This window comes from Neofelis nebulosa, chromosome 4 (genome assembly GCF_028018385.1).
Source record: "Neofelis nebulosa isolate mNeoNeb1 chromosome 4, mNeoNeb1.pri, whole genome shotgun sequence".
Taxonomy (NCBI): domain Eukaryota; kingdom Metazoa; phylum Chordata; class Mammalia; order Carnivora; family Felidae; genus Neofelis; species Neofelis nebulosa.
The window spans coordinates 2,101,341-2,173,137 of NC_080785.1; positions in this window are offsets into that span (position 1 = coordinate 2,101,341).

The window sequence follows — 71,797 nt, forward strand, 5'->3', positions numbered from 1 at the left end:
TGGGGAGTGAGCAGGACCCGCGTGCCCTGGCCCCTCGGGGAAGACCCTGCTGAAGAGGTGACGTTTCGCTGACCTCTGAGGGACAGCACCGTCGGGCGTAGGGGGGGGGGGTCGCTTTCCCTTCCACACAACAGGTCATTCTGGCCCGAGGCCCAGCATCTTGTCCGTGCATCCCGTTTTGTTCCTCAGCTTTCGCTGTCTGGAGTCTGTCTGTGGACTTCCCAATTAAATGCCGCCCGCAGGAACACGGGTTGTGGGATTAACCCCCAAACCCTCGTTGGGAAAGGCTGATCGTTTCGTAGCTTCCCTCAGGAGCCAGTTAGGACTTGGATGTTTTCATTTTAGCCCAATCGCTCTTTTTTGTTTGTTTGTTTGTTTCCAGGTTTTTGTTTTGTTTTTTACTATTTTTTATAGCCCAATCGCTCTTAAATCCACGTCTGTTTCCTGTTTCCGCCGCGTGATGACACGTTTCATCAGCAGTCGCCTCTTGGATTCTTGGGACTCATTTGTGGGGTGGTGGCCCTCAGCGTGGCCTGGCGCCCCACCAGTCACCAGAGGGGAGGACAGGAAAGAGGCAGCTGTGAAGGAGGGAGCACGGCGTGGGGGCATTCACCGCCCTGGAGCGTGCCCCGGGGTGGGGGGGATGCCACATGGTCTTCCTGACAAACAGGTGTATTTCCATCAACCTGGTGCCACCCCCTCCCTCCCAGTTCTGATCGATCATCCCCAAAGCCTGCTGGGATGACTGCATTCACGATGGCCCTCCCATGATTTTACGGACGTCAGTGATGGAAACAAGAATCATGGCGCTTCAATCAATGCTGTTGAACACGAGGGAGGCGGGAGTGCCACGCAGGACGGCGGGTGCTGGCCTGTGGCCTCTTGGTGTGAGAAGGCTGGTTAAGATCCGCAGAAGCTCAGGACCGCGGTCAAATAAGAAAAAGAAATGTCTCCATCTTTTAATAGCCATCAGCATAAATCATTACTTTAAGTTTTTTTTTTTTTTTTTTTCAAGTGCTCTGGGAGCAGTTTAAGGGAAGCCGCTGAGATAGACCCATCTTGGGGGTGTTTGTTGGACTCTTGAGTCGGCCTCGTTCTCTGAGAGTCGGAGCCGTCCATGCTTTGCCTACAAGGCACACCTGATTGGTGTGGTTGGACTGGGGCGGGCACTGACCTGGGCTCAGCCAGTCGGACCCCGCGGCTCTTGTTTGCTTCTGTCTGAAGGTGCAGGAGGGTCTCGGGCGGCGGAGTCGCTGAGAGAAGCGGGCAGAGGAGGAAAGGAGAGGGGCGGCAGTGAGGACGGACCCCCGAATCCTGCAAGGCGCTGGGCCCTTTGTCCCCTGCGCCTAACTCGGGGGCCGACCGCGTGTAAGGAAGCCTCGAAGGCTGGGGTCTGTCCACGCTCGAGTGCTGCACAGAAACATGTCGTTTGAGTGGAAGGTGCTCTTTTCATAAGAGGGAACTCTTGGCGGCTGGGACGGTGCCACCTGTGGGTGCATTACGCCGATTTTCACCTGAAAGGCGGCTCGTAATTCCTACGCGCTTTGGTTGGGTTTAATGTTTTCCTGTCTTCTAATGGACAGTAATTGAAATGGATTTATTATCTAAATTATTCCTTAGTTCAGGATATCACTTAGAAAAATGGGACCATAAAACGAGATCCTCGGCGGTGAGAAGTAATCGGTGGGAGCCCCTGAGTGTTAGGGCAACCCTCCTCCAGCCCCAGTCTTTCCTGTGGAATGTAAAGTAGTTTTTCAAATTTGGAAAATTTATTATGTTATAAATTGGATTTAATATCTTTCTTTACCCGATTTAGAAAAATTGTCAGGAGAAAATAGGTGTGACTTTACAGGCGATTTCAGACTCGGATACCCTTACAAGGGACTGGATCCCCAGGAGCATTGGCCTGGGCCACGGGCCCTGGGATTCCTTCCTGTCCCATCACCCGGATCATGTCTCCGTTCGGGCTGCAGAGCCTGCTGAGGCCTGGGGCTGTCCCACCTGCTGCCTGCGGGGCTCGGGGTCAGGACAGTCCCAGCTTCTTCATCCCCCTTGGGCCTTTCTCTCTCCGCACGCACAGGCCGGTGGGGAGACGCCCAGGACACTCGCACACTGAGTCCGCCTCCGAAACGTAGGCCAGATTATTCTAGCTGTTCATTTAACGTCTGATAAATGCCTGGGGTCTGTGTACTGAGCAGGCCACACATCCCACGGACCCAAAAGTTAAATCACGGAATCACTCGTTTCTAGGCGCCTCCCGCGTGGGAGAAGTCAAACCAGCGTCATCATAAACTAATCTCTGGAGAGGAGACGGGGTCCCAAGTGCAGCAGAGGCAGGACGAGGGTTCCCCAGCTGTGTGGGGGGTGGGGTTGGCCATGACAAAGAGGAAGCTGGGCGAGCTTACACGGGGATGCACTTGGGAAGAAGGTACACACGCGTGTGTGCGCACATGGTGGGGAGGCGGGTCGTTGAGAATTGCAGTCAAGTACAGTGTGAGAAAGATGGGGTCGGGGGCCGGGTAGCTGGGAGCACCGGAAGGGGTGGGCCCGGGGGCCGGGGACTGGGACCTGGGGGCGGGGAGCTGGGGGCCAGGGATGGGAGGCCGGAGGCCAGGGACTGGGACCTGGGGGCAGGGAGCTGGGGGCCAGGGATGGAGGGCCGGGGACTGGGACCTGGGGGAGGGGAACTGGGGGGGCCAGGGAGCCAGGGAGGGGGTGTCTGGGGCCCGGGGGCAGGGGACTTGGACCTGGGGGTGGGGAGCGGGGTGGGGGCTGGGACCTGGAGGCGGGGAGCTGGGGGCTAGGGATGGGGGGGCCGGGGGCCGGGGACTGGGACCTGGGGACGGGGAGCCCGGTCGGGGGCTGGGACCTGGAGGCAGGGAGCTGGGGGCTAGGGATGGGGGGCCGGGGGCCAGGGACTGGGACCTGGGGGCGGGGAGCCGTGGTGGGGGCTGGGACCTGGAGGCGGGGGCTGGGGCTGGGCGGGGGCCAGATGACACCAACTTTCATGCCCTGTGAAGGAGCACAGATCTTATCCTGCAGAGCCGTAGAAATCCAAATGTTCGTAGCCTTGTGGCCAGGGTTAGGGCCAAGGAAAGTCCAGCTGTCTGTCTCCCAAGAAGTGTGAGATGGTGTCACGATTTCCTGGGGTTCAGGATTTAACCTTCGAGTTCTGGGGATCTCAGGACAAAGTTATCCTAGGCAAATTCTGGAGATGTGTGCATAAAACCGGAATTCTGCTTTGTTAATTCAGTGAGAGGTGGGGCAACACTAGCGAGCACACTGTCCCCAGGCGGACAGACCTACCGGTCGAGGTCGGTGGGGGGGGGCTGGTGAGCACAGACAGTGGCAGGCAGGACAGGCACATGTGAGGTGGGCGGGCTCACGTGCCCCCAACAGACACCGTCAGACCACCGGGATGAGGGCCGTTCCCTGGAACCCAGCACCCACCTTAGGGGTGCCTTTCCAGGAGGTCTGCAGCTCTCGAGGCTTTCTCTGCCCCGGACAGGGCTGGCTTGGGTCGAGCTTGGGCCGAGTCCCAAATCGTGCGTGGACTGGCGAGTCAGCCAAACTTACAGATCTCCATTTTTCCGTTACAGTGTTCAGACGTCCCTCAAGGTTAGAGTCAGAGCCCTGCAGCTGGGGCGACACCTTCTCTCCTTCGGGGAACCGCAGTCCCTTATCACCACCTGGGTGTCGTAGACCCAGCGGGAGAGGAGGAGACTCCCACCCATCTCCATGACTCCTCAGGACCGCCTTCCCAGGATGTGCGGGTGGAGGCTGTTGGAGCTCCTGCCTGTCGCTGGGTCTTCACTTCAGTTGGTTACACTTCTTCATGGGGACGCCAGCTGGGCCCAAAGCCAGCCCTCCGGGTGGGAGCGTCTGTGTTCTTGCGGGACCCACCTGCTCCCCACGCATACCCGCCACCCTGTCCCTCAGAAGCCAGCCTGCTCTTGACTGTCACAGCCCAAGTCTTGATGACCCAGCAGTGGGGGCTTAGCTTTCCCTGGCTCTTTTGCCCCCAAGGGAGAATCTAGTTATTTTGACAATTACTTTATCTCATCTGAGGACCCACATTTAAAAACTGTAAAAATGTTAAAATTCAACACACTTCTCTGACCAAGTCATGCTGACTCTGCAGTTACCTGTTTGTATTTTCAATCCCAAACTCTCTGGATGGATCCTAAACATACATGGTATCACTTTTGTTTCTCTTTTTCAAGGCGGAAAAAGCCACATTTTATAGGGAACCTCCTCACATCCTGGCTGGTACCTGCCTAACTTTATTGCCAAGTTTAGATGGTCCCAAACAGAACTTTAATGATCAATGGAACGGTTGGCTTTGGCCTGGGCTGCGTTTAAGAGAAGTCATTACACCGGGAGTCTTTCTCCTTTTTCATGGAAACATTCACAGCGTCATCTCCCCCTTGCATTGACTTTAACCTTGGCCGATGCTTTCTGCCTGCTTAAGCAGGCACCCTCACCCACTATGATGTCACAGCTCATTCATCAGGCAGGCCAGCTTGCGTGAGATCAGAATGGGTGGGAATGCCAGTGTCCCTGGCTGAGTCACCAGGGGTTTTATCACTGCGGCCACGCAAGCATGAGGCTATGGTGTTTCCGCTGAATTTAACACGCTCCACAGCCTCCAAGGTGCTCACGATGGCGGGTGCTCCGAGGGAAGGAGGTGGCCTGCCACTCCTGTCACTGGGGGCAGTTGGGGATGGGGGGGGCTGGAATATCTGTGCTCAGCCCTAGTGATGACTGCACATGGTCACATCCGTCACATGCCAATCACAGGATTGTTGTGAAGGTCAAGTGGGTTAAGAGATGGGAGAGCTGTATTGTTCAGGCTTCTGTACAGAAACAACCAATAGGATGTGAATATCTGCATGTACATTTACACACACACACACACACACACACACACCAGGGTTGGAGGCAGAGGGAGGGAGAGAGAGAGAGAGAGAGAGAGAGAGATTGATTGGTTCCACCATAGTACCTGTCCTTTCTAACATCAGTGAAGGAGCCATAGAACTAGGAAGGTCTTAGAGATAAGATCCAACTACTTTGACAAATGGGGAAACTGAGGCCTGAGGGCTGAGCTGACCTACGGTGAGTGAGAGGAGCAGGATGTACCTGGGTCCGTACGCGCCAGTGGAACACTGGAGCTGGCCTTTATCATGAGCTAGGAGACCACTCCAGCAACACAAAATAAGGACCAAGGAAGCTTCTAGAAGCACAGGGGCCATACAAGAGATGACTAGGCTTCAAGTCCATCTACAAATTGGCACTTTCAGCCCTTTGGGATGGGAGTAAGCAGGGAGATAGATACAGATGTACATGTAAGCTTTTCTGTATATTGCTAGATTTATTTTTAAAAAATTGTAACTCCTGCTTCTACGAACAGTGAAGGGAACACCCTTTCCCCAAATCTTTGCCATCATAGTTGATTGCAATTCCTTGCATTTTGGACACTGTCTTTTTTTATCTCCTTCTATGAAGAATATTTAATGATTTTATATCACCTGTGCCTTCTCCTCCAATGTAATTATATTACTATTTTCACTTTAATCAATAAATAGTATTTTTTTTGGCACGAAGGTATCTTACATTTTCATTTTAACCAGTATTTATGGTTTCTGCTTTGATGTCAGTCTTAGAAAGCCTTTCTCCACTTGTAGATTATAGAAATAGTCATCTAATTAGTTCCATTTCTGTTCTTATTTCCCTCCTTTCATCTGTAGTCCACCTGTATTAGTGTAAGATGTGAGATATGGGTCAGACATAATTTTTTTCTAAATAGCAATACAGTTGTTCTAAAAACCATTTCTTACTAGGTCATCTTCACTATGGTGATTTCAAATGCCTCCTTTATTATATATTTAATTTCCGTATATGCTGCGATCTATTTTTGGATTCTGTTTTGTTCTGTTTATGCATATAATTATTTCCTCCACCTGTTCTAGACCATTATGCTCATTTGTTTTAGTATCTGGTGGTACAAGTCTCCCGAATTCCCTCCATAGATAGACTCATATATGAGTCCTCATCAGTTGTGAAGTATAATTTTCAAATTTTGAAAATGATCTTATTAAGATTCAGATGGAAATTGTGTTATTAATTTAGGGAGAACTGACATATTACAATGCTGAATTTTTCAATTAAGGGACAAAACGTGTATTCTCCTATTTAAGTTTCTTTTATGTCTCTGAGTGGCATTTATTGTTTATTGTGTAATGGAATGCCTCAGTTGGGGCAGGAGGGATTCGCCAGGGCTTGAGTGTGTGTGTGTGTGCGTGTGTGTGGTGTGTGTGCACGTGTGGTGCATGTATATGCGTGGACAAAATATACTGCCGCTTGTGTTTCTGTATGGGTGATTCGAAGGCCGCCGTGGAGGACACCTGTCTGTTCAGTGACTGATGCCGCTGGGTTCGGCCCCCACGTGGGCAGAATTAGGTCTCGGAGCGAAGGACAGCCGTCGTTGGACGCGTCACTTCAGCTTCTCTTGGAACGCAGAGGTGGGGAGGGGTGCGCTGTGCAGGGGTCCAGGGTCTTCTGGGAGGAAACCAACACCTTGACCTTTTCTTTCCTGGTTCTGGACCTGGGGGGACCCGGGGCTCAACAGGCGGGCGCGGCAGTAGACCAAGGGCCGGGGAGTCGGGTCCCCGCAGTCCCTTCCTCCCGTGGACGTGAAGGTGTGGACACAGCAGAGAGCTGGCGGTGGTCTGGAGGAGGACGGCGGGAACGCGGCAGTGAGTCTGGGAGGGAAAGTACAACCACACAAGCCCGGCCGGGCTCCCCGCAGGCAGACCTGCCCCTGTGGGAAGGGCCGCGGTTTGGGGATCCCGGGGCTGGCCCTGTGGTGTTCTGGGTCGGCTCTGTTCCTGGTTTTGGGGAGTCTGGAAAGCTAGAGCTGCCTTCCCAAGACGCTCCTGCCCCCGGGTGTGGCTGGAGTGCCCCGTGGCAGCCGCCCCTGCCTGGACGCCCTCCCTGCCTGCCTGCTGGCGCGAGCTAGAGGCCTCTGTGGCCTTGGACCCGGACGATGTCACACGAGGAGCATAGCAGGGCTGACTAGCCAGCCTGGGCCCTGGAGAGACCTCGTGCCTCAGTCGTCCAGCTGCTGACTCTGTCTGGGATGTGACACGAGAGGAGAGAAGCTGCTATCGTGCTGGTCCCACTGTGTTTTTGGGTCGTGGTCGGTCACCTCATCAGCCACGGGGGCCTGCAAGTGCGTTCTGCTGGAATAAATTGGCTCAGTGGCCAGGTGGCCGGCGGGAAGAGCCGGATGTTGTCGGCGGACATGCGGTGACCTCGCCAGCCTGCGTTGAGACTTTCGGCAGGATGACCGCTGGTGATAACCTGGGGCGTGGAGGGGGGGCCGTGGCTCGTGGGGCCCCCGGGTCCAGGGGAGGCCGTCTTAGGAAAACACAAGTCTTGGTACATGTTGGCTCTTTGTTTTTTTTTTTTTTTTTAATTTTTTTTTTTTAACGTTTATTTATTTTTGAGACAGAGAGAGACAGAGCATGAATGGGGGAGGGTCAGAGAGAGGGAGACACAGAATCTGAAACAGGCTCCGGGCTCTGAGCTGTCAGCACAGGGGCCCGATGCGGGGCTCGAACTCACAGACCGTGAGACCGTGACCTGAGCCGAAGTAGGCGCTCAACTGACTGAGCCACCCAGGCGCCCCACACGTTGGCTCTTTGTGACCCCTCCGCAGATGGGGACACAGGCAGAGCTCAGGACCCAGCGGCCGGTGCGCAGGCCCACGTGGACGGGACCGGAGGCTCCGGGGCCACCGGTGCGGTGACCGGAGGCTCTCGCGCTGACCAAAGCGAATGACTCACTTGTTGCAGATGGGTTTGTCAACTCTCGAAAAATGTAACGTGGTTTTCACTTTTTTGTGGGCCGTATGAATTGCACACGTCTCTGCGGCTGTGATTGCTTCGTATGCCGTCTTCTGTTGGGCTGCAAGCTTCTCACCAGCGAGTGCGGTGGTTGCCGAGGACCGCCCCCCCCCCCCCCCCCGCCATAGATCCTGCTTGGAATTTGCAGAACTTCTCAACCCTGTGGCTTGATGACATCTTCCAGAAGCTTCTGGACAGTGGGGTGTCATCGCTTCACACCGTGCGTTTTTCGTGTTGTGTGAGCCTTCTCCTTGTGGAGCGTGGTGTCTTCCCTGGGCCCTCTCTTGTCTCTGTGCTGCAGTGTAGATGCCCTGCCCACCTTCCCTCCACTGCCCTCCACTGTGATGCCCTCCAGGTGATGGTTCCTTCCACTGAGCATCACCTGCTGGTCGGCTACTCTTCTGAGCTCCTAACTTCCGTTCCCGTGTTGTTCGGCCCTAAACTTTCCGTTTGGCTCTTAACAGACTTACTTCAGTTCTCTGATGAGACTATCCTTTCCTTCATCATTTCTCCGTCATTTCCTTGTACGGATTATTCATAACTATTTTAAGTTCCTTACCTGATAATTTAAATATTTGGTTCAAATCTGGGTCTCTTTCTATTGGCTTGTTTTTCCTTGACTTGGGGTTAAACGGCCCTGTCTCTTTGCCTGCAGGGGATTTCCCCCCTTAAGGCTGCCCGTTGGGCACAAACGAGTGGGAAGCCTGATGTCGTCCTCTCCCAGACACGTCTACACCATCTCCTCTGGGAATCACGTGGGTGTGATGGCCTCTTTGGGTCGTGGGCTGGCCTCCCTCAAGGCGGGGTGAGAATCGCCCTTGCGTCACTCCTCACAGGTGTTCCCACTGAAAGCCAGTGGTGACGGCCGGCCTTCTCCACCACCTGTCCTTGCCGCCGGTCCCGGATTTCTTAGCAACCAGCCGCAACTTCGCTACGTGTCCTGGGGCTTTCTTTTGACCTTAGGGCTCCCTGCCTTCGCAGCATCGGGACCCAGCACACGATTTCCCTTCTCGCCGGGGCCCTGGTCCCTCACGCCTCCAGCGGATCCCTCCATCCGTGTGAGACGCTACACCCAGGAGAGTTCTCTGCCTCTCGGCGTGGCCTTTGGGCTGGCCTGTGTTTAGGTCCACAACCTTGCCCTGGGCCAGAATCAGCAAATGCCTCGAAGGGAGAGGCTGCCGGACGTCCGCTCACCTCCCGTGCGATCTCCCCTCTCCGCCATCTTGTTCCTGAGTCCTTGTTGCCCCAGTGGCTCTCCATTGCTTTCACACAGAATTTCTCTTCCCCCAGAGTCTCTTCCCCTAGATTCCTCCTGTCGGCAGGAACAGTGGTTTGCCATAAGCTACTTTATCATGGCTGGAAGGGAAGTCTGCTGTGGGTTTTTGTTTCTATTTTGGGGGGGCTGGAGCTGGGAATCAGGTTCAGGAAGTTTCTATTTTGTGTATCATGTGAACAGCATGGATGATTGCCAATTTTATAAGATGACTTTTCTGAATCCACAGAGGAGATCATTCCCTTTGTTAGTCTGTTAATGTGATAGGTTGCCTGATTAGATAATCTCGTGTTGAACCAGTTTACATTTTTAAGTGAAATCCTACTTTGCCGTAGGAACTTATCTCTCTATACACTGTTGATCCACTAATATTTTATTTGGAATTGTTCAGGATCAAAAGGAGGAGTGGTATATGATTGCTCTTGTGAGGTGCTCTCTGGCTTTGTTCTGAATGCTTTGCTGTTATGAGATGAGCCAGACACCGTGCTTGGATCTCGGCCCGCGCGAGCTTTTCTACTCTGCTGCCTGAGACTCTGGATCGTTGTGGTGTGGCTATTTCCAGACCCGACTTCCAGCAAGCCTGTGGCTTTGGTCCTACCCCCAGCTTTATTTACATGGTGAGCTGCCTTTGGTTCATAGAGCTAGTTAGCTGATTTTGAGCTTGGTCGTGTCTTTTTTTGTTTTTGTTTTGTTTTTGCCTGGTAGATTTTATCCATCGTGTTAAGTGGTTGGGGCCGAGAGGGTTTGTCAAAAACTGCCTCTATGATGACATCTTGGCTAGAAGCCTCCAAAAGATACTCATTGATTGTTTAATGTTTTCAACTTTTTTCTTTGGGAAAATTTCAAACACAGATGGAAGTTTTAAGACTGCTATAAGGGACACCCACACAGAGGGACGCCTTCCTGAAATACTGGAATGTAGATTTCAGGCTTTATGTCATACCTAAGTACATCCAAGAGGATCTTTTAGAGCTTTGGAATAGCCAACCTTTGAGGGATCGCAGACATCATTTTGCAGCTCTCCTCATCTCCCTGACGATTATTATCTATAACTGTTTTCTAACTGCTCACAGATGGTGATCATAGAAAAGGGGACATTCCTAAAATCACGGTGAGGCCAAGAGTCCCTTTGATTCCTGATGCTGTAGGTCTTGTTGACGACAGATTAGGGCCACGTTTCTCAGGTTTCTCCTGTTTCCTTCCCCCAGAGACTTCATCTTTTATTGGTTTCTCTTCAGCTAACAAATAAATATTTCAAGTTGCTAAAATGTTTTACTAATGTATTTTCTTGGGTCCATACTCTGACATTGGTAGGCCTATCACACCCACTCATGAAATGTGTTGGATATAGAATCACGTGAGCATGCGATTCACAAAAATATGCTCTGAGAACAATGCCATAGCATTGGGAAGGAAACGATGAATTTAGTATCAACAAATTAAAAGCAATTTTACATTCAGATTATTGACCGAGATGCATTTTCAAGTTTCTCACATTTAGGTTTTTTTATTCTAAAGTTTTTTATAAAAGCAAAGCTTTACACTTTTTTGATTCCGATTACAAAACTACCTGCTTTATTATTCATTTGCTTCTTGAATATCTGTTTTGGAAGAGGAGTCGAATGCAACTTGTATTCATATAGTGCGTGTTTTCTGGTATCCTGTGTAATGAATAGGAAGGGACTTTGACTTTGCCACCTATGTGTCCACATTGCCTGGGCGGGGAGGGCGCGTGGATCTGAGTTCACAGATTGCTGAACCAGATCAGTAACCCAGGCCCGACCTCAAGTCTCCTTGAGAGGTGGTCAAAACAAATACCCATTGACTTAAATCACATTAGTGGGTTCCAGTAGCTGGGCTGGAGTGTCCATACACAAACACGGTCCAAAAAAAAAAAACAAAACAAAAACTTCCTTCCTATGTAAGGAAGAATGGGCATGTGGATCGGGGCTTACTCTTTTTCCAGGAACTTCTCCTCTTGTGTGTTGGCATGATACATTGCATACATGCCCTGTGTCTTCACTCCTTCTCCAATGCATGGTTCATCATGTGAACTTGCTTTCCCCCACTACAAGTCCGATGTACCTCCTTGCCCTTGACTTTGGGTTCATGTGACTTGCTTTGGCCGGTAGGTACGATGGTGTGCAGTTATAGGCCAGCACTCAGAGGCCTGTGCGTTTTGTTCACTCTCCTGCTCCCGTCTCTGCTCAGCCCCGCTGGCTGGTTGTTCCTAGAAAGAGACACATGAAGCAGAGCTGAGTTGTAGCTGGGCCCGGCCTGGATCAGCTGACCTGCTAGCGCGAATGAGCCACACACACACTTATTTCGCGCCCCTGACGTTTGTGGTTGTTTATTACACAACACTATTGTTTTTTTTTTTTTGTTTTTTTTTTTAATTTTTTTTTTCAACATTTTTAATTTATTTTTGGGACAGAGAGAGACAGAGCATGAACGGGGGAGGGGCAGAGAGAGAGGGAGACACAGAATCGGAAACAGGCTCCGGGCTCCGAGCCATCGGCCCAGAGCCCGACGCGGGGCTCGAACTCACGGACCGCGAGATCGTGACCTGGCTGAAGTCGGACGCCTAACCGACTGCGCCACCCAGGCGCCCCTACACAACACTATTGTGCCTGTAGGTAACTCTTAAACGTTGTCAGCGGCTAAAGAAGTCTTGAGTCACACAAAATGTGGTCTTCAACAACGACATATGCTTTCTTTTGTTTTTGTTTTTTTTTGGACCGTGTTTGTGTAAAAATAGTCCAAGAGCTGTTGGCCCAGTGTTCTTTCTGTTACATCCAGTCATTCTTAAATAATGAAAAAAGCTGAAGGCCCCACATTTGTGTGCCGTATATGCTAAGTGAAAGGTTCAGACAACCTCCCCTCCTGGGGTTGGTCCATATACCAAGGCACTTGCAGCATTTTCTAAGTTTCAGTATTTAAATGGTACCAGATCGGCTCTGTGCTGATTCACGAGTCCCCAGATTTTCTCTGAGAAATGGCAGGTCTGCAGGAACTCGTGTGTTCATAGGCACAAGATGTCACTCTTGTGCTTACTGTGCAGATAACATTCTTGTTGAAATTTTAATGCCTTTAATGGTTTGCCTTTTTAGCCCAGAGTGAACTAATCAGACAGCCCGTGCTGGGACATAAATCTTGGCGTATTCCTGGGGAACTGCAGGTGAAATGAATCAAGGAATTTCTTTTTCAATCAACTCTTCAATCATCCCTTTTAGTCACGTAGAAAATATGGTCTATGCTGTATTTACAGTTTGATGGTAAGGAGATGCTTAACATCACTGTAGGAGATTAAAAATGACAAGTTATATGGTGAAGAGTGTGAAAAGGTGTTTACACTGACATGTAATATCTAGGTTGATCTACAACTCAATAATAGATACCATAAATCTAATAGCAGGCCCGTGGGGCCGAGCATTGGATAAGTTAACATGGTGGGTCAGTGTGTTCAAATGGCACATGTCCCGCGTGGAGGAAGGTGATTATTACCCATCAACCATCGGTCGGATGCATGGGTGAGCTGCTTGACATCCCTTTCCTCGGTGTGGGCTGGCAGCACGCCTCTTCCTCCCTCCACATTCACTATTCCTGAGTTTTGTATGTGGATCGTGTCTGATACCCATTTGGTCTTGGCTTTCAAAGGATTAAAATATGTTTTCCTGATTTATGTAAATGGTAAATAAACCAAAGAAAACTGTGTTTTTATTTTGCCTCTGGTCCCAAACACATTCCAATTATTTCAAGAGACTCGTAGATAGCAAATGTTTTTAGACTTTATTTAAAAAATGAAACTTTTGGGGTGCCTGGGTGGCTCAGTCGGTTAAGCGTCTGACTTCAGCCCAGGTCACGATCTCACGGTCCGTGAGTTTGAGTCCCGCGTCGGGCTCTGTGCTGATGGCTCAGAGCCTGGAACCTGCTTCTGATTCTGTGTCTCCCTCTCTCTCTGACCTTCCCCCGTTCATGCTCTGTCTCTGTCTCAAAAGTAAAATAAACGTTTAAAAAAAATTAAAAAAAAAATGAAACTTTTATATATTATGTAAAACATTCGGTGTAAAAACTTGACAGACACAAGATTATTGAAATGAAATGTAAAGGCTGGGCGCCTGGGTGGCTCAGTAGGTTGAGCATCTGACTTCGGCTCAGGTCATGATCTCATGGTTTGTGAGTTCCAGCCCTGCGTTGGGCTCTGTGCTGACAGCTCGGAGTCTGGAGCCTGCTTCGGATTCCGTGTCTCCCTCTCTCTCTGCCCCCCCACCCCGCTTGTGCATTGTCTCTCTCTCTCTCTTAAAAATAAATGGGTATTTAAAAAAAATTAAATGTAAAGTAAAAAATGAGTTCATTCTGAGAAAAAGCCTGAAGAGCTCACCTATAAGTTTATGCTTTGGACTTGTAGGGGCCATTTTGCCCCGTTTCTCTACCAAACAAGAACAAAAAGCCTGTGAAGCAAAATCAACTTTACCTGTGCTGGTACACACACCTGTACACATGCACACCGAGTGCATTCTCTAGTTTTCCACCGTGTTCCAGGCTGACAGTTTCAAAGTGGGACAGAAATAGGCTTGTGTACCTGTCTATTCATACTCTCTTGAGTTCCCTTGCACCTGATACCAGTACGAAGTATTTGGGACAATGACTCAGGTTAGTAGTGGGATTCCTGGCCATCAACAGCTTTTTGCAATTTTTGTTTATACCCAGTAAGTATTCATTGAACGCTTATCATAGTCACAGCAGAATGACAGCTGCCGTGTAGAATATAGAGGAGGCATAAACCATGGGACTGTTCCAAGAAGATTTTAATCTATTTGGAAAGGCAGATAGATACATATTATGCTAATTAAAACATGTTGTAATCAACATAACTGACTTAATGCATCTAAAACCTAAAAATATTTGACCATAGAAAAATAATGACTATAAAAAAAGAAAAGATTTTTGCCCAGAGCACGTTGTAATGTTTTAAAACTCAGTTTTAAAATAGTACATAACGTAAGGATTTCTGTGGCAGGATGTTTACTTTCACAGCATGTCATTTTTATCCTTTATAAGTTCTCCCCCACCTAAAAATCTTATTTAAGATGACTAGAGTTGGCGAAGTCGCTGTAATACCAGGAGTTGGCTTTCTGCATTCACCTCCACGTCGGGGGGGACAGTGGAGCTCTGCCCAACACCCTTTCTGGCCTGGCATCGCCACTGTAGGAGGCAGCACCAACCACGCTTTTGACTTACTGCTTCACAGAGCTACTGGAGTTGCAGGAAAGCCACTCTCAGATATTCAGGGGACGGACGGTGTGTCCCGATTCATGTCATAATCTGCTCCCACCTCTCTTCCTCATCTTTCCTATCATGATTTCTTCTCAGGTCTGGGAGCTGCAAGCTGGTCCTCAATGTCTTACCTTGTCCCATGTGTGTTATATTTGTATTACTCATCTACCTTTCTGAAACATTTGTCATATAATTTCTTGATTTTCAGCATGGTACTTACTAGTGAAATATTAGAGGAAATACTGTTGAAACCACAAAAAACAATGAATAATTAGGATCCCATTATTACTTAATGCTATTCTGAAAATCCTAGCAATTGCAAAAATTGGTAGTAATAAAAATTGATAATAATAACATTTTAACGTTTATTTATTTATTTTTTTATTTTTGAGACAGAGAGAGACAGAGCATGAGTGGGGGAGGGGCAGAGAGAGAGGGAGACACAGAACCGGAAGCAGGCTCCAGGCTCTGAGCCATCAGCGCAGACACCAACGCAGGGCTCGAACTCACGGTCCGTGAGATCGTGACCTGAGCTGAAGTCGGACGCTTAACCGACTGAGCCACCCAGGCGCCCCATAATAATAACATTTTAAAATAGAGGGAAAATATCAATCATTATTTTAAGTGTTAGGACTGAAAAACTCAAGAAATAATAAAGTTGAAAACAATTGGATTTAATGAGTAAAGTTACTGGATATATAATAAATACACAAATGTCAAGATTATTACTATATGTAGGGATAACTTGTGGATAATATAATGAAAAACAAATTCTGCTTATGATAAAAAATTTACGTACAATGCCTAAGACTCTTATTAGATATGTCTATCATTTCTTTACTGTACTAGAGATCTTGCCTGCCTCATCCACTGCTGTACATATGGCTAGCCTACATATCACATTAGACTGCTTTTCTCTTCTCACTGTACTGCCCTTACACCCCAAAGGTGACTGGTTGGTCCAGGAGTGAAATTGCTAATCCAAAACAGCCATGGATTAGCCAACAACACATCAGATTTTCTTTCTTATGAATTAGAGCTCAGAGACACAGAGACAGACTATAGAGTTCATTGGTGAAGGGGGCAGAAGTAAAAATTCATTCAAAGGTAGAAATGGGCCCTGGCAAACCAAAGCTATGTGTTAACTAAAATTATGGAGAAAGAAACTATAAGTAGAGATGGTGGTCTGAAGAGAGAAGCACAGGAATGGAACAGATTCATGGAGAAAGGAAACAGAGAAAATCATGTGGCTCCAGAGAGAGAGGGGGAAGGAAGAGCCATGGTTCCAGTCCATCCTGTTTCTGTCCCTGTGACATTTGTCTATATTTTGTTTTTTGCCTTTGAATGTCATGGGGTTTATTCTAGCAATAAAATCTCCCTTTTTTGTATTAGTTTGGGATTTTATTTTTTGAAGCTAGTGATTCCTGCCTAAAATAATAAGATTAAGAAGGAAAGTATAGAACCTATTCTAGGGAATGTATTATGTATTCAGTTGAGAGAAACGAAGAGAATAAATGGAGAAACATTTTCTTTTTGTTTATATGGAGAGTGAATACTATGAAGGTGTCAGTCTTTTAAAAATTAATTGCTAGAGGGGCTCCTGGGCGGCTCAGTTGGTTAAGCATCCAACTTAGGCTCAGGTCATGATCTCATGGTTTGTGGGTTTGAGCCCCGCATTGGACTCTGTGCTGACAGCGCAGAGCCTGCTTGGGGTTCTCTCTCTGTCTCTCTCTCAAAATGAATAAACTTAAAAAAATAAATAATTTCTAGGGCCAAAATAATCGATGAAAATTGGATTGCAGTCCGTCTTCTGTATTTTTTGAATTGACAAAGTCATTTTCAAGTTGAGAATAAACCTAATAAGCAATAATACTATTATTGACAACATTTATTTAGAGATTACTATGTGCCAGATTGCTTTTTATCTATTTTAACTAGTTTCCATGAATTCAGAAGAGAATAACTGTGAATAGTTATAGAAGTTTTAAAAAGGAAGGGTGGTAAGGGGATATTGGCTATAAAGTTACTTAATTAGCCAGTGTGATACCTGCTCAAGAAAGTAAATAACTTGAAAATCAGAGAGCCTTAAATGTACTCATTTTGAATTTACTTGTATTTTTAAAAATTTTTAAATTAAATTTATTTTTTTAATTTACATCCAAGTTAGTTAGCATACAGTGCAACAATGATTTCAGGAGTAGATTCCTTAATGCTCCTTACCTGTTTAGCCCATCCCCCCCTCCCACAACCCCTCCAGTAACCCTCTGTTTATTCTCCATATTTAAGAATCTATGTTTTTGTCTCCCTCCCTGTTTTTGTATTATTTTTGCTTCCCTTCCTTTATGTTCATCTGTTTTGTCTCTTAAAGTCCTCATATGAGTGAAGTCATATGATATTTGTCTTTCTCTGGCTGATTTCGCTTAGCATAATACCCTCTAGTTCTGTCCACGTAGTTGCAAATGGCAAGATTTTATTCTTTTTGATTGCTGAGTAATACTCCATTGTGTATATATATATATATATATATATATATATATATATATACCACATCTTCTTTATCCATTCATCCATCGAGGGACATTTGGGCTCTTTCCATACTTTGGCTATCGTTGATAGTGCTGCTATAAACATTGGGGTGCATGTGCCCCTTCAAAACAGCATCCCTGTATCCCTTGGATAAATACCTAGTACTACCATTGCTGGGTCATAGGGTAGTTCTATTTTTAATCTTTTGAGGAACCTCCATACTGTTTTCCAGAGTGACTGCACCAGTTTGCATTCCCACCAGCAGGGCAAAAGGGTTCCTCTTTCTCTGCATCCTCATCAACATCTGCTGTTGCCTGAGTTGTTAATGTGAGCCATTCTGACAGGTGTGAGGTGGTGTCTCGTTGTGGTTTTGATTTGTATTTCGCTGATGATGAGTGATGTTGAACATTTTCTCATATGTCAGCTGGCCATCTGGATATCTTCTTTGGAGAAGTGTCTATTCATGTCTTTTGCCCATTTCTTCACTGGATTATTTGTTTTTTGGGTGTTGAGTTTGATAAGTTCTTTGTAGATTTTGGATACTAACCCTTTATCTGATATGTCATTTGCAAATATCTTCTCCCATTCTGTCAGTTGCCTTTTAGTTTTGCTGATTGTTTCCTTCGCTGTGCAGACGCTTTTGATTTTGATGAGGTCCCAGTAGTTCATTTTTGCTTCTGTTTCCCTTGCCTCCGGAGACGTGTTGAGTAAGAAGGTGCTGTGGCAGAGGTCAAAGAGGTTTTTGCCTGCTTTCTTCTCGAGGATTTTGATGGCTTCCTGTCTTACATTTAGGTCTTTCATCCATTTTGAGTTTATTTTTGTGTATGGTGTAAGAAAGTGGTCCAGGTTCATTCTTCTGCATGTCGCTGTCCAGTTTTCTCAGCACCACTTGCTGAAGAGACTGTCTTTATTCCATTGGATTTTCTTTCCTGCTTTGTCAAAGATTAGTTGGCCATATGTTTGTGGGTCCATTTCCGGTTCTCTATTCTGTTCCATTGATCTGAGTGTCTGTTCTTGTGCCGGTACCATACTGTCTTGATGATTACAGCTTTGCAATACAGCTTGAAGTCCGGGATTGTGATGCCTCCTGCTTTGGTTTTCTTTTTTAAGATTGCTTTGGCTATTGGGGTCTTTTCTGGTTCCATACAAATTTTAAGGTTGTTTGTTCTAGCTCTGTGAAGAATGCTGGTGTTATTTTGGTAGGTATTGCATTGAATACGTAGATTGCTTTGGGTAGTGTTGACATTTTAACAATATTTGTTCTTCCTATCCAGGAGATGGAATCTTTTCCCATTTTTTTTTGTGTCTTCTTCAATTTATTTCATAAGCTTTCTATAGTTTACAGTGTATAGATTTTTCATCTCTTTGTTTAGATTTATTCCTAGGTATTTTATGCTTTTGGTGCAATTGTAAATGGGATCGATTCCTTGTCTCTATCTGTTGCTTCATTGTTAGTGTAGAGGAATGCAACTGATTTCTGTGCATTGATTTTATATCCTGCCATTTTGCTGAATTCGTGGATCAGTTCTAGCAGTTTTTTGGTGGAATCTTTTGGGTTTTCCACATAGAGTATCATGTCATCTGCAGAGAGTGAAAGTTTGACCTCCTCCTGGCCGATTTGGATGCCGTTTATTTCTTTGTGTTGTCTGATTGCTGAGGCTAAGACTTCCAATACTATGTTGAATAACAGTGGCAAGAGTGGACATCCCTGTCTTGTTGCCGACCTTAGGGGGAAAGCTGTCAGTTTTTCCCCATTGAGGATGATATTGGCGTTGGGTCTTTCATATATGGCTTTTACGATCTCGAGGTATAACCCTGGTATCCCTACTTTCTTAAGGGTTTTTATCAAGAAAGGATACTGTATTGTGTCAAATACTTTCTCTGCATCTATTGAGAGGATCATGGAGTTCTTGTCCTTTCTTTTATTGATGTGATGAATCACATTGATTGTTTTGCAGATATTGAACCAGCCCTGCATCCCAGGTATAAATCCCACTCGGTCGTGGTGAATAATTTTTTTAATGTATTGTGGGAGCCAGTTGGCTAATATCTTGTTGAGGATTTTTGCATCCATGTTCATCAGGGAAATTGGTCTATAGTTCTCCATTTTACTGGGGTCTCTGTCTGGTTTTGGAATCAAGGTGATGCTGGTTTCATAGAAAGAGTTTGGAAGTTTTCCTTCCATTTCTATATTTTGGAACAGCTTCAGAGAATAGGTGTTAACTCTTCCTTAAGTGTTTGGTAGAATTCCCCTGGAAAGCCATCTGGCCCTGGACTCTTGTTTTTTGGGAGATTTTTGATTACTAATTCGATTTCTTTCCTGGTTATGGGTCTGTTAACTTTTTCTCTTTCTTCTTATTTCAGGTTTGGTAGTTTATATGTTTCTAGGAATTTGTCCATTTCTTCCAGATTGCCCATTTTATTGGTGTATAATTGCTCATAATATTTTCTTATTGCTGTTTTTATTTCTGCTGTGTTGGTTGTGATCTCTCCTCTTTCATCCTTGATTTTATTTATTTGGGTCTTTTCCTTTTTATTTTTGATCAAACTGACTAGTGGTTTATCAATTTTGTTAATTCTTTCAAAGTACCAGCTTCTGGTTTCATCGATTTGTTCTACTGTTTTTTTTTTTTTTTTTTTTTGGTTTCGATAGCATTAATTTCTGCTCTAATCTTTATTATTTCCTGTCTTCTGCTGTTTTTGGGTTTTATTTGCTGTTCTTTTTCCAGCTCCTTAAGGCATAAGGTTAGGTTGTGTATCTGAGATCTTTCTTCCTTCTTTAGGAAGGCCTGGATTGCTATATACTTCCCTCTTGTGACTGCCTTTGCTGTGTCCCAGAGGTTTTGAGCTGTAGTGGTATCATTTTCATTGGCTTCCATGTACTTTTTAATTTCCTCTTTAACTTCTTGGTTAGCCCATTCATTCTTTAGTAGGATCTTCTTTAGTCTCCAAGTATTTGTTATCTTGACAAATTTTTTCTTGTGGTTGATTTCGAGTTTCATAGCGTTGTGGTCTGAAAATATGCACAGTATGATCTCAATTGTTTTGTACTTGTTGAGGGCTGATTTGTGTCCCAGTATGTGATCTATTCTGGAGAATTTTCCATGTGTACTGGAGAAGAATGTATATTCCGCTGCTTTAGGATGAAATGTTCTGAATATATCTGTTAAGTCCACTTGGTCCAGTGTGTCATTCAAAGCCATTGTTTCCTTGTTGATTTTCTGTTTAGATGATATGTCCATTGTTGTAATTGGGGGTGTTGAAGTCCCCTACTATTATGGTATTATTATCAATGAGTTTATTTATGTTTGTGATTAATTGGTTTATATGTTTGGGTTCCTCCATATTTGGAGCATAAATGTTTACAATTGTTAGGTCTTCTTGGTGGATAGACCCTTTAATTATTATATAATGCCCTTCTTCATCTCTTGTTACAGTCTTTATCTTGAAGTCTAGATTGTCTGATATAAGTATGGCTACTCTGGTTTTCTTTTGTCGACCATTAGCATGATAAATGCTTCTCCATCCCCTTACTTTCAATCTGAAGGTGTCTTTAGGTTTAAGGTGGGTCTCTTGTGAACAGCATATAGATGGGTCTTGTTTTCTTATCCATTCTGTTACCCTATGTCTTTTGATTGGACCATTGAGTCCATTGATGTTTAGAGTGAGTACTGAAAGATATGAATTTATTGCCATTATGTTTCTTGTAGAGTTGGAATTTCTGGTGGTGTTCTCTGGTCCTTTCTGGTCTTTTTTTTTTTTTTTTTTTTTAATCTTTTCTCCCCTCAGAGAGTCCCCCTTAAAATTTCTTGCAGGGCTGGTTTAGTGGTCATGTACTCCTTTAATTTTTGTTTGTCTGGGAAACTTTTAACCTCTCCTTCTAATTTGAATGACAGCCTTGCTGGATAAAGAATTCTTGGCTGCATATTTTTCCAATTCAGCACATTGAATATATCCTTCCACTCCTTCCTGGCTTGCCAAGTTTCTGTGGATAGGTCTGCTGCAAACCTGATCTGTCTTCCCTTGTAGGTTAGGGAGTTTTTTTCCCCTTGCTGCTTTCATGATTCTCTCCTTGCCTGAGTATTTTGTGAACTTGACTATGATATACCTTGTTGATGGTCGGTTTTTGTGGAATCTAATGGGGGTCCTCTGTTCTTCCTGGAGTTTGATGTCTGTGTCTTTCCCCAGGTTAGGAAAGTTTTCTGCTATGATTTGCTCACATAACCCTTCTACCTCTATTTGTCTCTCTTCCTCTTCTGGGACCCCTATGATTCTGATGTTGTCCTTTTAATGAGTCACTGATTTCTCTAATTCTTAAATAATGCTCTTTTGCCTTAATCTCCCTCTTTTTCTTCTGCTTCATTATTCTCCATAAGTTTGTCCTCTATATCACTCATTTGCTGCTGTGCCTCATCCATCTTTGCCACCGTGGCATCCATTCAAGATTGCAGCTTAGTTATAGCATTTTAAAAAATTTCATCCGGACTAGCTTTTGCTTCTTTTATCTCTGCAGAGAGGGATTCTAATCTATTTTCAACCGCAGCTAGTATTCTTATTATCGTGATTCTAAATTCTGGTTCAGACATCTTGCTTGTATCTGTGTTGATTAAGTCCCTGGCTGTCTTTTCTTCCTACTCTTCCTTTTGGGGTGAGTTGCTTCGTTTTGTCATTTTGAAGGAAGAAAAGGAATGAATAAGGTAAAAAAATTAAAATTAAAAAATTGAGAACAACACACATGCACACACATACACACAAAAATCAAATAAATGATGCTAGATCCTAGGTGTGTTTTGGTCTGGTTATTGAAAGGACCTTGAGAGATTGGAGAAAAAAGGGGGAGAAAAGGGAGAAAAAAAGAAAAGCAAGAAAAAAAAAGGAAAACGTTTGAAAATTTGAGAAAATGAATACAATGAAATAAAATGAAATGATGGAAGTAAAATAGAATTTGAAAAATTTACAAAAAAGTAAAAAATACAGTAGAAAAAATAAAAATATTTTTAATAAAAATTGAAAATAAAAATAAGTTTTTTCTCTTTCTGTTTTCAAGAAAAAGAAAAGAAACAAAAAAGAAAAAGGAAAGAAAATGGAACAGATGGACCAGCGAATAGACTGAAATACAATTGAAATTACTTCATTTTCCCCTAGAAGTCCAACTATGAAGCACTGTATAGTCCGTAAACTGAGCAGGTGGAGAGATTTGGGGTGTTCCTGAAGACTGAAGTTGGCCCAGTTGGGCGGGGCTCAGTGTAACGGCTCCACTCTCCACTAGATGGCGCTGCCAGCCTACTGGGGTGGATTGCTCTGGCGCCCGTAGGTGCGTATGCGCATGCGCGGGAGCGGTAAAAATGGCGTCACCCAGCCGCCCGGCCTCTGGTATCAGAATTCTCGTCTCCCGGACCAGCAGTCGCGCACCCGTCCTTCGTCTCCGGCTTCCGTCCGCTCCCGGCTTTTACAGTGCCCGCGACCGAGCCCCAGGCGGCGCCTCCCTCCTGAGTTTTATCTCCGACGCGGCTGTGGTTCCCGACCCCTCACTTCTGAGGGACTGAACTCTGACCCGCTCACATCCTTTGCGGACGGTCTCACGGAGCCGAGGCCGGTGCCCGCCGCCCCCCGGAGCGGTCGCGGGACCGTGCTGCTGCGACGCCCGGGGACTGCGGCCGGGTGCCAGCCCGCCCCAGAAAAAGTTCAGGCGGTCGGGCGGCGGCAGCAGCGTTTCAGGGATGGTGGCAAAGCGCAACGCGCACCTGGCCCCGGGCTTCACCCCCAACGACCCCGTCCCAGCACCAGCGAGCGTGGCCGTTCTCCGGGGGCTGCTGGCACCTTTGCCCGTGGGGGGCCGCGCCGCCTCTGCCAGATGTCCTCCCGGCAGGGGAACCGCCTCTCCCGTGGGGCCCGGAGACCCACCGGACTTGACTCTGCTCCCGAGGATCCGCCCTTCCCGCCAGAGCCCCGCCAGGTACCGAGCCGCTCCCCTGTTTATAGAGTCTTGATGGCATTTAAACCCTCTCCTTTCTCCCTTTTCAGTTCGGTCCCTGCGGCTGTTTCCACTTTTCCACTTTCTCTCCAGCTGCTTTTGGGGGGCTGCTTTTCCCGGGTTCAGCCCCCCGCCTCTCCATCCTCTCTCCGCCTGCAAAAACGGCTCCCTGCCCTCCGCCGCTTTCTGTCCCCCTTCACCTCGCAGGGCCTCCTACCTGCTGAATTCTGTGGTTCGGGTTGTGCAGATTGTGGTGTTAATCCTGTCAGTGTTCTAGGTGTGCAGGATGGTTCAGTGTTGATCTGCCTGTATTTCATGGACGCGAGTCGCAAAAAAAAAAAACCTTCCATGCTGTTCTGCCATCTTGACTCCTCCTACTTGCATTTTTATATACACGAGAATGTCATATATTCTGTATGTGACAGCCAGCTACTAATTTTTATATCATTTCAAAAGGTCAACTTAGATGCTCACTTTATACTCCCGAATAAATTACATTGGGATGAAGTAAGTGAAGTCAGAGGCACAGAAAATTGACGATGATCACCAAAGTTTCCTCTCCGGTTTTCTGAGATACATGTTCCAGTTCAGTTTCTTTGGCTGTTTTTCATTAGTCATCATTTCCAGACTCTCCACAGTTCTGACCACACAAAAGGGCCTTTTCACCCATGTTAGTGACTTTAGACATTATCTCTTGAACTGTTCTAAGTGGGTAAATGTCTTTGAATTATTACCCTATTTGCAAGATGGAAGATGGTTTGGAGGTGGAGAGGCGGGAGGACTAGACAGGAAGCCGTTGTTGTAGGCTGAGCAAGACGACAGCGGCTCTGATTAAGGTGGAGATTGTGAACAAACAGCAGTGTCTAGGAGTTGATGGGTGACGGGACATGGGGTCTGGGCAGCGGTGCTATCCGCTAAGATGGAAAGGTGGGAGGGGGCGGACTGCATGGAATTCATGAGTGCATTCTTAGGCTGAGTTTGACGTGCTGTGAAAAATGGGTGCGGACATGTACGATAGGCCTTTGGACATGTGTACTTGAGTTTCAGGAGACCCCTGTTGAACGGAAATACAGATTTTGGAGTAATTGTTGTGTAGTCAGTAACTGAAGCTGGGCGGTGCCCTGGGCGGGTGAGATGACTGCAGGAGGAGCCCGTAGGGTTGGAACCTCCCAGACAGTCAGGTCCTTAGCCTAGGACGGTAAGAACTATCATGGGGGAGCATGGTGGCAGAGATGGAGGTGACCCATGGCCTCCAGAGCAGAGAGTCCTGCTTCCCAATGTTAATTTAACTACTGCTCTTCTGAATGTTCAGCCAGCCAGTAATGAAAGTCATTGCTAAGCGCTGATACGGCACAAATCCGTAAGGACGCTCTCCAGCCACTTGGTGGCAAATTAACCTTCCTGGGCTGCTTCTGTGCAGAAGGGCCGGTAGTCTGTCCTCATAGAAATAATCACCAAATCGGGGCGTTACAGCCTTTTTGCTGCAGAGATTCAGCCAGTGCTGCTGTCCCAAGTGTGGGTGTCAGAAGGCGGGGAATCTCAGAGAGTCTCAGAGAGTCACGCGAAGGAGGCCAGGCGTGGGCCTGCACCCTGGAAGTCACTAGTGGTATCACACATGTCACAGTCTATATGCTTTAGAGCTAACAGAGCATGAGTGTTGGGGTGGTCGGCTGGGGGTGCAGCTAAAGCCCCAGCTTGGGGACAGTGCTGTGCAGGGATACGACCTACATGTGGAATCCGAGCTCTCTCTGTGGGACCGTGTGCCCAGAAGGGACAACATGTGGGCCCAGGAACAGGTGTTAGAGGCAGAGGTAACTCCACTTCTCATCCCTCCCGGTTGCCCATGGGGAGATCGGTGCTTCCTGTCCTCTCCCACTCTGGGCTCTGCAGGCAGAGGTCTTAGCCCCCCAGAATGAGAACAGCCAGGTGCTAATTAGCTTGTAGGCCCAACTGCTGCCCTGTGCTCTGGACTCCTTGTGTCCAGGGACTGCAGATGAGAGTGACGGTCTTGGCAGGTGTCGTTGACCGTGACCAGCATGAGAGGCAGGGCTGCTGGTGCACAGAGGGGCAGGGGGAGTGCGTCTGCCTGTCAGCTGGTAGGCTTGGGACTGTCGTGGTGTGCCCTTGCCTAGTTGTGACCTGAGAAGGGATGAGGGTCTGGGTTGCATCACCGATAAGCCACCAAGACCTGAGGAAGTGACAGCGGAGAGGTGGAGATTTAGGATGAACATTGGAGGTTACTTCCTGGGGCCGCTGGTGACGACAGGGCCGTAACTTTCACCTGTGGTGCCCATCGGGTGGGTCATGACAGCCACAGACCGCACCGTCCAGATCTCTTTCTTCGGGATGTGGGCAGCTGACACCCTGCTCTCTGCATTTGAGAGTTCAGATGGAGGCGTGCCCTTCTGGGTAGCTCCCAGCCAGGGTCTGTGGCTGCTGTGGGTTCTCAGGTCTTTGCACGGAGCTCGAGCTGGGCTGGCGGAGATTCCCCCGCATGGTGGCCCAAGGGCCTTCCTGCCTTGTCGTTCCTTCTTCCCCTTTCCTTCCCTGGTGTTGGGCCTGCCCCTCTGCTGGAGACTGTTCCTGCTTCCTCCAGCTCCCCTCCCCTCATCTTCCACGGGTACCCCCACCCAGTCTCCTGCACATCTCACTCCTCTCTGGCATCTGCTTCATCGAGGACCTGGGTTGCCCAGGGGAGCTTTGGGCAGGGCTGAAATCAGGCAGGCCCTTTGGGACCTCTGAGATGTCCCAAAATGGAGGACTTGCTCTGAGTGATACAGAGGTGTTAGGCAAGTTTGAGGTCGCATTTCGGGAAGATTTTGAATATTCCATTAAGAAAGGCAAATTTAGTTAAAAAAAAATGCAGGGAACAGAGACCCTATAAAAAACACAGTGGAGGGAATCTCACGGAAGCAGAAAATAGGCCGAAAACTGGCAGTTACCTTAAAGAGACAGAGTGGTGCAGACATGGGCCACACTGGGGATGGGTGAAACCACCGCTGGGGGGCTGGCTTAAGGCACGAAGTGTGGTCCTAAGACTTACCCAGAGACCAAACCCACTTTATGAATTTGGGGCATCCTCTAACTGGAAATCTTTCCATCACGGTGTCGCCTCTTGCCGTGGTCGGAATGTTTGCGTCCCCTCCCCCGCACAAATCCAAATCCGTGTGTTTGTTGATGGTGTTAGGAGGTGGGGTCTTTGGGGTTGCTTAGGCCATTGGGGTGGGGCTTCATGAACAGGATCGGTGCCCTTGTCAAAGGAGCCCCAGAGAGCTCCCTTGCCCCTCCCCCAGGCGAGGGCACAGCGAGAGGATGCCATCTGTGAGCCGGGGAGCGGCCCTGCCGCCTGCCAGTGCCCTAGTCTTGGACCTGAGCCTCCAGAACTGTGAGAAATGTTCCTGTTGTTTATAAGCCACCAGTAGGCTGAGACATCTTTTGGTTTCTGCTTTTGGTAAGTTACGAGCGTTCATCCACCTTTTGACTTTGTCTAGTTCTTGGGTTTCGGTGCTGAGGATCAGGCCGGAATACTCCCTTCAGAGAGGATTCGGCCCCAGAGAGGCGGGACAGGGGGCGTGTGCATTGGGGTAGGTTGAGGAGTGTCTTGGAAGGCTCAGAGGTCTCCCAGACTTCTTCCGCGGCCCGTGCAGTCGTGGCGTTAGATACGGTTGGGGTTTTCCATAACTTCCTGTCGAAATGCAAGAACAGAAGCAAGCAAGCACCCTCTGAGGAACAACACGGACATCTGCCAACTCCTCAAGAGGGGCCAGCGCAGACAGAAGGGTGGTGACACCAGCCACTGGTGGTGGAGGACGCGGAAGCCCCGACACGCCTGTTTCACACCCGGCCCCTGCCTCCGGAGTTCAGAGGAAGCCTCAGTCCACTTCTGGACAGTGAGAATATTGGGCGTGAGAACCCTCAAAACAGAGATGTGACCAGCTTCGCCTTTAACTTTCCTTTGTGAAGTTAGACATCCTTCCAGATCGATTGCATCTATCTCTGAGACATAATAGCGAGGCGGGGTGTGGTGATGCATTAGTCTCATTTTATAGCTGAGAAAACCAAGCCGTAAGGAAACGGGGGAGCTCTTGGGTGTCGTGGATCCCACGCTGGAGCTCTCTCCACTAGGTGATGCTGTCTCGTCACACGTTCAACCTCTGATGTCTCAAAAGGAAACACGTTTAAGAAAAGAATCGAGCACCCAGGCCAAAGAAGGCTACTAAGGTGCTCTGGGACCAGTGTAATCCATTCCGGGCAGATTAGGAGAACTCGCCGACAACGAGGGGAATCCTGGTCGTGCCCAGGAAGCATCTTCCCTGGTGGCACTTAAGCTCGGTCTCCTGTGCAGGTGTGCTTTCTTGCAGAGCGTTTTATATAGTGCCACACAACTCCCACGAAGCGAGCCCGTGACCTGAAACCACCGATGGCTGACGAGCCTTTCTGATGGGCACGCAAAGGCGAAGGAAGTCGGAAGATCCTCAGCATAAATGATGGACGTGAAAGGCACATCATTCCCTAAATGGCTTCAGAGTATTTGCGGCCTAATGTCGTGGTGGTTCTTAAATGATTCATAGAGAGTCCACAGGAAAGCCGGGAACTTGATTCAAACCCATTGCTGCACACAGAAAAATCTCTGTTCCCACTAAACGCACCATAGGGGAGGGTTTTTTCTCTAGGGGGCTCTTTCTAACCTAGAGGCAGTGGCTTCTTTATCAGGTGTGTTGGTTAAAAAGAATCCATTTCTCCCGTTTTTATCATGTCACCACTGACTCCTTGTCGCTAAGCTGTTGCGGAGAAAGGATCGGGGGGTGCTGGTTTTGCAGACTTGCTGGTTGGGCAGGCTGAGCTCCGCAGGCAGGTGGAGTTGAGTGGGAGGCATAGAGGTCCGTCTTGCGGCCACGTGGCGTTAGTTTGGCCTGCCTTTCCTACGAATGCAGCGTCTCTCCACGTTCTGGAACTCCCACTGAGGTGCGGGAGGGGAGGCAGCCAGCTCCTGGGGGGCGTTTGCCCCTGCGACCTCTCCCCTTCCCTGGGGGTGGTGGGCACAGAGCATCAGACCCATGTGGCCGTCACCCCGTGCAGGTCTCTGTGTGGGTGTCGCTGTGGAAGGGGGGGGGGCCCACGAAGGCCCGTGTCTGCGACGGACCCCGTGAAGTTGCTCCGATCTTCCCATTCCCCGTGTTCACGTCGGTAAGGCCTGGGGTGGTTTTTGCTAGGTTTTTATATGTTGAAACTCTCTTATCGTTAGTCCTGAGGTGACAAGAACACGGCCTATTATTGGGACTCACCATTTGACTGAGTCGCTTCCCATTTCCCCTATGTTAACGTCTTGCTGGTTAGGGTTTTGGTAGAACCATATGCAAATGTGGAACTTTTAGGAAGGGGCTGCTTCCAGAGTGAGGCGAGGTCAGGGAGCAATCCTGGAAGTTGTGTCGGACTGAGACCTGCAGTCCAGGAAGCTGTGAGCCAGGGTTGGTGTCCGTGGGATCCAGGGAGCTGGAGGAGACCCCCCAGCACAAGGCCCGGCCTTGGAGATGTGGCTCGTTGGCCGTCTGTCACCCGCCCGTGTCTCCCAGGGGACTCACCCAAAGCCAGAAGTCATGGGGTCCGGGATTGCACTTCCTATGGGGCCGACCCATGGCACAGAGCAGAGCAGGGCAGGGCGGAGAGGGGTGGGAGGATGGGAGAGGACGTCCAAGGGCTCGGAGCTGGCAGGCACTGGAGAGGTCGCTGCAGCATGGCGGCCTCGGGGGGAAAGGTGGCGAGTGGGTGTCTATCTAGGCGTCCTGTGTGTGTGCACGTGCGCTCCTGCCTCTGTAAGGAAACTGCTTTTATTCTGCCTGAAGGAGCAGCGTTCTCAACGTCAAAGGATTTTGCCTGAACTTCACCATACCTTCCTGTTCTCAAATCTGTGATACTCTGAAACTCAGGTCCCAAAGTGCTTTTAAAATGAGGCTCTCCTGGGGCGCCTGGGTGGCTCGTCAGTTCAGTGTCTGACTCTTGATTTTGGCTCAGGTCATGATCCCAGGGTCGGGAGATCAAGCCCTGCATTGGGCTCTGTGCTGACAGCGCGGAGCCTGCTTGGGATTCTCCGTCTCCCCCTCTCCCTCTGTCCCTCCCCCTCCCCCTCCCCCTCCCCACTGACTACCTATGTGACGGTCGTGTGGCTACAGGGCCCTCTGTTCGGTCCTACCTGTGACCAAAACGGAAACAAAGCTCAATAAAGAGGAAATTATTACCACTTAGAAAGTTAGCAAGGTGTTTTTTTTTTTTTTTTTTTTTTTTTTTTTTTAACAGGGCTGAATGTTATGAGAAACGAAAACTAAGATTACAGTTCATTTTGGAAGTATGGAGAGATCCCTCGTTCTCTCAGGAGCCTCCGAATAGTTAAGTAGAAGACTCTCCTCCACCCACTCGTAATGAGAGGGGGGAGTAAATTCAACCTGACGGTTAGAGGCACTAAAGCGTCCATGGAGACAGCCCCATGGACCCCCGTGGGGGTCAGGAAGTACTATCACCAAAGCCGGCCTGGGGCCCAGGCCCTGACGCACGGGGCCCCCTTGCCGAAGCTCGTCCTGGCTGAACGGTGGGTGGGTGGCCGCCCTCTCGCCAGCTGTCCGGGTGTTTGCGTTTCTGGGCATCCGAGGCCCGCGCACCCTTCATTCTCGGGGGGATGCTGCTCTTTGCTCTTGAGAACAGACAGTGTCGTTTGGTTGGGATCGTATGGCTTTGGTTTTGTGCAGAGATGGGAAGAGTTGGGACTGGACGAGGTGTGCGTTTGGGGAACGGAAGGTAGGAAGCTGGCTGCCAGGACCACGCAGCGGGGCTGGGATGGAGGTGAGACCCCTGCCCGCCGCAGGGGAATGGCCCTCAGCGTCTCCTGGAGGTCAAGGCCATGCCGACCGTGCTCGCCAGTCACTATGCTCCTGTGTGGAAACGCCATTCTGTCCTCACCCGGTTCCGGGTGAGCGCCCCAGGCCGTGTTCCTGAGCGCCCCTTAACCCTCACGGGCTCCTGCCCCAGAGTCAGGGAGGCAGGGCGCAAGGAGTCAGTGTCTGAAGGCCCTGGTGCCCGCCTCAGGAGTCCTTGGCCACACCCGACCCACCCACTGTGGTGGAGGTGGAGGCCAGACCGAACACAAGGTTTCCCGTTTTTGTCATTAGTCTGGTGACGTGTGAGCGGTTCCTGGGCCTCAGTCTCAGGAATGCAAAGCATCGCTGTGTCTCTGATCACCTCTCTAGGTGAACGCGAACCCAGATTCCCCGTATCTGTGGGCGTCCCCCTCCCCACTCGTATGCTGGAGTCCTGCCCCCCAGCGCCTCAGAACGTGAGTGCGTTTGGAGATGGGGCCTTTAAAGAGAGGAGTTAAAACGACATCCTTAGGATGCACCCTTAGTCCCCTGGGACTGGTGTCCGCATCAGAACGAGAAGCAGTAGGGTCCCTGCACCGAGGGTGGCCGCGGTCTGCCGGCCATGGAGAGCGGCCTCACAGGAGACCAGCCCAGCCTCCGGGACCGCGAGAGAACTACGTTCTCTTGTTTAGCCGTCTGCCCGTGCTGCTTTGTGATGGTGGCCGAGCTACGGAGGCATCGGCAGGGTGAGCCGTGCACCGTAGGGACCCTGGCAACATTGACAGTCGGGAGGTCCATCCGCTTAACGGGTTGCTGCTGTGTCCAGAACTGGGGATATACTGTGGCCATTACAGATGCAGGCCTTCAAGGAACTTGAAGAGGGAGACAGTTTCAGACTTAGTCTTTTTAGTGAGGAGGTCACCTCAGACCGCGTGTAACACACATTTGTAACTGTCCACGTTGCGTGAAGAAGAAATTGATCTTAAGTCATCCGTTATTTAAATACGTATTTCAAATACGTATTTAAAAAATGAAAGCGTACATAGACTTACACATGTATCCTTCACTTTGATCCATAAAACGGCTCCATAAAATGGGTCCCTTTTGGTCACTATATTACAAGTAGGCAGGATCTTCTCATGCCAACATTTCAGGTTCTTTTCCCTACAGACGAGTGTAACCCAAGTGGGGAAGATGCTCATGAGAAGAGCGACAGGACCCTTACTGCTCCCATCACACGACACCTGCTGCATAACACGTGTGTGTGAGCATGACACACACATGCATGTGTATACATGCACACACACGTGCACATGCAGCACACATGCACACACACGCGCAAATGTGCACACACATACACATGCAGCACACACACTACACATGCATGCATGCACACACCACACACACACACAATCACACACGTGTGCACAGCACACACAGCACACATGCACACTCACACACAGCACACACACACACACGTGCAGATGCACTCACACACGCACATGCAGCACACATGAACACAGGCTACACATGCATGCATGCACACACCACACACACACAATCACACACGTGTGCACAGCACACACAGCACACATGCACACATGTGCAAATGTGCGCACACATGCACATGCCACACACACACACCACACATACATACAATTACACACATGCGCACAGCACACACAGCACACACAGGTGCACACAAGCACACAGACGTACACATATGCACATGCAGCACGCACAGCACACGTGCACACATGCACACACAGGTGCAAATGTGCACACACGCACATGAAGCAACACACTACACACGCATGCACGCACACACCACACACACACATCACACACGTGCACATGCAGCACACACAACACATGTGCACAATGCACATGCACACACAGCACGTGTGCACACACCGCAATGCATACATGCACACATGTGCGTGCAGCACACAGTGCTCAGGCACTCACACAAGTGCACACATGCACACTTCGCAAAACACACCCACTTGCATATATACATAGCTCTTTGTTTTGAGCACGTGATAACATCATGCCTAAACAACCCTACTGAGTTGGTCTGAAATAGCGACATGTTTGAACATATCTTTGGATATCACAAACTTTCCCTGTCCACGAAATTGATTTCCGGGAGTATATCTGGCTCCTCGGCCTGTGTCGTGTGGAATTTCCTAGCTAGTCCTTTCAGTTCCAAGGTTGTGAACCGACGTGAGGCGGGGGCGGCGGGGGAGACGTGAGGCCGATACCTAGGCACTGGGCCCGGCCAGAAATGCCCCAGTTAGCCCCTCGGTCAGGAGGAGGAACATCGCTGAATGACACAGGGGCCTGGAAGTTGAGCGGAAACGAGTGGAGGCCACGGGCAGGTCGAAGGTCAAAATTAAAAGTATGGAACAGGAAGAGGAGGCAACGGCCACGGCCACGGGGCAAGGCCGGCCAGGGTCCATCCTCACGGACGGCTCTGTTTGCCTTGGCACGCCTTCTGAGGGCTCTCTGAAATGTCACTCTCAAGGGCATGCCTTTGTCTGGCTCGCGGCTGTCACTTCCTCAAGGCAGCGGCTGACACGGTTTAGAGCCTGTCCGAGCAAAGAGATGCTGTGTTTTTCTACACGGACTCAAGCAGAATTGATCTCAGTTTCTTGTGCGACGTATTACTGATACAGGCGTTTAGATGATGCGTCTTCCTTCTTGCCGTCCCAGTAAACGCCATTAATTGCACTAGGCCTTGAGGTCTGCTTCTGTGGTTTATACAGACGGAAACCTGTAGCGTGTGTGTGAACGAAGCACTTTTGATGGCTTCCTTTATTTCTCCTTCCATTTATTACGAAAAATTCTAAGCACAGAAAAGCAAGGGGATACCGTGCCCACCCAGACAGCCCCCACCTGCTGTTTCAGTGGTCATCACCGTGTTGCTGTAACATTTCCGCCGTATCCTTGTAAAGTAAATTATGGCTGTTCTAGACGTCAGAGTGCTGTATCCTGTGAAGCTTCAGCATCTGTCCTTCCAGGACAAGGCAATTTTCCTGTGTAAACACAATGCCATGATCACATCGAGCAAAGTTAACAGTTACCGTGGAACGCTCAGCCCATGTCCATATTTCACAGTCTGTGCCCTCAATTTAGGAGATCACTTTATTTCTGTCCCTAGTATGAGGGGCTCATGTTTCCCCTTTTACTTGCTAACTGGTGGTAATGGTGCCCGCATTTCCCATTCTGTGGGAATAGTGTGAGAATAGGAAAAACAGACATAGAGGCCCCCTGAAAGCTGAAAGCACAGTATTAATGTCAGGGATCACCTTCTTGTGATTTAATGAGATTTCTTGGAGACAAAGCAGGCGGGACTTTTCCACATTCACTGTCACTCCAGCAGATATAAGATGTGTTTAAGAGAAGCTTTTGTGGGGGCGCCTGGGTGGCTCGGTCGCTTGAGCATCTGACTTCGGCTCAGGTCATGATCTCGCGGTCCGTGGGTTCGAGCCCCGCGTCGGGCTCTGTGCTGACAGCTCAGAGCCTGGAGCCTGTTTCAGATTCTGTGTCTCCCTCTCTCTGACCCTCCCCCGTTCATGCTCTGTCTCTCTCTGTCTCAAAAATAAATAAACATTAAAAAAAATAAACAAACATTAAAAAAAATAAAGAGAAGCTCTTGTGTTTGGGGGACTCTCAAGATGGGAAGCCCACATCACCTCAAGAAAATGATCTCCAGCGTAGGAAGGGCTTAAAAATGGAAGCCAATGAAGAAATCCTATTCACAGATGACTGCTTGTGGGATGGTCAGCAGCCGTCACCCTCAGTGAGCCGTCCGGTTCTAGGGGAAGGATCGGGGCACCTCAGGACTTGGTCTAGGGGACACGATGCTTCAGGCTCATTCGTGTAGCTACAGTGATCGCTCCGGCTTAACCCCACACTCAGAAATGTGACATTTGCTGTAAAAATTTGCCTTATGAAATCTGGCACGTCTTGAATTAATAATACATTTTAAAAATGTTCTCTGCAAGTGAATTGTTAGCCCCCAAAAGGCGAGGGATAGTATCATGGACACTTTCTATGGCACAGAGGGCCCCGTGATGCTCTGGACCTGTGGTAGCCACACATCATGATTATTGCTCCCTAACTGAGAACACCTTCCTCTTCATCTTCGAGGAGTAAGTGGAGAATGGGGAGGGATGCCAACTTTATAATCTTGATTAACTTAGCACTTAAGAGAAAAACAGAGGGTTTTTAATGATAAAATTTATGGCATAAAGCACCTGGCTTCCCTTGTTGCCATTGTTCAGGAAACTGTTCTGCACCCTTGAAGAATTCGACCTCAGATAAAAATCAGAGGCATTAAGGACAGGGGACGGCAGTGTCTGTGGAACGCCTCCCATTGGCATCGTGTCAGAAGAAGAGAAGTCTAGCCAGGTAGAAATGCAAGATTCAGGACAAAACCAAGGTCTTTTAATGATTAGCTCAGCCCTGCAGTACCCTAAGGACGAGAAGCCAACACCCCAAAGCTTGGTAGTACTTTTTCCTTGATTTTCACACCTTTCCCTGATGTTCCTGATGCTCTCGGTGGCACTCGTCACCCGCCATCATCAACGTCTGTCGAGGACTTAACCTGAGACTCTCTCACTGGTGCGTGGTGATTAAGTGCTTGGGTTGGGTTTGAATCTGCCGATTTCTTAGTGGCCGTGGGCAGTCTTAAGGCTCGGTTTCCTCATCTGGAAAACGGGGGCAATAGCAGCACCTCTCTCACGGACGTGTTTAGGATGGCACCTTACACACAGTGTAAGTGAACGTGAGCTGTTTTGGTCACTGATGTGTACGTGTGTCGTGCCTCTGGGATGTCAGCAGTGGGACTGAACGGAAGGAGGCTGTGCCGGAGAATACTTACATGAGTACAGTTCTGGGCGCACAACTAGTCATCAGGTGCAGTGCGGAGGCCGCAAGGTGAGTGCAGCTTGTGGTCAAGGAGGGTGGCAAGGGGGAGCAGGAGGGTTCAAGGCCAGGGACCGCCACCTGGTCCCCGGTCCGTTTCTTCATCTCAGCAGAGAGGGACTCGATTTGATGAATGGCTCCCAGCTGTTTTCTTGAGTGCGTTGAGCCTCCAAGATGATCTGTGGAGACTCTTGTGGTCAAGTACATTTGGGGAACCAGGAACATTTTCTCTCACTCTTGGAGAATCACAGGGCTTTTAAATACTCTGAAGTAAAGAAGCCTGCTTCACTGGGTTAGAGTGGGTTTCCTGAAATTACTTGTCTGCTGATCCTTTCCCCCTTTTGCGTTGGTAGGATATACTTCAACGTTCTATAAACCTAATGTTTCTCAAAACATATTTTAGAAAATATCGGACCAGAGGGGCGCCTGGGTGGCTCAGTTGGCTAAGTGTGAGACTTTCGATTTTGGCCTAGGTCCTGAGCTCATGGTTTGTAGCTTCGAGCTCCGCATTGGGCTCTGTGCTGACAGCATGGAGCCTGCTTAGGATTCTCTCTCTCTCCCTCTCTCTGTGCCTCTTCCCTGCTCATGCGCTCTCTCTCTCTCTCTCTCTCTCTCTCTCTCTCAAAACAAAAACAAAAACCCAACCTAAAAAAGAAGAAAATATTGGACTAGATAATCCCTCGTGTCTGTTTGAAAAGTCTGTTTTTGGTAAAATACACAGTTAACATTTTCCCCTTAGCCTGTGTGATGATTTCCTCAGCCTCCTACTTTTCTGTGACCTCAGATTAAGCTGTGTTTCTAGAAAGTGGAATTACACCGTCCTTCAGTCTATTGTTTAGATTTTGCAAAAGTCCGCATACTATGGGCCTGCAACTCAAACTTCATATGATAAAATGGAAGTTTAAAGCTATTATGATAAGTAAATGGAATTATTAATACTCCACAAAGGAGATGACACTGGGACCACAAAATTAGTGCCAATAAACTGTGTGTGAATTGAAAATCCACTTGTAAAGTCTGATACGTGACCATTTAGGGCAACTGTGGGTAAGAATTACAAGACTTATTTTGTTCTTAGGAGTTGGAATGTAAAGGGGGAGAAACAATGAATGTAGTTATTAATCACTCCCTCTAGTGGGAAGCACAGTGTCTAATGTTAAGATTCAACTCAAAACCTTACTTAATCTGGGCCACCAGAGTCCATTAGAGGTGAAAATTATACCAGTTTTCACAGATGTAAAGATGGGGAGGCTGGCATGGGTTATGAGGAACCCTGACCTTGGGAGTCCAGGGAGTGCAAAGTGTGTTGCTGTAGAACCTTGTGTATCTCGAACACGGGGAATGTTCCCTTTCACCCATCCGCTGGTAACCTTGGAAAGTCCTTGTCAGTGGTATGAACTCTGCTGTTATTTCTGTTATAGGAAGCAATAACCAGTGAACAGAATTCAGTCTTTTTCCGCGGCTGAGAATCTCGCGGTCTGCCCGGGTCATGGTTCCGAAAGCAAATTTTGTTTTGTCCGTGAGGTCGCCGCAGAGGCTGGACAGTCTGGCCCGTGGGGACGGAGTCCTCACTCAGCCACTAAGTGGGTGAGTGAGCCGGTCCTCCTTGTGCCTGAACAAAAATCGGAGAATATAAAAGGGCCTCTCTAATAGTGCTGCTAAGAGGCTGCGTAAGAAGGGCATGTGAAGCTCTTCGTGTTTGGCATACAGTGCTTGGCAAACGTTAGTTCTTGTCGTGAACTTAAAGATTAACATGTCCACACCACCTAAGGCAGTCTTGAGGTTCAGTGCAGTCTTTATCAGTGTTCCAGTGACATTCTGCTCGGAAATGGAGCGAATGGTCCTAAAATTGGTACGGAACCACCAAAGACCCTGAGTGGCCAAAGCAGCCTTGAGAAAGAAGAACAAAGCTGGAGGCACCCGTGCTCCCTGATTTCAAACTGTGTTACCGAGTGGTAGTAATTAAAGTGGTATGGTGTCGGCATGAAAAGGGACACATAGACCGTGGAACAGAATCGAGAACCCAGAAATAAAACCATGTGTATGTGGTCAATTAATGACGGCAAAGGAGCCAAGCATTATAATGAGGAGAAGACAGTCTCCTCCTCCCCTCCTCCTCCTCCTCCTCCTCCTCCTCCTCCTCCTCCTTCTTCTTCTTCTTCTTCTTCTTCTTCTTCTTCTTTTTTTATTTTTATTTAAAAAAAATTTTTTTTTCAACGTTTTTTATTTATTTTTGGGACAGAGAGAGACAGAGCATGAACAGGGGAGGGGCAGAGAGAGAGGGAGACACAGAATCGGAAACGGGCTCCAGGCTCCGAGCCATCGGCCCAGAGCCTGACGCGGGGCTCGAACTCACGGACCGCGAGATCGTGACCTGGCTGAAGTCGGACGCTCAACCGACTGCGCCACCCAGGCGCCCCTTCTTCTTCTTTTTTTAAAAAATTTTTTACATTCATTTATTTTTGAGAAACAGAGTGAGACAAAGCGTGAGTAGGGGAGGGGCAGAGACAGAAGGAGACCTGGAATCCAAAGCAGGTTCCAGGCTCCGAGCTGTCAGCACAGAGCCCGACGCGGGGCTCAAACCCACGAACTGTGAGATCATGACCTGAGCTGAAGTCGGACCGACTGAGCCACCCAGGCGCCCCAACAGTCTCTTCAGTAAATGGTGTTGGGAGGACTAGACAGCCACAGGCAGAAGAACGAAACTGGACCACTTTCTCACACCATAGACAAAGTAACTAAACATGGATTAAAGACCTGAAAGCGAGACCCCAAACCATAATACCCCTAGAAGAATATATGGGTGGGAAGCTCCTTGACATTGGCCTTAGTGATGATTTTTCAACCTGTCGCGGGAAGCAAAGGCAACAAAAGAGAAAATAAACCATTGGGACTGTGTCAGATGAAAAGCTTCTGCATAGGGAAGGAAGCTAGCAACAAATGAAAAGGCAGGCTGTGGGATCGGAGAAAATGCTTGCACATCATGTATCTGAGCAAGGTCAGTATCCAAAATACGGAACAGACACGTATAACTCAACGGCAAAAAGCCATGCGGTCCAATTAAAAGATGGGCAGAGGAGCCAAACAGACGTTTCCCCGAAGAAGGCGCACGGATGGCCAGCGGGCCCGTGAAGAGGTGCCGTGCGTCACTGACTCCCGAGGCCACGCAGGCCAGAACCGCCATGAGATGTCCCCTCGCGCCCGTGGAATGGCTGCTTTCAAAAAGCTAAGAAATAACAGGTGTTGGCGAGGGCGCTCGTGCATGGAGCACCCAGTCTGGAAAATGGCGTGGAGTTTCCTCAACATTTTGAACACAGAGCTAGCATGCGATCCAGCAGCCCCTCTTCTGGGGACTCATCCAAGGAAAACAAGACACTAACTTGGAAAGATATCTGCACCCACGTGTTCACGGCAGAATTATTCACAGTAACTAATGTATGGAAACAACCGAAGTGTCTACTGATGGCTGACCAGAGAAAGACATCGTTGCACACACCCCACCCCCACAGCCCCAACACACAGTGGAATGTCGCTCATCCATGAAAGGGGAGGAAATCTTTCCATTTGTGGCAACATGGATGGGCCTCAAGGGTGTTACGCTCAGTGCGGTAAGTCAGACAGAGAAAGACGAATACCGCATTGTTTGATCTCCTGCGTGTGGGGTAAAACCGGACAAAAACCGGAGCTCGTAGACACAGGACAAGCTGGTGGCTACCAGAAGTTGGGGGGGGAGGGGAGAAATGGGGGAAGGGGGTCACAAGGTAAAAAGAAGAATAAAACAGTAATGCGTATTCACCTTAGAAATTTTATGTATTACAGATACACAAAAGGAAAAAATACAATGCATACGTAACGTAGCTTTGCTGAACAGCGGATTGCCTCTTTCTTTTCTTTTTTAATTTTTTTTTAATGTCTATTCATCTTCGAGAGACAGAGAGAGACAGAGCATCAGTGGAGAAGGGGCAGAGAGAGGGAGACACAGAATCCCAAGCAGGCTCCAGGCTCTGAGCTGTCCGCACAGAGCCCGACGCGGGGCTCGAACTCACGAACTGCGAGATCTGACCTGAGCCGAAGTCAGATGCTCAACCGACTGAGCCACCCAGGTGCCTCCGGATCGCCTCTGATAAAAATGGAGGCCACCATGGGGAGAAATCTCCATCGGGAGAGATAGTGACATCCCAGTCTTAATAAAGATGGATACAAAATAACTTCATACTTTGGCCGAAGAATATGAACCAAGGAGCGTTTGCTGAGGAATGTTCTTTGCAACCCTTCAAACCCTGTAGGAGTTCTGTCTTGCCCTGTCCACAGGTGTCATTCCAGGACATAGGATCCATGAGGCTGGGGCACAGCTTACTGTGATGGGTTGAATCATGCCCCCCCTCCCCCCAGATTCCAGTGGTGTAGTCCTAACCCCCAGGACCCTGTTTGGAAGTAGTCACTGCAGATGTGATCAGCCTAGCATGAGGTCATCAGGGTGGCCCTAACCCAGTATGCCTGGCGTCCTCGCCCAAGGGGGAGCTTGAACATAGAGACTGGCGTGCAGGGAAGACACTCTGTGACAGTGAGGGGGTCGTCCACAGGAGGGGGACAGCAGAGCCCCTCACCACCTCAGAAGGCGCCACGACTTCTGGCCTCCGCACGGAGGTGGTCCCTTCCTGCCGTGTGAGCTGCGGCGTCCGGGCACTCTGTGACGGCGGCCCCGGCAGCTCACGCACCTGCCTGGGCTCCGTGGGTCTGTGCATTCCTGCCCTGGACTCAGGGCTCCGTGGTCAGCAGCCTCTGGTGGGAATCACTCTCCCCGGGTCCCCCGGTCCTTGCCGAAAGCGTCCTCACCCTGTGATTCCCCCGCCGTCTCTGCTACGGGGTGGCCGAGCTCCTTCACCACTCTGTGTTCTGCTCCACAGTCTGTCCCCTTGTGCACCTGCTCCCCTCGCCACCACCTCGTTCACTCCCGCTCGGTGACGTGTGGTGACCACCCGGCGCAGTGCTCAGGTTGCGGCTCGCCGTCCTCTCTGCACGTGCTGTCCACGGCGTGCGGTGCCGCGAGCTCCACCGGCGGGGCCGTTCACGGGTGTCCCCACCTCTGTCGCGTGGTTGATGACAGGCCCAGCAAGTGGGTGTCCCCGAGGAGCCCAGGAACGAGAACCTATCTGTTGTGTGACCTAGGGTGTTTCCTGTTTCGGGGGTTGGATTACCTTAAAGCCAACAACCTCTTTCGGAGATGTGGTGCGTGCAGGAGACAGAGGAGCTCCTGACTCTCACCTGACTTCCTAACTTCTGATTCTGTGCCTCCAGCTTCGGATGCCGTGTCGCAGGGGGCGGGATGGGGTTTCCATGATTCCATGCAGATTCACCCGGATGCCGAGTTATGGAGACTCCACAGAGAGTCCCCGGTGTTCGTTTGAGCCAGGACGTAGGCGACATTTCATCAGCACGGGATGCACCGCTGTTACCGCTGCTAACACCAGTCGTAAAAATGAAGTGGATTTGGTCCCATCTCCGGTGGCCCTGCTGTGACCGCTGCATCTCTCGCGGCTCCGGTCCCCGACCAGCTGCCCTGTGTGCCACACCTCCCTCTCTTTCCTTTTTCTTTTGTTTAATTTCAGAAAATAGGTCACTGGCTCTTTCCACTTCAAGGGGTTTGGCTGGTAACAGCGCAAGGAGCTGGATGGCAGGATCAGGTGGCTAATGAACTTGTGTGGGCGGGGCTGGCACTGGGGCGTCGGGGTCGGAGGCCCTGCGTGTTGGCTGGGCTGGCACTGGGATGTCTTGGCCGGGTTGGCACTGGGGCGCCTTGGCCGGGCCGGCACTGGGGCATCGGGGTCCGAGGCCCCGCGTCTTGGTGAGTGCTCCCCTATGGCTCCTGTGATTTCTTTGGGGCCTTTCTCTGTTTCTCCATTAAAAAATTTTTTTTTTTAACATTTATTTATTTTTGACAGAGATAGAGCATGAGCGGGGGTGGGGAAGAGAGAGGGAGACACAGAATCCGAAGCAGGCTCCAGGCTCTGAGCTGTCAGCACAGAGCCTGACGTGGGGCTTGAATGCACGAACCGCGAGATCACGACCCGAGCCGGAATCAGCCCTCAACCTGCTGAGCCCCCCAGGTGCCCCTCTCTGTTCCTGCATTTTGAGGAGGGGGTGTGTTTCCTGTCTCTTCTTCCATCACATGTGCGTGTTTCTCACTTTTCTCTGCTCTTCCTTCAAATTTGCTCGAGTTAATTAAGCCCGAGTGTATGTGGAGCCTGGGGCCAGGCACTGTGTGAGCATCTTGTAAGATTCCCATGACTGTGTATGACTAAGTCCAAGCAGGACAAGTGTACATGAACTGGCTAATGAAAAGTACAGGAGAATATATAATCGAGCCCCCAAATGACACAGCAGTGTCTCCACTGAAACCCGGAAAGTACAAAGTGGCAAGAGATTCCTGGGGATGGAAGAAATACAATAAAAGTGCTTTAGTTCAGCCTCACTCATCTTGGCGCTGGTGTTCGGATTTGGGGGGAGGATGGTTAGAGCTGCAATTTGACATTTTACGTCCCGGCAGGGAGGGGACTCGGGAGAGGGTTGCCCAGGTCGTGCAGGGGCTGTTTTCTCTGTGGGGGTCAGGTCAGTCCTCTGTGGAGCCCTAAAAAGTTTTTTAAAATAAAAAAAATATTAAATTTTTAAAAATTTAATTAAATTTAAGAAATTAAAAAAAAAAAGGACATGTTGAGGTATGTATGAACCTCCAAGGCATCATCTGAAGGTCAAATGAGAGAATATGTGTGAAGGCAGGTAAAATTTTAAATGATTTTCTTTCCTTTTTTTTTTTTTAATGTTTATTTTTGAGAAGGACAGATAGAGTGTGAGTGGGGAAGGGGCAGAGAGAGAGAGGGAGACACAGAATCTGAAGCAGGCTCTGGGCTCTGAGCTGTCCGCACAGAGCCTGACGTGGGGCTCGAACTCACAAACCACGAGATCATGACCTGAGCTGAAGTCTGACGCTCAACCGACTGAGCCACCCAGGCGCCCCAAGGCAGGTGGAACTTTAAAGAAATAAATCACTAACACTGAGTATTTACTCTGCCTGATTCTGTCCAAAGTGCAGCCAGTTATCCACGCAAGTCTTGTCAAGACTTCGACCACCTGTTTCCCAAGAGGAAACACTTGAAAAAGCAAAAGCAAACTGATACACGTAGCAATTCTTATGTCTTGGAAATTCCAACTTTCTACAAATATAAGTGTAGGAAGCAAGCAATCCTTGTTACTCAGACTCTTTCAGAGTTTGATGAATTCTTGGGAGATTTGATGCAGTTTTCTCAACTATAACACACATTTTGCATATTTATGAATCTCTCTCAGCTTATAGTTTGTTGTCCCTTGAAGCATTTATTCCTCCTAGGAAGGAGTTTTAGATTTTTATGTTTCTTCAAGTTCAAATTAGTGTAGTCTTGGCTTCAGGTGTAGAACCCAGTGATTCATCCCAACACGTGCTGTCCTCAGTGCCCATCACCCATGTAGCCCATCCCTCCCCCCTCCTCCCTCTAGCAACCCTCAGTTTGTTCTCTGTATTTCAGAGTCTCTTACGGGTTTCCTCCCTCTCTGTTTTTGTCTTGTTTTTCCTTCCCTTCCCCCATGTTCATCTGTTTTGTTTCTTAAATTGCACATAGGAGTGAAATTGTATGATATTTGTCTTTCTCTGATCAACTTATTTCTTTTAGCATAATACACTTTAGTTCTATCCGCATTATTGCAAATGGCAAGATTCCCTTCTTTTCGATCACTGAGTAGTATTCCATTGTATATGCGTACCACATCTTCTTTACCCATTCATCAGTCGATGGACATTTGGGGTCTCTCCATACTTTGGCCGTTGTCAATAGCGCTGCTATGAACATTGGGGTGCATGTGCCCCTTCGAATCAGTATTTTCATTTGAAAGCCTTTCCTGAAGTCATGGGTTTGTTGGTGGACTTGACTTCCACCTGTATTTCTAGAATTAAAAGAATACTTAGAATTTCTTCATGGCTGTTGATTTCTTTGAGGTTAGTGCTGTCTGGGGGGGGGGGTCACGTTGTCAGATATCAGTGTGGGAGGCACTGATATAGCAGCTGTAGGGACAGGGAAAGAGATACTCTGCCGACGGAGAGGACACTGACAGCCGTGAGAAAGCTTCTCCTCCCTAGCCTAACTATCTACTGGTGTCAATACGCTTTATGAGGGCGCAGAACCACTTTTATTTTTCAGTAAGATGGAAAAGAATACATTTATTTGAAGATAGAATTGTATTCGCTGTCCTATCTTTGCATTTCCCTCCACGTATAATGTAATCTATTTGATACTTAGTAGCTTTATATATAACATCTGGTTTTTCTTCAGTGACACCATTTGGCTAATAATCAAAGAAAACTCTGCTATGATTTTTTTTTTTTAGAGCAAACATAGTTTTGAACATAAGGTCAAAAAATGTCAAGTACGGATCATCAAATTAAAAGTAACGAGATCACTAACACTAGGAGGCTAAAAATACTGCTCAACACTGGAAAACTGATAGGCCCATGAAAACGTAAGATGAACCAAGTTAACATAATAGAGCAAATTTGAAATAAGTCAAAGCACAACGAGAAGGGGGAGGAGAAAGAACAGGCAGATGTTGCCTTGAAGACGGAAGCTGCATCGGACAGATGTGTAGAAACAGCCGACTTTTCATTGTGACGGCCCCAGGACATTGGTCCGTGGAAGTGAGTATTTTCCCACATGGTTAACATTAGTGCGCTAACCAACCTCTTTCCCCAAACCGAGCGTGACCTGCGTCAGAGCCCCCCGGCCTGCTGTCCGACCCGCACGTTTTCTCCACGCACACGAACTGTCACACACGCATTTCCTTGTGGGGCAACTGGCCCCTCCCGCCCCACCCACTCTGCTTCAGGCCCAAGGCTTGAGATGCTCGGAGCAGGGAGGCCAGGAGCGGCCTCTGCACACAAGCCCATGTTTGACCCCGAGCTCAGTCTTTCTTTCTCTTCCATAAAATGGGAATGTTGCTTCCCCGCATCGCACTGTTTTTTACTGAGGTGAAACCCACATTCCAGAAAGTACCCGCTTTAAATCCAGTGTGTGTGGTGGGCTCACAGCGTTGTGTGGGCAGCACGTCCTTCTGGTCCTCAGACATGCCCATCACCAGCCTTTCTGTCTCCGGAAATGCATGTTCTGCGTATCTCAGAAGAGTGGGCTCACGCTACGTGACCTTTTTTGTCTGGCTTCTTAGCCTCGAGCCATCAAGGTGCATCCATGTTGTAGCGGGTGGCAGTGAGTCCCGTCCTGTCGTGCGGGCGGGCCGCACGGTGGACCGCGTGATGGGCGCTTGGGCCGTTCTTCCTTTGGGGCAGCGTGGGTCACGCTGCCGTGCACGCGGGTGTGCCGCGGTGTCTGTGGAGTGCCTGTCTCCAGCCCTCCGAGTACAGACCCACGAGTGGGGTTGCTGGGTCTGAGGGTGGGCCCGTGTTTAGCTCTCTGAGAACTCGCCGGATTTCTTCCCACTGCAGCTCGACCGTTTGTATCTCCTCCAGAAGCGCATGAGGGTGCTCTCGGAGGCTGTCGAGCGTAGACTTGGGCTCAGCACGTCTGTTTTGGGGACGAAGGCAAAGGGAGAGAGGCTGGAGACAGGGAACTTGAGGGTGATGTCTGGCCCAAGGTGGTCTGCTTGCAGCTGGTTGCTTGCGGAGGCTTCCACCCCGTCTGTGGAGCGGGCGGAGAAGCCGTGCTCAGAAGGGTCTGCATCGCCACCCGGCCACCTGCTAAGGGACACAGGCGAGCCTGCGTCACCCGGGGCGTTGTCCTCACAGCAGCCCCTGGCCGTCTCCTCTCCCGAGGCTCATGCCAGGCGGTTGTCTGTGTAGCCGCTGAGGCCGGCGCACCGACGGCCCCCTTGCTGCAGCCCCACATTCGTCCCCCTCCTCAGGACTTTGCATTTCTGTGTCTTCATCCCGGGGTTCCTGGCGGTTAGTGACTCAGCGGGGATTGACCTGCCGTCCTGCCCTGGGCCCTCCTTTGTGTGCTCTCCAGGGCGGTACCTGTGGGGGTGGATGGCACTGGGCTCAGCTGGGACCAGGAGCCAGAGGCCCGTGTGTCCTCGACTGAGGCGATGGCAGCAGGGGAGGGGAAGAGGGGCGCCAGGAGATCCACACAGTGTCTGCTTTTGCTGGATGGACTCCCGTGGTAAGAGTCCCGGCCACACGGGTTCTCGTCCCACCCCTCCACCTCACGGCCTCGGAGACCGCGTGACTTCCCCCAGTGGAGAGGGCAAACCAGGGAGTGGAGACCCTGTCACACGCATGCCACACACCCCCTGTATCACGCCGCCCTGGTCGGGAGGAGGAGCGTGGCCCGGCGTGGCCCGGCGGGGGAGCTGATGCCGGGTCTTTCATGATAACAGATACCCGGCCTCCAGCCGTCAATCGGCCAAGGTTCTTCGTTGACAACAGTAGAAATTATGACCATTTAAGGAAGACGAGGGGGACTTACTGGAAACGTATTGGGGGGTCCCAAGTTTGAAGGTTGAAAGCCAGACCTGGGGGTCTGAGAAGCATCTACAGAACAGCCCCCCGGCAAGGCCCGTCTCAGCGCTTTGTGCAGGACCGCCGTGCGGGCCGTGGCCCCCACCTTCCCCCTGCCTGACCCGTCACGAAGGGCTCTCAGCAGCCGGCTTGCATACCCACTCTCTGCTGGGACTGTGCTGGGGAAGGGAGTCTAGCCCTCCTGCCTGAAAGCGCGTCCAGATGCCAGAGGCTGCAGGTGTGAACGGAGTGGGGGCGGGCAAGACGCTAGACAGGGGAAACGTTCACCGTAAATATGTTTACGATTTTCTTACAATGTGCTGGGCTTCAAAGGAGGTGAGGCTTTCAGAGCACTGACGTCTTCCCTGTGCGAGAGCAGGCTCGGCTCCCGAGCTCCCCTTCCACCTAAATGACCACCTTCCACCCGTTCAGACTCACACCTGCTGAGGGTGGAAAAGACGGTTCTGCATCCTGGCCGCCAAGGCCTACGGGTTGGGTGTAGATTCGCAAGAACAAGCGGGTCAGGAGGTAGGAGCGTTTGTAAGGACAGATTGTGTAGTTTGGACTGTGTGGCAATGTTGATGATGATTTCGAGTCTGCCCTCAGGTGATACCAAACGGGATTATCAACAAAGTGTGTGAATGATAAAAGAAATCGATCAGACAAAAATAAGGATTCAGTTGGGCTGTGCAGATGCCAAGTGGCTTGCTGTTGTGCACCACAAATCGAGGCTAAGAAACAAGACTTGTTTTTTTTGTTTTGTTTTTAATTTTGTTTTTTCTTTTTAAGGTTTATTTATTTTCGAGAGACAGAGAGAGACAGAGCGTGAGTGGGGGAAGGACAGAGCGAGAGGGAGACACAGAATCCGAAGCAGGCTCCGGGCTCCGAGTTGTCGGCATAGAGCCCGACGTGGGGCTTGAACCCACAAACCACGAGATCGTGACCTGAGCCGAAGTCGGACGCTTACCCGACTGAGCCACCCAGATGCCCCGAAACAAGACCTGTTAAACCAGTGTTTTCTGTGGGGTTGTGCTCACTGAGCTTTTCCTGGTCCGGGTACCAGAATTTGAATAGAAAAAGGTGGGACCTCTCCAGTTCAGAGAGCTGCCTGCCCGATGCCAGGGTGGTGACAGAGCACTTCATGAGGGTAGCAAGGGCCAGGATTCGCAGCAATGTGCAGGTGCAGTGACAGCAGCACGTGGAAATGTCGTAGTGGGTGGCATTTCTTGAGTATGGCTATGTGTGTACTGTAACATAGGAGCACTGTTATTATCCCCACGTAGAAGGAAACAGGCGCAGACAGAGCGAGGAGGTCCCTGAGGTTACACAGCTAGGAGGTGCAGGGGCTGGGGTGTGAACCGGATGACGGGTTCCCACTCCCAGGATTGTGACCCTAGTAGCCACTAGACCTCCATTCACCAGACCCTGAGGAGTCAACTCCACGAGTGATCCGGTGGACACGTCTCTCAGACGGAAGAGAACATTCTTGGTGATTCTTCTGGCATTAACTGAGTTTCTGTTGATCGCCTTCTTGTGTCATGTGGCTGCTGATCCTGCCGCTGTGTGGGCTCCTCAAAACCCTAAACGGGGTCTCTTCTTGTGGGGACTCATGAGACCCTAAATGGACCCCCACTGCTCATGCCCATTCTTCACATTGTTCTTGGTGGCCTGTGTGGGGAGCACAGGCTTTAACAATGAAAAGTCTCTTTATAGTGTAGGTAGTTTGAAGGAATGAAACATTTCAGTTCCTTGAACCTTACTGTCTCAAGCACTTATGCAAGTTTTTTTCCCCTCTAAATTACTTCATAAACAAAAATAATTCCCTGGGAACTTTCTTGGGAAAACCCATGTAATGGAAACAAAAATGTTAATTCTGGGAAAACATCTGGGGTCCCAACCTAAAGGAAATTTACACGAAAGAGGCAGAGTGGAGACATTTGGGAGATAGGCTCTGCATTCTCAGACGTATCCATCTACGTTCTCGCCTTCGGAGACCTCAGTAATCTTTTAATTGGATGCAGTAGGTCTTTTCACCCCGCTGGGAGTTATAAGGGCCGCAAATAAAGTGGTGCCCTCCACATCAAGGAGCGTATAAGCTTGTTAGAAGTAGAAACTCCTCCCACCTGAAACGCTAAAGTGTGCGGGAACAGGAGAGACAAGAAGCGCTCCGGACTTGGAGAGGGTGGCACAGCTTCCCGATGAGGGGGGATTGATCCCGACCTCGAGGGATGGGAATGACTTGCAGACTAAGGGAGCAGGTGGAAGCATGTTGTTGGGAAGGAAAAGAGCAAGAGGGGGGCTCCGGAGGTCCTGGAAGAGCCCCTGGTCCCCACTGGACAGGTGGGCCACGTCCTTGCCAGGGGAGGGGCTTTTCATGCTCAGGAGGTTGCTGTGACTTAATGGTCCACACGAGAGGCAAGCTTGTGCACGAGGAAACCAGCACGTGTACAATAACCTGTGGCTGTGATTCAAGTGTGAGGCACACCAGAGGGATGGCGGCAGGGACGGGGGGACAGGAAGTGACAACAGAAGACACTGTTTGAAGGGGCGTGTCACGGAGTCACTGGTTTCCAGGCGAACATGGGGCATTTTAATGCAAAAATATTGTCGGTTGCTTATGGTGTGTACTGTCTTAATTGTGTTGTGATACGAAAAAGTGAGTAAGACTGACTTCCTTTATCTTTGCAGCCACGATTGGGGTCAGAGAATACACCGTAAGACGTGTTTTTGAAATTCAGTGACCAACGGGATGGTGGGGCTGGCCTGGGGGAGGGGGACACGCAGGGCCCCGGGCATTCCAGGTGAGCTGGGAGAACCCGTTAGGGAGTGGGTGGAGATCTATGGCTTGGGGGTGTATGGGTTCAAGGACAGATTTGAAAGCCATCGTAGGGAGGTGTTTGTGAAGCTGTGAGCGGTGAGTGGATGGGGAGGCAGGGAGCAGGCTGGGCGGGGGGCCAGGGGGTAGAGGGCCAGCAGAGGCACAACGATGGCCAGAGGCGTCTCATGGATGGAAGCGGCTGTCGGGGTTCCAGTGGCCGGAGGATGTGGTGAGGAGACTTTCGGCAGTTAGGACATCAGTCACAGTGGCTTTAGGAGCTTGGGGAGGGAGTGCGGATAACGATTATCAAGTGCCAACTTGTGATAAGCGTTGCTTGAAGGTGGCAGTATTTAGCACAGCAGCCCCCGTGTATGGGGAACCCGAGAGACGACGCCAGTAGCTGGGGCAGGTGGCCCGCAGAGGCACTAGAGCCGCAAGGAGGGGAGCATCGTTTCCAGCCAGTGGGGGCCACAGCGTCTCCGTGGGAAGGAGGGTGACCGGGATCAGGAGGGACCAGGCAAGGGGAAGAGTGGGTTGGGTTTCTGCACGTTACTGGGATTTGGACGTCTAGAGATGGTGGGATAGGGTTTTAAGGAAGTGGGTCGGAGGGGGAAAATAATTTGGGGTTGAAAGCGAGAAGGTGAGCACGATTACCAAGGAGTAGGCAGTTCTAGATAGTAACGAGTGCAGGCCGCAGAGATCAGGTGGTGCCAGGTGGGGGGCCTTCCTCCCTCCCTCCCTCCCTCCCTCCCTCCCTCTCTCTCTCTCTGACACACACACACACACACACACACACACACACACTACTGTTTTATTTACTGGCATGTGATCTACGTAAACTACAACTTACCCACTTAAAGCATACTGTTCACTGAGTTTTGAGAAGTGTAAAGTCATGGGAATACCACCAGAATAAAATTTTAGGATACTTTTATCACCTTAAAATCCCTTCGTGCCTCCAGCACGAGGCTGACCCCAGCCTCCAGCAGCCACCGAGCTATATGGTTTCACCTTTCCTGCAATTTCGTGTGAGCGGAATCACGCGGCACATAGGCTTTCATGTCTGGCTTCTTCCAGGAGCACGAAAGAGTTTGCCACGCTTGTTTCCGTTGTCTACACTGAGTAGCAATGCATGTGTCTTACTTCATCAGGTTAGCTGAAGGTTTCTACATTTTATTGATTTTCTCAAAGAGCCATTTCTTGGTTCCATGGATTTTTATCTGTTGCTTGACTGTTTCCATTGGAATTTTATGTCACGGATTGTAGACTTTCTCCTTATCTAGTATAAGTTTCTAGTGATGAATTTGCCTCTGAGCACTGCTTTAGCTGCATCTCACAGATTTGACAAGCCGTGTTTTCCTTTTCATTCTGGTCAACTGTATGATTTCTCCTTTACTCATTGGTTATTTGTAAGTATCTAGTATACTTTCCACACATTTTGGGATGTACCATTTAATAATTCTGTTATTAACTTGAAGTCTAATTCCACTGTGGTCAGAGAATGTGTTCCTTATAACGTCAGTCTTTTTAAATTTATTGAGACTTGCTCTGTGGTCAGTCCTGGTAAATGTCCCACATGTGTTTGAAAGGATTACATATTTTGTTTGCTGTTGTTGGGAGGAGAGTTTTATGGAAGTCAGTTGTTTGACGGTGTGGTTTAAGGCTTCTGAGTCCCTCCTGGTTGTCTGCCTGCTGGACCTCTGGATTTTGGAGAGAAGACGGGCAAAGTCTCCAGCTATAATCTCTGTCTCTTTTTCGGGTCTGTCGGGTTTTGCTCCAAGTATTTTGGGGCTCCACTATTTGGGGCTCCATTGTTAAATGTGTGTTATACATTTCCGCCACACTGAGCATTTCATCATCATGAAACATACCTCTTTGTCTTGAGAAATATTCCTTAGATTAAAAACTGTTAGTTTGATATGAATAAGCCACTCCAGCTCTCTCATGTGTAAAATTTGTACATTTTTCACTTTCACTGTCTTTGTATTTTCAAATTTAAAGTGTGTCTCGTGTAGACAGCATATAGTTGGATTTTGCTTTCAGATCCAGTCTGACAGTCCTGTCTTTTTGTTACAGCAATTATTAAATTTGTGTTTAATATGATTACTGATAAGGGTGGATTCATGTCTGCCATTCAGCTCTCGTGTTCTTCCTTCTTTTGCCTTAAGTGTTTACATAGAGCACTTTACCATCTCTATTGATTTCTTACCTACATTTCTTTGTCTGCTTTTCTTTTAAAATTATTTTGTGATCACTCCAGAGGTTACATAGGCATCGTAAACTTATTACAGTATACCTCAAATGAACAGTAATTTCCTTCCGGTAAAATATAGGCACTGTGCTCTGGCATGGTGTGTAGAGTCAGCTGCATGTGTGTGCGTTCACACACACACACACACACACACACACACAAACATATACACCCCCACACACCTGTAGTGAAGGTCTATCAACACATATAATGTTTGCTTTAAACATTCTTTTGAGGGGCGCCTGGGGGCTCAGTTGGTTAAGCATCCAACTTCAGCTCAGGTCACAGTCTCACGGTTTGTGAGTTCAAGCCCCGCATTGGGCTCTGTGCTGACAGCTCAGAACCTGGAGCCTGCTTTGGATTTTGTGTCTCCCTCTCTCTGTGCCCCTCCCCTGCTCTCACTTTGTTTCCCTCTCTCAAAAATAAATAAAACATTTTAAAAATGAAAAACACCCCACTCTTTTGAAGAAGTTAATAGATAAAAGAGAAAAGCACACAATTATATACATATTTACCACTTTTGGTGTCCTCTAGGCTGTCCCGTGGATCTGAGTTAGTCTGTGCCATTTTCTGTCCTCCCACAGGACTCCCTTCCAGGAGGTTCCAGTCATGGTAAGTTCTGTTGGTGTTGGTGTACCAAGAAGCACCCTTATCTCATTACCATGTTTGAAATATCATTTACTGGGAACAGAATTCTTGGTTGAGGGTTTTTCCTGTTTGGACACTAAGTCCTTCCCATGTCTTCTGGCCTTTTTATCACTTGTGGGGGGAAATCAGCTTTCAGTTGTGTCTTTGTTCTTCTCCAGGTGATGGGTCATTGTTCTGTGCTTGCTTTCACCAGATTGTTCTCATCTTTGCCCTTCAGCGGTCTCACTCTGCTGCGTCCAGGTGTGGTTTTCCTGCTGTCTGTCCTGCTTGGATTTGGTGACCTTCTTGGGTCCCCATGGTAATTTTCTTTCAACCAAATCTGGGATGTCTTGGTACAGCATTTCCAGCGAATTGTCCTCCCTTGGCCTCTGTACTTCCGGGACTCGGGCCGCACGGATGCCGGGACACAGCGTTGCTCCGGAGGCTCTGTGGCCCTGTGTTTCTTCCTTCAGTCGTCGTCCTCCCCTCCGTTCTTTCCCTCTGCCTTCACGAAGTTCACTGCATATTGTGTCTCCCCGCCCCTGCCTGCTGTTGAGTCCGTCTAGTGAAATTTCAATCTCACTAGGTCTGGTTCTGGCTTGTCATTTCCACGTTCCCCCCGTTCCTTCTCTGCTCACTCGTGCCTAACACATTCCCTTCAGTTCTTTGAACCGATTTTCCTTTGAAGCTTTGAACATATTTACAATAGCTAACTTTTTAAAGAGAACCTTTGCTAGATTCCACCTTTGGTCCACTTGGAGTCACTTTCTCCCGATTGCACCCCCCCAGCCCCGAGTATGGATTATACTTTTCTTTTTTTCTTTTTGCAAATCTTGCGAGTCGAATTTGGAAACTGGCCATTTTAGGAGCTACCTGGAAGCGGCTGGGGTTCCGGTTTGTTCCTGTGAGGGTGTCGGCCGATAACCCGCCTGGGCCGAGGGCCGTGTCCCCGCTGCCGGGCACAGCTGTGCGCGTCTCCCTCCGCCCAGAGGTCACCGGCCTGCTCCCCACGGTCTTCCCGTGCCTGGGTGGCTGGGCAGTAGAGGTCACGCTCTGACATTCCAGGGTGTAGGGACTCCACCCTCGGCTACCTGGGCTGTGTGTGGCTTGAGGCGAGCAGTCAAGGGGGCGGTCATCTCCCAAATGTCTCCCGCCTGTAACTTTTGTAGCTTTCCCCGGGCCCTCCCCCAGCAGGTGTCACTTTGCGGTCCCCCATGACTTGGTGACTTGTGAGGAGGTCTCAGCAGCCCTGTGGCTGTTTACTGCCACAGCGCCCCCTGGCTTTTCTCGCCGCTGTGCCCCTGACCCTGAGCCAAGCACACTGCCCCTGACCCCTGCTCTGGGGAGGAGGGGCTGGGGACACCCCCAGCAGGAAGGCCACACGCCCGCCTTCTTGCTGCTGCGGGCGGGTTTCCTTGGAGCTCACGGTCCTCAGGCCACGGCCTGTGCCGGCCTCTTTCCTGGTGTCCTGGTGCCGTGCCCGAGGGCATGGGCCGGCGAGGACAGCGGAGTGGGGCACCCACAAGACGAGTTGTTGAAACTCCCCAGACTCCAGGATGAGCTGTTAGAACTGCAGGGTGGACCCAGGAGAGTGTTAGCGAGGGACACGGCCCTGTCCTGTCCCCCGGACGCTAGCCGGGGATGCAGCGGCTATTGCCCGGGTCTCAGCCATGACCGCAAAGGGACATCTTCCGGCGCTGCCCCGGGCTCACCTCGCGTGTTCGGCTGGGGACGCTGCTGCCATGCGGCCCCCGTGAACCTTCCCGCTTCTGTGACAGCTCGCTTCTCTTTGCTGAGAAGGAAGAGGGGAGAGTGTGTTGTGCGCTTTCTGAACCCGTGGATGTGACTGTGGATGGGGGGAGAAAGGAAGGACGTGCGTGGCCCGGGACTGGCCGACAGTAAGCCACCCTCCCTACGTGGAGAAGGGAAACGTCACGAGGCTCGGGACGGTGATGACACAAGCCTGGTGTTCGGGCAGGGGCATGTGTGAGCTGGCACAGGTGGTGGAGGGTGAGCAGGGGTCACCAGCTGTGACCGGGGGAGTCACGTCTCGGCTTCACTGCCCCCGAGGGGACTGGATGTGAAGGCATCTGATAACCTGCACGGGTACATCCTTGATAAGGATGTTACTGGTCTGGCTGGGGAATATTTGTTCTAACACTTCTCTAGCTTCTCGTCCCAGTAGTTTCTTTGATACTTTGGTATACGTGCGGAGGAAATACTGCCTTGTAATAAATTGGCAAGATCGTTTGATAATGAGAGACTTTTGTGATCAAAGCTTGAGATTTAGCTGAACCCTTTGGCGATGTTCAGCGTGCCTTCTTCTTACGCTAACTTCCTGCCTGGGTGGAGGGCGTCCTGATCATATCGTGGCGTGGCCACAGCCACGCTTGCCTGTGTGTGTCACCATCTGCCGGCGGGAGGATTGGAGTGACGGCACTTGAAAGGCTCACCTGCCCCAAGTGTCCTCTGTGGCACATGCTGGAATTCTGCCCTGGGGAGCGGCTTCCAGAGCGTGACTCCCTGTTACAAGCTGTAATACTTGTGCAGATGATGGCGACTCGTGCCCCTGGTGCCCCAAGGGCACTAGCTTGTTCCCCACGTTTCCATCCCACGGGGCAGCACCACCTCACAGGCGGGAAGGCCGGCCGGTCGCCGCGTCGGCTGTGCGGGTGCTACTACTGTTCTCCCTGCGTCCTGGGTCCCTTCCCTCTGCTCCGCCCCAGGCACGGGCCACCAGCACAATCTTCTGGTTACACTGCGCGTTCTTTCAGTTGCAAAGCCCAGAAACCCATTCGAGCTATTAAATGAAAGTGGGGAAGGGCATTTATTTTAAGGACCCGGAGAAGTCACCGAGAGGACACCTGCAGCTGGGGCTCGCGTCAGCTGGGAGCGCGAGTCAAATAATTAGGGTGGAAACGACATCTCTCTGGCGGGCAGCCTGCCTTCCTCTGCTTGGGTGTGAGTCTAATGTGGCCAGCTCGGCCTGGACTGAAGCCACCCAGCTCCAGTGCCCCTCACTCACTGTGTGATTCCCTCTGTGTCTCATGGCCCGAATTTCTAAGAGGAATACTCTGACCGACTCGGCTCCACTTAGCTTGGAAAGAGTCTTTACGTCTGTCCCTTCAGTAGCTGTGGGAGGGAGGGTGGGGTCACAGGACCTGCTGCCCTCACAGCCCCGCCCCCAGACAGGGAGGGCATTTGTGCAGGTGCAGGATGGGTGAGGCAGGCAGTTGTGCCAGTCTCTAGGGCACGCTGAGAACTGTTTGGATTGTGTCACTCATTTGCACAAAAAACTTCACACACACACACACACAAAAAACAATCCTCATTTCTTACAAGACTGCCCGTGATCTGACTGCTGTGTGTCCAAACTCATTTAGTCTTCTCGCCTTGTGCATCGTGTCCAGTCACCGTGGCCTCCCTGCTGTTCCTGGCATGTCTGGCCCATTCCTGCCTCAGGACATTTGCACCTGCTGTTTCCCAGGCGTAGAGCTCTTTCCTTCCGGTTACTAGCATGTCTCACTCCTTCATCTCCTTCAGGTTTTCACTCAGAGTCTGTCTCCTCACCTCAGTGACTCCCCTCCTGAGCATCCTGTCCCCTGTTACAATATGATACGAAGGGTACGTCACCTCGGGGGCAGTCTTTTCCGATATGCAGAACCCCAGCCTGGGAACAACATCAGACGACTCCCACCGAGGGGCACTTGGCACTGCTCACACCTGTCAAAGCCGTGAAAGCCCATGGCGGCTGGGGAACTGGTGCAGACCAGAGGGGGCTCGCTCAGGGGACGTGACGAGGCAGTGGGTGTGCCGGGTGCGGTCCGGGAGCAGGAGGGGGACGCCAGTGGAGCGTCCGGTGACATCGGGACTGGGTCTGGAGTTCTGCTGGTGATGTGGCAGCCTTGGTGTGCCACAGGGAACCTGAGGGCTCTGTGCCGTCTTCGCATCATCTCTGTAAGTCTAGAATATTCTAAAGCAAACTTTCTGTTTGAAAGAGTCCAAGTTTCCATTGCCTGGACATTCTTTTTGCCTCCTCCCTCCTTATGTTTCTCCGCAGCCCTTATGGCACCCGAGTCTGGCATATTTTGCTGATTTCGTCACCGTCTCCGACCCCGTTAGAATGTGAGTTCTGGGGTGCAGGGGTTTCGTGGGGCCGGGTGCCCAGGACGAGGACAGTGCTGGGTGTGGCGTGTGATCCGTGCTCGGGAAATGCAAGTTGAGTGTGAGGGAGCCTGGCGTCCGGGCTCCCAGCCGTCTCACCCCCACGGCTCTTCGCAGCCACTTTTGCACGCTGCCGACTGATGGCCCACGGCGGCCCGCCTTGTCTGGGCCAGTGGCTTCCCCCACCTGCCAAGCCCTCCCTCCTCCCGCCTGCACATTCAACTCTGTCTTTCAGCTTCTGGATCAAATGTCACCTCTCCAGGGGAGCTGCCTCTGACCTCGAACCCAGAAGCAGCCTTGGGCTGTGCAGGTCTGCCCCGGTGCCTGTCTGCATGCCCCGTGGCCGCCCCGTGGCCGCCCCGTGGCACTCACCACGGGTCCAGGCGGCGAGCGCTTCTGCTCCGTGACTTCCTCCACTGGACTGCGACCCTCTCCAGGTCAGCGTGACTTTCGCTCGTCTTATTCCCCATGGAGGGGACACGCGGCGGTACTCCGTGGACGTCTGTTGAGTGGGTAAAGCCGAAGGTTGATGGCAGAGTAACGGGGGGGCTGGGAGGTGGATGACGAGGTGGCTGTGCTAGTCCATCACCACGTGGCTCTGGGGATAAATGGCCAACATCAAGCTGGCAAGTGGTCTGCACATTGAATGTTAAAAAATAAGTAAGTAGTGGATTCGTGCCCAAGAATCTGCAGAAGCATTTAGAGGAGAGAGTGTGTGCCAGGTTCCTGGGTCACCGCCGAGGCGGCCGCGAGAGCGGGCGCAGGGAGCAGGGGCCGGGTGAGGGGAGCCCCGGGGTCTGGCGGGACCCGAAGGCGCTGGCTTTCTTTGGACGACGTGTACAGATTCGGCGAGGCTGCAGTGGCGTGCCGAGGGCGCGTTAATGTGTAACCGTGGGCACAAGTCTCTGCAAGGCGCCCAGGTCTGCACCAGTGCCGAACGGGGCGTCTGCTGGCCGCTTACCCACCAGGATTGCCGTGCGGGGGCCGCAGTCCTGCCGGCAGAGCACGTGAGCAGGAGAGAGAACATTCCTCCTGCCTGGCCATGTGGAAACGTGTATTTTTCCGCAGCCTCATGAACGCAAAGTGAGTTCAGACCGAGTGAGTGAATCTGAGACTATGAAAGGGATGGACAGATGGACAACCAGGTTGGTCCTGTGATGAGTTTGTAAATCTGGCTGTGTAAACATCCAGCCCGGCCGCTCTGAAAAGCCCGGCCGCTGGCACGCTGGCCACAGGAGACCCTGCCCAGCTCCCCAGTGCCCGGAGGCCAGCTGACCCCGGGCGGGCCCACTGCTCACAAGCCCCACCTGAGCCCCGCTGACCCTTCCTGGAGCAGAATGTAGAGGAACATGGAACCGTTGAGTGGCTCAGAATGATTGAGGAAACCTACGCTTTGGACCAGGGGGCCCGGCTGCATAAACGGAGCCCCTGGGCCCGGGCCAGGCCTGCCTCCTGTCTCTGGAACGCGAGCCCCGGGCACCTGCAGGGCGCTGCGCAGAGCTGGGACTCGCAGGGCTGGTGGCACAGGAGCGGGAAGGAGAACCGAGCTGTCGAAGGACCTGGGGATGTGGCCCTCATGAGTCTGTCTTCCCTAAGGAGCACCCACGGGTGTGGGCCACGCTGCCTGCAGCAGAGCCGTGGATGTGTGTTCCCATCCCTCCCCTGCAGGGCTCTGGAGTCCCAGAGCCGGGGAGGGGGGCTCCCTGGACGGGTGGACGGGGGCAGGCCTGACGGGGCCGCGTGTTGGCTCAGCTAGAATTAGGACCACCCAGATTCCCAGTAAAATGTGGATTTCGGACAACAGACAATGGGATTGTGCTTACGAAACATTTGAGATTCACGTATACTAAAACGTGATTTGTCGCCAGTATTTCACGCATCCACCTGTCGATTCCTCAGTCTTGCCACCAGGGCCAGAAACGCGGTTCTCCTGGATCTGTGCTGTGGCCGGGGCCCCGCCTGTAATGGCTGCTTTCAGGAGGTGGCCCCCCCCCCCACCGCCCGGTTCCACACCTGGATCCCCGCCTCAGTTGGTCTTCCCGCAAGCTGCTGGGAACTGGTTACAGCGCCCGAGAACCGCTGATCCGTCTCCCGTGGGAAGGCAGCTGGTCGGGATGACCGAGGTGGTGACAGAGATGGGAAGGTATCAGGGACCGGGGGTGTGTGGGCCTCCGTTTCCGGCCCTTCCGGAAGGGCCCTTCCGGCCCTTCTGGTGTTCTCCTCCAGGCTCAGGGCCACCATGGCCGTGCTCAGAGGGGGTGCAGCTCTGGGCTCTGACCTGACCAGACCCTGTCGAGAATTCCTGAAGATGGAGTGACGGGGTGGGGGGGGGGGTCACCCCCTTCCCGGCCCCGTAAGTTATTAGTGCCGACAGGGAACACAGGGAGCGGGTGGGACCCTCCCCTGCAGACGGGCAGCTGAGGCTGGCGGCTAAAGGGAGCACTGGCTAGTGAGCCTCTCCCTCCTCCCACCCTCCCGTCTCCCCGTCGTCCGTGGCAGGTGGGCGGTTCAGGACTAGTGCTCTGTGACGTAGCCAGGGGTGGGAGGCCGTGTTTGCAAGGTACCTGCGGCAACAATGTATCTCTTCAGAACGGCACGAGGCAGTGTGAGGAGACCAGGTGGCACTGACAGTTCATTTGTGGAAAAAGGACGTGGCCCTCGTTATAACGCAAAGTGGCCGTATGGCCTGGATCTGGAGGACAAGAGGAATCAGCTGCTCGCAAGTGACTGACTGAGCCAAATGCGAAGAAATCAGGCAGGCCCTGACCTTTACGCTTCGACAAGTCCTGACAAGTGACAGGCACGTGGGCAGCCTATCAGGTCCAGACATTTCCTGAAACCCCCCAGTCGGCAAGGCCCTAAGGACTGGGCGCCTGGCCCACCTTGTCCGATAACTTGAGTCTGGCTCCACCCTTTGCCTGTGTTGACCGCGGTGGCCTCTGCTCGGCGGGGTGGCCGCATCTGCTCCCGGCTCCGGGAGGTCTGCTAAAGCCCATTCAGGTGCACCGCTGGCAGGTCAGGTGGTCCACGTGCCGAGGGGAGGAGACAGCGTCCTTACCTGGTTTCTGCTTCATTCACGGTTGGAGCTGACGAATTCTACAGGCTCCCTTTGGCGGTGGGGGGGGGGGGGTAAAACACTGATTTCCTACCTGCATGGGCACATCTGTGATGCACTCCTTAAGATTTTAGCTGGCAAGCCCCCAGAGTTGTACTTTTCTTCCCGGAACGTTCTTCTTCATATGTTCACGCTGTAGTTAAGGGAGCAGGAGTGGCATGGAGCTGTTTGCTGTGACTGAAAGACGTGCCAGGCAGAGTGGCATTCGGGTGAAGGTGGCAAACAGACCGAGGATAAGGGCTGTGTTATTTGGAGTGTCGGTTTGACGTGTTCTAAGAAAACAAGCGTGTTTTATCCGGAATGCTGCGGATTCTGTATTCATTTCCTTGATGGAACGGCAGGGTCCCTGAAGCACCATTTCTTCGGATTGTTTGATCCTTAGCTTAGAAAGGTTGGAAATCCACGGGATCTGAACCCCAGACGCGGATCCAGCCAGAAGATGTGGTTTTGTTTCCCTTGACACATTGATTTGGCCTGGGAAAGGTCGCTGTCCTGGGACACACAGAAAAGTGAGAGGGACTGTGGCCTCAAGAACCTGAGGGCTGGGCATCAGGTGGGGAGCGTGAGGCAAGGGCCAGAAACAGCAGAAATGCAAAGTGTCCAGGCAATTCCATGCAGATGCAGGAAGGAGAAAGGATGTAGACATTTGGCTGACTTTGGGAGCAGGGCCGTGGGGACCAGCATAAGGCTGAGGTTTACCCAGGGGCACGTGAGCGTATGCTGTCCTCACGGACTGAGGTTAAAGACACTATTGCCGGGGCGCCTGGGTGGCTCAGTCGGTTGAGCGTCTGACTTCAGCTCAGGTCACGATCTCACGGTTCGTGAGTTCAAGCCCCGAGTCAGGCTCTGGGCTGACGGCTCAGAGCCTGGAGCCTGCTTCGGATTCTGTGTCTCCCTCTCTCTCTGCCCCTCCCCCGTTCATGCTCTGTCTCTCTCTGTCTCAAAAATAAAAATAAACATTAAAAAAAAATTAAAAAAAAAAACAACACTATTGCCTTGGAGAAGTACTTTCCAGGGAACAGCTATTCTGTCCGTTGGCCTAGTGCGTTATTGGCCCCGTTAGCTTCCGAGTGGCAGAAAGCAGGCTCTCCTTGATCCTGTTACCCATTTACAAAAATGAAAGCAGTCAGAAGGCACCTGGAACTTCAGAAGCTCCGAAACCGTGTGGCACAGGCGGGAATGCGTTCCTCCCGTCTTCTTCCCAGATGATCCCGAGAAGAAAATGGTGATGTTTGGAGCTTCATATCATATGAGAAGTCAGCCTTACCAACTTCTCGCTTTTGCATTTCAAGGCAAGAGGGCTTCCTTTTTGAAGTCATGGTTTGAGTCACGGGGACGTCTGACTGGCCGTGCGTAGGTGTGGAGCCCGCATGAACCCCCGTTGGTGTCTGTTTCATAGCCAACGCCTGTAAAGCCAGTCCTCTGTGCGTGTGCGTGGTGCGCGGCTGAACACAGTGCGTCGCTCGCTCGCCGAGTGTATCTCCACGTGGGGGAAGGGGGCAGGACGTTCGGGCGGAGGCCAGGCAGGTGCCTGTAGTTTACGGCTTCCGGAAGACAGCGTGTCCGCGAAGGCGAGCGACAGGCAGGTTCAAACGCTGCAGCTTTCCTAAAATAAGTTGAAAAGCGACGACCAAGTGGTGTAACACGGCGCTGACGTTTTTTGTTTATTGAGCAAACTCACCGTGCTTTTTCAGAATGAAGAGAGCTTAATGGTGAACATCCCATTACTGGAGAATGGGTCAGTTCAGGAAATTTTGGGTAAACACTCTTCTACCTTTTGAAAAGGCCTTAGTAATCGCAGTAGTTGGGCTGTTGGTGGAGGAGAGCCCGAAACAAAAAAAGTCATGTTTATTTAGTTGATTCTTGGCACAAGTTTTTGGATTTGATATGTGTATATTTAGGCGATCACCACAAAAAGTCTGCTTAACAAGCATCACCTTACACAGTTACACAGGTTTGTCCTCGTAACGAGGGCGTCTGACATTTACCGTCTCAGCAGCTTTCGGATACATGTGGCAGTGCTGTGAGCTGGAGTCCGGGAGACCGTGTATTGAGATGCACGGTTGGGTCGCAGGCAGAGCTGTCTTGTTGGGAACGGTGTTTCCAAGACAACGACCGGTAGTTAAGAGGTGTCGAGAATTAGCGGTAAGGGGCGGGTGCTCTGTGCGCGTGTCCAGTGTGGCACTCTGCTCCGAACCCCCCCCCCCCCCCCCGGGGCGGTCTGATGTTCGCACGCAGGGAACCCCGGTGAGTGCGTTTGGGGAGCGCGTTTGGGGAGCGTGAGAGCAGACACCACAGCAGCCTGCAGCAAGCATCCACCTGTTCCAGGACGTCTTTTTAAAGCGAGTTCAGCTTACCACTTCTCCTCTTAGTTTTCCTTTGCTTAATTGCAGGTGATGATTCAAAAAAAAAAGCCTTCACCTGTGCTCGCCCGGCTTTCATCTTTCGCAGACAAAGCAGGCTGGGGCTTGGGCCTCGGTCTGTGGCATGCTTAGGGCCCGGGTATTAAAGGGGCTGGATCACCCTCAGGCTTTTAAGGGTTTTTTTGGGTTAAATTGATGAGCATGTATAATAAATTGAAGCTTTGTTGTTTGGCGGATTTTTTTCTCTATTTGTTATTTTATCAGTTAAGAGACGGGGGTGGGGGGGGGCGTTCGTCTCTCCTCCCACGTCTCAGATTTGCCTTGAGATTTGTCATCGACTGGGATGGGCTTGGATATGACTAGCATTTTTGTATGTGTCTCTTTCTCCAAGTTGCCTGGAATCCAAGCACCCGAGTGTCTAGATGGCCGGTGTGTAGAGTCTTGACAGGGTTTGCACAGGGCCCAGGGGACCGGTGTCCCCTGTGTCCCTCCATGGCGAGGGCCTGACCTGTCCCCGTGGGGGACACACCCAGCAGATTCTTCTTTGCTGGAAATTGGGACTTCATTTATGTCAGTCTGTCATTTTCTTCTGTTTATTTGTGTCTTTGGAATTTCGTTTTGTTCAAAGCAGAACTGAATGAATTTAGTGAGCGTGTGAGTTTTTGGGACTGCTTGCCTTTGGGGAGCAGTGTGGCTCAGAAGGGCCAGGCCCACGCAGTGCCTGCACTGGTCAGCCTGTGAGCAGTCAGTTTCAGACGAGCCTGTCTGGGCTACAAACACGCTGTGTAAACACAGGGCACACGGGAACACGCGGCATTCTGCGGAAGGGGCCGTTTAAAGCAGGCTGTTCCGTGTACCCCCGATGCTTCTATGACATGTGTGCGCGAACGTATCGATATGTGCCTTTTGGGGTGGGGGGCGGGCACTTTTACCAGATACTTTCTTTTTCCTTCTACTAGGGCGCCATGCTCGAGGGGGTGTGGAAAAGCCGCCGAATACACAGGAAGGTTGTGTTGACTTTGTTCTCAGCCTTCACTCTTTTCCTTGGGCCAAGGTGACGGAGCTCTCTGCCCGTACTTGCCGAAGCGCCCGACTCCCCTTGTTTCATTCTTTGTAAATAAAACAGACTTCCCTCTTCCCTGCACCATGGCTCGCTCCTAGTTTCCTCCACGGCTACAATTCAGTTTAATCGTATCTCTTGGAAATAATATGAGAAAGTTATGCTGTTTTACTCCATCAGATTTAATAAGTTTGGATGCTTTCCAAGTACTCGGCATTAATCACACTTAAACCCAGGGCTTGATAGTTCATCCACCCGGAGTATTCATGTCAGAGACATAAAACAATCTGCTTTAATGCCTACAGTTCCCTTTAAATTGAGCACTTGCCTTGTGTTAATAAAACTTGCTTTGTATTGAGGGGCAATACAACGGGCGAAGACTGGGGGTGGGGATTTTTATGTCACGTAAAGCGTTTCATGGCCGAATTTTCCTTTCCTGTTTTAAAGCTTTGCAGAATTACATGGAAAAAAAAAAAAAAAAAAGGAATAAGGTAGGCTCAGAATAAGGAGGAATTAGTCAGCTTGGCAGTCTCCAGAGCTTGGTTTCCATCAGAGAGATGACGTGGCCCTGACAATTGGACAACACTCCTGATGTCGCTCCTGTGTTCCATTCTGGGAGACGGTGACACTGGACGCTGGTGTTTGCCCGTGTTCCAGGAGGAGGGTACGATGCCCGCTGTCCACGCCACCTGCCACAATCGCGGGCTGCAGGGATGCACACAGACCAGGCCAACGTTCAGAAGTACTGTCTTCATCACCAGCATGTGACCGTACTTTTAAGTGGGAAGTGTCCTGCCTCTTCTCCACCCCCGTGACGATGTGAAGAGAGTGGTTTCTCGAGCATCTTTCTTCTTTTGGGCATGGAAGTCTTCATCTTGTAGCAGAGTTGCTTTAATATTTCATCAGAGTGATGGAAGTTTCCACCTGTTCATATTTTCTTGAGGATCCCTCCATGGTGTGAGGGGAGGTTTGCTCCGGGGACGAAGGGAGCACAGAGAACATGAACTCTGCCAGAGGGAGGCACTGACTGATCCTGGGGCTGGCTCTCAGGTGGCTTTCCATCTTTAGTCCACAGAGCATGGTCACTGTGGGTGGCCTGCCAGGCTCTGAGGCAGAAATACCTGTCAGCCAACACATATCCCGAGACCACGTGCTTTGTACTTAACTACCCTAGGAAGCACCCAAATCGTATGGGTACGGACTCTGCCAGAAGACATTCTAAACTCCAAGCCATGCAAGGTGTGATAAGTAATTGCTGACTGGCGTGTGCTCATGATGACTTCAGTGCAGTTCTGAGAAGGGGTGGACGAGGCTTGGGTGTTGGGTAGGCCTCCCAGAAAGTGGTTGGTGTTTAAGGGTGCTGGCCCTTCCTCTGGCCTCGCGCACTGAACCCAGCTGGTTCATGCATGACTTGGCCACTAGGGGAGTTTTCTGGAAGCGTATTTTATGTCATGGGATGAAGCCTACACACGCAAGAAATCTCCATTTCAATCCGCGAATGCAGGACACTGCCTGGTCTGAAACCAACCAACAAGCAAACGGATGAGTTGGACGACTGTGGTAGAGAAAGGCATCCACTCTGTAGCGAGGGCTCAGCGTCAGCAGATGAGACACCGCACAGTTACTTTCTTTTTTTTTTCTTTCCTTTTTTTTTTATTAACGTTTATTTATTTTTGAGACAGAGAGACAGAGAATGAACGGGGGAGGGTCAGAGAGAGAGGGAGACACAGAATCCGAAGCAGGCTCCAGGCTCTGAGCCGTCAGCCCAGAGCCCGATGCGGGGCTTAAACTCACGGACCACGAGATCGTGACCTGAGCTGAAGTCGGACGCTTAACTGACTGAGCCACCCAGGCGCCCCGACAGTTGCTTTCCTGTCTGATCTTTGTCATCCCTGCTGAAAAGGGTCTGTAGAAGATGTGGCTCAGATATATATGGAGTTTAATTGCTTCAAATCATGTGGACATCTAAAATTAACACCAGCCTTGGTATTGATGTTCAGAGTTTGGAATATGTTTAATTGGGCTCCTCTGTATCTACTGGTCATAGATAATCTATGTTTGTAGGTACACAAATCCAGCATTTATCTGGGGTATGTAGGCCATCAGCAAGTTGTAGTGAAGTTTGCTCATACAGTTTACAAGGCCGATGTTGGGAGACCGGGCTTACCCCTTAGGAAGCTTATAATTCCGTTTGATGGTAGTTGTAATCTTTCCTGGAAAATATCTTAATCCCCGTGACATCATACTGTGAAAGAAGCTGTGTTATGTGACTCATTTCTCAAACGTTAATTTAAGAAATCTTTGTCACATGCCTGTTGTGATCCGGGCAGTCCTGTAGATGTCAGGGACAGAGTAGCGAGTGGAGACAGACCAAGTTCCTGCTCTCACGGACCTTGCACTTCCCGGGAGGGGAAGACAGAAGCTAGTAACGTAAAAGGAGTCCATGCTACTTAGGGCTGGCAAGTGCTGTGAAGTGTGTGGGGAGCAGGGCACAAGGAGAAACCCCCCATGTGACCCAGGGCCTTTGAACAGAGACCTGATGCAGTGAGTGAGCAAACCTTGGAGGTGGCTGAGGGAAAGAACATTCTAGAAGGAGCCATAAATGCCAAGTCCTTGAAGTAAAGGTGTGCTTGACGTCTTCAGGGAACTTCTGTTGTTCGCCTACCATACACATTGTCTGCTTAGGTAGGTTTTTAACTTCACCACAGTGTTCAAGCAATAAATTGCTTTCCCAACCAGATTTATGCCAGATTGAGGGCTGAAACCCTATCCTAAATGTGCCTTGTGCTTTTGTGATGTTTAGCCTGACGGTGACCCCATAACAAGTGCACAACAAACACATTAAAATTTATGGACCCCGTGATTAAAATGTTAAAATTAACCGTAATGTAATGGATATGTAGTTGATACGGAACATTCTTCAAGGAAAAGAAAAATCTCTTGCTACCTCAACCTTTCTTTCTCAGTTTCCTGTCTGTGGAGATTTTATGCAGGCTCATCAGGCTCAAATTAGTAATTGGGCACTGTCCCAGGAAATGGTCCAATACTGGATATTTGATAACATTTTTTCTTACTATAGAGTGTCCACAAGATCAAGGTTCTGTCCTCAGATTCTACAGGTAAGTGGAGTCAAGGGCGCAATTACAGCTTCCCCGTGTAGCACAGTGATGCACAGGAAGTGTTTTGGAAGTCAATTTTGAGTTCACGGTCATCTTTATTGAAGGTACAATTTATGCCGGAGGTGTGATCCGAAATTAATTCATACAATGAGTGAAGGAAAAGCTTTTCATGTATATTTGGGGACTTTGGGTTTAGAGGAAGCCGGTGCTAAATCACTGGAAAGGGAAAGAATCCTTATGTGAATATCCCAGCCCTAGCTGATGTAGAAACAGACTGAGCATGTGTGTGTGTGTTTCTCTGTGTTACATGGTTTTAATGGGGAGAGGAACATTCCAGAGGGCGGTAAGTGCAAAGATCCTGAGGCGCAAGGCTTCTTGCAGTGATCAGTGAGAGTCAAGAAGGTCACTGTATTGTATTCCCACAGCACGTACTGTGCAGATCTCTTTGCTGCAGCTGGACTTTGACTGAAGAGGGGACAAAACTGAGTTCCCGACCTCACACTTGGTGATGTGTTGTGATATCCCGAGAATGGAGGAAACACGGAGGGGCCGATAGGAGGCGGGGAGTACAAGGAAAGGGAAGGGGCGTCTTCTGCTGACTTAGTTCGAGTTTCTCTAACTGCGGCCTCTGAGGCAGGGATTTGAATGCAGGTGGTTTATTTGAGGGGGCCCTAATAAGCCTCATGAAGGAGGAGGCCAGTAAGTCAAACAGGCTCCATAATTTGCATGGCCCAGTGCAAGCCGAAAATGCCGAATCCCTTGTTCAAAAGTGATGAAAAAATTCAAGACAATCGCAGCAGAGCCTTAGGCCAACCTTAAGGGGGACCTACTAAGTGACGGGCTCTGTGCACCCATGGGGTGCCCCGTGAAGAAGCTGGGTCCTGTGTGTACCAGGGATTGTGTAGGGATGTGTCCACCAGCATGCATCTGCCAGGGCTTCATCTCACGGGGGACCCTGAGTGCACATACCTCAGGGCAGTCCCCGGAGGCAGGGGTGTTCATTCACAACTCCCCTGCCCATCGGTGGGGGCTGTCTTGGGGTGCCTTCACCCCCTCATGTTTCTGGCCTGCCCTGTGTATATAGGCTAAGCACTCTGCATGGAGGAGTGTCTTCTGATAGACAGACAGACAGACACACAGATGCGGGAGTAGATCTTGCTTGTGGGTTGTCTGTGACGATCTCCAGGGCAGCTTGTGGCTGGGCATCGAAAGCACCTGCTGTGTAGACCACGTCCCTGCTCCCCCGGCGGGCGGGACTCAGGCCGTGCTCACGGAGATGGTCCAGCACCGGCGGGCAGCCCAGGATGGGTCTGGGGACGTGCAGCCCGAGGATGGCCTGTCCTTGGAGTCCAGGCTGCCATGGATGGGGCGTGGTGGGGACTGAACTGAAGTGAGGACACTTCTGTACACAAGCCCAACACTGTGAGAAGGAACCGGACTGTTGCAGTCAGAGTCCCTCAGGCAGTGAGCACTCTTGGGGTGCAGCGAGTGCTCTGGGGGCTGTTAAAAGTGCCCCCGAATTTCATTAAACACAGAACCATCACTTGATAGTATTTTAGAGTCCGTAGGAAATCTGACCCAATATTCTCATGCATCCACGTTCTTACTCATGAGAATATCTTGGCCTCAGTCTCTTGTGCTTCCTCATGGGGGGGGGGGGGAATGTTGTCTCCGGACCCCCCTGGGGTCGAGGAAGAGCTCTGTGTTTGCCATGATTCCCTTTCTGGGGCTCTCAGGAAGACCAGATTCCCAGGCTTCCCTCCTGGCTGGGCTGGAGCCACGTGGCTGAGTTGGAAAGAGAAAAGACGAGTCACGGAGATAGAGTTCGGACTGATTTAGAAGACCCCAGGGAGGAGACAACATTTGAATTTAGATCTGAGTGGGGAGCAGGGCAGAGCGAGCCAGGTGCAGGCCGGTGGAAATGGCATTTGCACATCTGAAGGCTGGGATGAGGCCAGCGTGACTTGCAGCGTGGGTGCAAAGAAAGGAGTCCGGATGACCTCGGCCTTTCGAGTTTGAGCCCCTGGGCAGGTTGTGGGGCTGACTATGGAGGTGGGGAATATTGGGGGACCATGTTGAAAGTCAAGGAGTCGGGGGGCTTCAGCTGGGAAGAAGGGGGGTGGCCGATGGTCCTCTTCATGGAATCCCCATTAGGACTAATTAGTCTTGTATGTTCAATGAGTGTTTGTAGGTCTGTCATTGGTAATTAGCCAAATATGTGATTGAAATACAATTTTGAAAAAATGGGATGTTTGCTTTGGCGAGAGAACATTCTGTGCTATCTCAGGACAAAATTCTATTCTAGAGCAACGTTTAAGTTTTTCTAAAATCTAAAGATTTAGGAAAAAGTCTCCATTTTTCTTGGAGGCAACTGTGTGATGAGTAAACTCTTACGTGTGTGTTTGTGCGATTGATGGGCAAGTTACACATCCAAAGTGGCTAGTTTAAAATACAGCCCACAGCCATTATCCAGGAGGGCTCACCGCTTGGCTTCTGGTGTGAATTTACAACCGCTTAGTGTACCTAACGAAACGGAGCAATTTTTTGAAATAATTTGTGTACGAAAATACACGATAGCCTGAAAATGAGATAGTCCTCCTCTTAATCTTGGGTTACTCTTTCCTAGCTAGCAGCTTAAATTCGGTAAGGCTGTGAAAACAGGACTAGGGAACGTAGGTGTGTAACCAAGCCCATGACCTGCCCCGGCCGGACGTGTGAGGACATTGTGGACGTGGTCTCAGATTTGTTTTCTGCCACCTGCTTTCAGCCTCTCCAGGGGAAGACGGTTGGGGAGAAGGTTCCTCTGGAGAGTGGTCAGGCACGGGAGGGGCAGTGGAGGCCCCTGGGACAACTTGAGGCATGTCCCTCGCCAGTGGCACCATCATGGCCCAGGGTCCCAAATCACGTTGGCCACTTATCTTCTAAAACCTGTCTTGGGGCATCTCTCTCTGGGATCACTGTTCCATGCTAATTCCTAGTGCTAATTATAAAACACCCAGTACTCCAACTAATAGAAAAAAAGCCGTCAAGAATCTTTCAAGACATTTCATAGAATTTATGTATCCACCATCAACCTTTGACTCGATAGACAGAAATTGTTAATTGGGCAATTTGAATGATCTTAATATTGATTTAAGCTTTTAAATGGTTTTTTAGACGTTTTATCCTAATGCCATCATGAGAACCAGGAGGGCAAAAATGATATTCTAATTTATCAAATCTCCACCTTAAATGGCGTAAACCAGTGTTGAGACCTAGCCCCTTTATATCTAACGTGTCCTCTGATATTTGTACATTTTTTTTTACAAGAGAAATTGAGTGTTTTTCCTGTGTGCTGATGAGCATGACTCTACATTCGTGTTTCTGGAGTGGGATCAAGAAGTCCTTGATTCAGCAAATCAGGGCCAAAAGAGTCATCTACGTTGCAATTTTGCCCAAACGTGAATAGTCATTTTTGGTGGGTTTCCTTTGGCACTTAGATGGGTGACATCAGATCCTTCTATTAAAATAAAGGTACGTATTCATTGGTTAATTTTATACTGCTCTGTTGGTACGTGTAACACACGAGGGATAGTGAACGTCTACAGTGCAGTAGGCGGGAACTTGGTATTAGGAAGTGAAGGAATTGGATTTGGCTCATCTGGCAGAACTCTGTGGCCTCAGGACACTACTTCTGCTGTCACAAATACTGGATCTGAGCATCTCCCGCTTGTCACCTCCCTCCATTATGGCCGGCGTACAAGGGGGATTCCTTTGCCTTTTCAATAAGACAGTCTCTGCTATTTGCGTGGCCCAACTTCCCTCAGCTGTGACAGTCTTCCCTGTGGCTCTCGCAGGAGGCCCGATGGAACCGATGACGTGAACGGTGTGGTTGAGGGACTAGGCCCCAACGTTCCTTCCAGTTTTAAACATATTCAAGGCCATGTGACCTGGACCATATCATCGGGACCTTTAGAGAAATAAAGGCACACACTCGTGCTTCTGTGTTATGTCCATAAGGCCAAGAAAGAAACAGCCACATGTAGCTTGAATGTGCATTTTAAATAAAACTTCCATTGGTGGCAGAGTTCAGAATCACATTGCTCAGGACCAGGGAAAACTCTGTCTTCGTGTGAGCTGGTATATTTACTTCAAATAAGGATGATGCAACCTAACTTTGCCTTGACTTCCAGCAAGTCTGCCTGCCTGTTAGTCCGTCCATCCATCCATCCGTCTGTCCATCCATCCATCCATCCATCCGTCCGTCCATCCATCCATCCATCCATCTATCCGTCCGTGCATCCATCCATCCATCCATCCATCCATCCATCCATCCATCCATCCGTTTGTCCATCCATCCATCCATCCATCTATCCGTCCGTGCATCCATCCATCCATCCATCCATCCATCCATCCATCCATCCATCCATCTATCCGTCCATCCATCCATCCATCTATCCATCCATCCATCCTCCCATCTATCCGTCCGTCCATCCATCCATCCATCCATCCATCCATCCATCCATCCGTTTGTCCATCTGTCCATCCATCCACCCACCCACCCACCTACCTATCTGTCCATGTAGGTAGGTAGATATATGGTGACTTATACCTACTGCCAATCTCTGCTTCCTGACGATTTTGGTCTGTGCTGTTGCAAACCATATGCATGTGAAAGAGAGCTCACCGGTGCTAAGTCTTTGGTTCCTGAAAACAAATTCTTAGATGTGCAATTGCAGTGTTAGGGAATATGTTTGTTTAATTAAACTTAAATGCTTATTTTGAATAATTTCTGATTTCCGTTATCAAATTTTCCATCAGAACGCTTTACCAATTTACACTCCTATTTGTGTTTTATGAACATTCCTACACGCTAGAGCATTGTTTTTTTAAAAAATATATTATTTCTTTCCAATTACAGAAACAATATGTATTTATAAAAGAACTCATTTGTTCTCCCGTCTTAATGTCTCAGAGGGCCCAGGGCATGAAGGTGTTCAGCTCGCAGGTAGAAGTGGGTGGAGAAGGAAATGTCACCCACTGTGGGACATGGGTCCATGCACGGCTGGCTCTAGAGGGACTGGGGGGATCGCTGGCTGTGTGTGTCCCATTTTCGGGCTTTCTGGAAGAGTGCCCCGGACACTGAGGATCCTGGATAAAGGGACACTTGTATTTCGTGAATCGTATTCTTCCTGCCGGCACAGCAGAGACCCTGAGTTTAAAATATCGGTTCAGATTAACCAGACAGCTACAGGACCACCGGGCTTTAGTCCCCGTATCGCATCCCTGATCTCATCTCGGCTTTCTTTCGATACCACCCAGGGGTGGTACAGATTGCAACGCAGCCCCGGTGAGTGTGATGATGGCCCCGCCAGCCGGGCTGTGTGTACACGGTGGCATCGTCATTTGAACCGTGTGGAAAACGCTCAGTGACTCGTCTCGGGGTTACGTAACTGTAAACTTCGGAGTTGGGACTTGAAGCTGACACAGCTGCTTCTGTCTGGGGCTGAGGAGGCCGGCGGGCTGGGTACCGCCTGAGCAGAAGGAGGCGTTGCCATGCAATTTAGCGAGGCAGAGTGCCGGCTTGAGGGCAGCATGGCTCTCAGGCACCGTAGTCCGTGAAAGGAAATTTACCGGCCCCACCAGGCGGCGAGTCCTCTGTGTTTTGAGTGGACTGGTGACATAGGAACCTTCGAATCACTTGCACGGCGGGAAAATTGGCTGCAAGGAGAGACAGGGGAATGTAATTACGTGCTGAACCGGACAGAGCTCCGCATTCCCTAGAACTGAAGTCTCTTCTCGCTCCGGTGGCACTTCTGTAAGATAAGAGGAAGGCGGCTTGAGTCAGATCAGCCTGCACACCCCTCTGTGTCGGCCCTCTTGTCTTGTGGCTGTTCCTCCAGTTTGCTTCCTACTTTTGAAGCAAGGGTGGTTCTCACCCTTGGCTGCACGTTAGAGCCGTCTGGGATTTGGCCGAGGTTGTTGTGCCGGGGGCGCAACCAGATCAGACTGGCTGGGGGTGGGGCCCCGGCACCAGGGCGTTAGAAGCCCCCGAGGTGAGTCCGGTCCGCAGCCAGGATGGAGGAAAACGGGTTCACATGTGTTCCCCTTTCATCCTCTCACGGCATCCCAGCAGAGTTGGTCGGGAGGTGAATCTGGGGGACAGAATCGCTGACGTGTTTTTATTATAAAAGTCTACGTGTGTAGCTACGAAAAATGTCACCCGCCAAGGTGATCTGACAATCTTTGGTCGATAGGGGGTTAATACTGGCGACGTCCCGGATGCTCTCGCCGCACTTGAAGAACGCTTGAAGAACGCGGGCTCACTTCCTGTATCTGGGATTTTCTCTGTTTTTGCCCACCTTGTGTTTTTCTCAGTTTTCTCTTTGTTAAGTGTTTCTTGTCCGGCATTTAAGCCCCTGTATTTGGCTTCCCTCCTCTTATCTATGTGTTTTTGTGAAGTGAGGTCCCGATTCCACAGTGTATTGCCGAGTCCCGTCTTGCTCCTAAGCGTGATTTAGTAGAGTCTGCAAGCTTGCAAGTCGGGCTCTGAGATTCCGCGAAATGGGTCAGCGCCTCAGCCATCAGTCCGCTGGTCACGGAGCTCCGGGGCCCCTTCTCGGGCCGCCGGGCCTGTGGGACGGGAGGCGCGTGCGGTCCTGCAGGGGCTGGGGCACCGCCGCTGCGGGGGCGGCCACGGGAGCATCCACGGAGCCTCCGTGACTTGGTAACTGAGGACATCGAGGGCTAAGAGAGGCCAAGAAACTTGTCCAAGTTCATAAATCAGCCAATTTTGTTCTTGAGAGTGGCTGTAATGAGGTATTGATGGCAGAAAGTCTCGAAATTGCACTGAAATGAGGTTTCTGGATTGCCCGTGGACTTCAATCACCTGGTCCACCTTTTTCTCGCTGTGGGGCAGGTATTCTGTGACTCTGTGTAATGATTCTTTTTGGAACGGGCTTCACTCAGAGAAGGCTGACAAAAATGAATAGCACAATGATGAATTTTACGTCTTTTATAGATCAAAAGC